This window comes from Lygodium microphyllum, chromosome 28, assembly GCF_053477565.2.
Source record: "Lygodium microphyllum isolate KBCC chromosome 28, Lygodium_microphyllum_v1.1.10, whole genome shotgun sequence".
NCBI lineage: Eukaryota > Viridiplantae > Streptophyta > Polypodiopsida > Schizaeales > Lygodiaceae > Lygodium > Lygodium microphyllum.
The window spans coordinates 66,238,901-66,310,989 of record NC_141162.1 but is presented as its reverse complement, the minus strand read 5'-3'; the positions used below and the strand labels follow the sequence as shown (position 1 = coordinate 66,310,989).

General features: G+C 40.3%; 1 pseudogene; it reads left to right on the top strand.

Moving 5' to 3' along the window:
* The first annotated feature begins 27,299 nt into the window (after positions 1–27,299).
* LOC148011554 (uncharacterized) lies at positions 27,300–57,218 on the top strand (annotated as a pseudogene).
* The last annotated feature ends 14,871 nt before the right edge of the window (positions 57,219–72,089 follow it).

Genomic DNA, 72,089 nt, shown 5'->3' with positions numbered 1-72,089 from the left:
AAGAAGTGTAGATGTTGCCACAACTAGAAGAAAGAGGGAATATAAAAATAGGGGTTGTCCCATTTCCTAGCCACATTTCCTAGCCGATTGTAGAAGCTTGCAGATCTTATCAAAGAATATGACTTGGTTAAAGTCCTAGGCACCTTTAAACCAAATCTAACATTCTGACAGTTGTTGATGTTGTCTCCTAGCTGTTTAAAGAGATTCAAAAGTATACTGACAAGAAGAAAAGGCCTAAGGAATGCTCCTACAATTGTCCCTAAGTCCAATAAGACCCCACAGCCTGTGAAAGAAGTCGATGTGGCTAACACCTTCTTGGATCCTAGTACCCCAAATATTGGCATCTGGATTGAAGGATGCTTTATAGTAGATGCATTGATTGATGGAGGTTCATCAGTGAACATAATGATGATTGTGACAATGAAGGATCTAAACTTGCAAGATATGTAGCCTACATAGTGGCTTATTAGAGTGGAAGACCAAGAACAATTAAGCCTTTGGGCATTCTCCCATATGTGAAGACAACCCTTACAAGAAGAGACTATTGGCTAACCTATTTGGTGGTAGATGTTGAGAGTATAGGATCTCTCTCAACCTCGACAAATACATCTTCAAAGTCTCTTCAAGATTTCTTTTAGGCCACATTGTCTCTACACAAGGGATAGCAATAGACCCCACTAAGATCGAGAAGATTGTGTCTCTAACATTGCCAACCAACCTCAAACAATTGAGGTAATTCCTCAGCCATGTGGACTATTATACTTTAGGAAAAAAATGAACTCACAAATGGGCCCTTAAAAATAATATAGTTTAAGATGTGGGCCTTTTGGATTGTCCAATAGGAAGGCTAGATGTTAACATCCATGAAGGGTGAATCTTATCTCTCCAAATATTGGGTTTTCTATTAAAGAAAGGGGTAGTGGGGGATTGAAAAAAAGGGAGAATGAATAGTACACAAAATTTGAGTTTCTTTCACCTCGTATTTCCTCCCTTTTTTTGGAGAATTTTCAATTTTAGTTTTTTTTCCCTCTCATGAAATTATTTCGACCCAAAAGTTGAGCAACAAGCCACTTTCCCTCTCTTCTCTATAGTCATGAATTTTTGTCTCCATTGAAGCTCCCTGCTGAGACTAATTAGGGTTTTGAGCGTTCTGCTTACCTCTGCACTTTCTTCTCCATAGAGCTCCAGATTTTGGGCAAAACAGAAGTTCCCATCTCTCTTTGCATTTTCCCTTGTTTGCTATTTTTTCAATAGGGTTTGATGTCGTTTCTTACTATTATTGTTGTTTTATTGCAGAGGTTGTTTTGGACAGGAGGTAGAGATGCTCATCTCTCTCTCTCTCTCTCTCTCTCTCTCTCTCTCTCTCTCTCTCTCTCTCTTCTTTATTTCCCCCTCTCTCTATGTGTTTTTTCTCTTTTATATTGTGTTTTCAATAGAATTTGATGTTGGTTCTAATTGTTGTTTTCTTGCAGAATTTATTCGAAGCAAGAGACAAAGGTGTTAATCTCTCTCTCTATTTGGTTTTTTTTTGCTTCTATCTTTTCAATACAACATGATGTTAGTTCTAACCCTTGTTGTTGTTTTATTGGAGAGATCATTTGGGGTGACATTACATAAGTGCTCATCTCTCTTTCCCTCTCTCTTTCTCTCTCTATGTTTCCTCTTTTCTACTATTTTTTCAGTATACCTTCATGTAAATATTAACTCTTGCTCTTGTCTTTTACAGAGAACAATTTGGGCAAGATTGGATAAGTGCTCATTTTTTTCTCTCTCCTACGTACTCACACACACTCTCTTTCTTCCTCTTTGCATTATCCATTTTCTACTATCTTTACAATCGGGTTTGATGCTAGTTCTAACCTAAGGATCAATTGTTGTTGCAGCACTTAACACAAGGTAGACTAGAGATTCTGTAGCTCAATTTACAGGTAAATCTACAATATTTTGTGGTGCCAAAATTTATTCTTTTAATTAGTGACTTTATGTTTGATGGGGTTGATGTTTTCTTATGTCCATCATTTGCAATGGGTTTTGATCAGCACAACGATTCAATCTTATCTTCAAGCTAATCAACTTATAAGTAAATTGACTCTATTTTGTATTGCTTATATTCATGTAGTTATCTAGATATTTTTTGTTAAAAGGGATTCATGCAAGTATTTTTTTGTACATGCACGTATTGTACAAGGTTTAGGTGAAGCACATAATTCTCAATTGACTATTGTGATGTGGTGAGTGATTCCTTTGTGCTGGATAATATGGATCTGCTGGAAGTCAATGGTTCAAAAATCCTATGCTTTATTGGTCATGCATGTCCATTCGGATCTCCATGCCAATTGGCAATGATCCATGAAACTCTGGTATCATCATCCATATAATCCACAATGTGTTGAGTCATAGAATATCTCAGGTGTCAATCCAATGTGCCTATTAATATTTGCATGCCATGTGGCTGCTATCCTTGTAACAACTACTCTATAATACCCACGTTTCATACAATGTATTGAGTCAAATCAGACTCCTATTCATTATAATAAAATTTATTTTGGAAAAATTCTCTGAGTATTCTTGTGCTATTCTTTTCATTATATTTCATGTAAATGGTATGATTAAAGTGATGCCTTGAAATTGAATCTATACTTTGTGTCGATATACATATCCACATGCATTTTGATATCGATGTTTGTGTTTGTTTACAAAAGTGTAAACATCTCTTAATGCCATGTTGATTTGTATGGCATATTGGTGATTACTAGATAGACTTAAAATGCTTATTATTTAGGGGTTAATGCATACTTCTTTACATCTAATGTGTTTATAATGCCTGAGAGAAGAACAAGCATTCTGTTGATAGAAGTACGCAACATAAAAGATGAAAAAGGGAATTGGATTATTGATACGTATCATTACTCATCTTGGGTACATATGTGTCCAAGTATGAAGGGAGCTTTCAAGGTGAAAGCATCTGCAATTGTAGATATATCAAAGCACTGGAAGGGTAAAATTTTAGCTCTCAGACAAAGGAATGTTGATTCTCACCTTTAACAGAGGCGTTTGTACAACATGTATTCATGCAAAAACAAATACATATTGTGCCCACTATGCCCTTTGAATGAAACATTGAAAATAGTAAGTATTTGCAACTCATTGAGAATGAGAAGTTTCATTATATCTATGTAACTACTTGTCTTATATTTACAAAAGTATACCCTTCGAATTGCTATGAGTGGTAAAATGTTGAGAGTTTCACAAGGTATATTTCTCTTTGAGGGGCGTACAACTAAGCAGCTCGCAAAGGACCTTGTTTTTTTCTATGACTCCAAGTACATAATTTCCAAGGGGGGTCGAGAATATGGAACCCTTGAGTCTATGCACATACAAAATCTCAATAGCATAGAATGGCCATTATGTAGTGGCGACATTTTGCACATGTGTAGCACAAAAATTTCAGTAAACATATTGAATTCTATGAAGCCAAGCACCGGCTCAAAGAATGTACATCTGAGTTGATTCATACCAATGCAATTTTTGCACACATATTCAAGGAATGTAAGGGTTTGAGACGTACCAAAAGCACATATGTCATAAAAATTGCATAAGAGGATTATGTAACAAGGATTCTAGGCAAAACTTGGACATAAAAAATTACTCACAGTGGTGACACTGTGGAGTGTCGAGTCACAACAAGAGACATGGCTTTCCTGTAAAATATTTCTCTCTTAGTTGGCTATTAACTTACTTTGGGATGAATCGGCTAGCTTTCCTTTCCAATTACAAGTACTTTGTCACATGACAGACTTTATGCCTTGTGTTCAAGTATCATAGATGGAGCATGCTCAAGGGTAAATGGTTGTGCCTCCTTAATCAAGACATGCGTGAAAGTGCAATTGTGGATGTTATTGTCATTTGTGAGGGCTACGAGTTCCAAGTGTTGCAAATGGAGGATGATTGGCCCTTGAGTATAATGCGCCAGGAAATTACAATGTTAATGCAAAATCCACCTGTTAGCTTTTATTTTAAACTAGATGGCAGGAAAATTTGAAGCTGAGCTGAAAATGCTATTACCGGTGGAAAGTGTGTGGCTCCACATATTTTAGAAATTGTGTAGTCTCCCTAAAAATCCCAACACCACAAGTTGCAATATCCAGCACCTATAACTTTTCAAATTCTTTTGGCCAATAGAATATTTTGGCTTGCAAACTTGTAATATTTAAAAATTATGGTATTTATGTAAAATCATACACTTGTTATACACTTTCCACATCAACACATTTACATATGCATGTAAACTTTACAAAGACGTAAGGAAATCCATAACTAAATATCGTATGCGAACAGCCCTTAATGGTTTAAAACTTAAAGTTTTTAAGGTAGAACTAGTTTAGTTCTTGTTTCATTGTTTCATTGCTTCATTTCACACTTTCTCTTTATCTCTTTATATCCACCACATCCCTCCTACCTGCTATGATGGATGCTCATGCACACTCTGATGAGTGGATTCACGAGACTATCTTTGCCAACCAGGGTGATTATATATTTCATCGTTGGATCTCCCCCTTCAGGTTTTGGACAACTTTGTGAGCACCATTGCTACCTGCACATACTCCATCGAGGGATTCGACATGACTTGGGTGCCTCTGGAACAACTCATGGTATTTTAGGCAGGGAAGCAAAAAGTGGTGAATAGGTGTCTAGCCCATGTGGATCCTTCGCACAGAGTATGCATTGTTCCCATGGACAGTGTGCCAAGTACAACACCTTTGGATCTCGTGGAGTGTGATTGCGCATTGGCAATTTACCTCCTTGCATTGGATACACCCCTAGAGGAGGAGAGCGATGAAGATACAACTCCACAGGTTGTTGCTATCACATACACAGGAGAAGAACTAATTGAAGAGCTCATAAATGTTGAAGAGGAACATTGGGTGGTGGCAGAGCAAGGGTTGGCTCTCATGGTGCCATCTTCTTCAGAACAACCATAAGTTGATAAACCCAACCTTGCCTCCTTCACCCCCATTGAAGTAGATGGTGTACAATAATTACTTCTATCATATGTACTGCAATACTTGGAAATGAAGGAAGAAGAGTTGTTTTCCATCTTAGTTAGGGATTCGATGGAAGACTTGATTGACTATGATTACATGGATGTGCATCCGGCAATGGTAGAGATTGAACGATATGATGGCACAAGTTTAGATAGAGTGAGTGCCATCATAGTAGCACAAGAGCATATTACCTTGGTTGAAGAATATTACCTTGTGCCAAATGCTGAATTTGAAGCACTACATCATGATCTGTTTGGACCAAGGCCCCAGCTTCCTACCAAGGAGTTTGTAGATTTCTCTGCTCAAAGAGGTGTCTCGCTAACACACAAGGAAATGAAGATACAAGATGATCTAGAGAAGGTGATATTTCTAACTACCATATATTTTTATGTGACAAAACTTGACGATAGGGTGCGTCAGGTCTCCCAGAGTCCAGTAATAAAATCTTAGCCAAAAATATTGCTTGCAGCTATCCTAGCATCTAGGGCCACTTTTCGGGCCACGATAAACTCCGGGGGACCTAATGCACCCTACTCTCAAGTTTTGTCACTTTCTGATAACTCCAGTCTAGCAACATTTGACTTTCTCATTCAAGACATACTATACATAGATGAGTTTGCATCAAGGCAAGGAGGAGCTTGGCATGCGGATCAATGGAAGGATTGGGCTCTGAAGGAGTACATTGGCAACCTTGTTGCAAACTTGGTGGTCTTCCATAAGAAGTGCTCACCACGAGGGCAAGAAATAATCATGAAAATTCAAGCTCAAGTTTGGACCTTTTCGAGCGATACCTGTGACATCTAGCTTGGAGAAGGCAGTGCTAATGAAGCGGTCAGAGCTTCTTTACTTGTTTGACCAAACACGTGGTGGAGCAATGTGTGTGCTTGCTACATTAGGTGACCTTGCTAAAGTGTCAGATCCACTTCTCCTAGAGAAAGAGCTGAAGGGGGAGCGCATCATTTTTGAAGCAAAGAAGGAACTTATATTTTCATCGGAAGTTGGCCCCTCCTCTCCACTAATGAAAAAGCCAAGGAACAATTGAGAGTTCTTGTTAGTTATAAGATTTTTGTATCTACCACCACTATCAGCCATCGCATGTATTTTTCTTAATGAATTAAGATATTTTAGTTTGTCTTTGTAAATAAATATTTATTGAATGAATGTATTGTTCACATAAGTGTGATGATAATGTGTCGTACGTGAATGACGCATTCGCATACGTTAACATAATCCAATTTAATTATCTCAACGCGCAATACTCCACTTGCGCTTGTGCATAAGCAATAATGTAACTCGTATTCGTATGTATTACTAATTTCGATGCATTCGTACATTAAACAAAAATTAAGAGTCGCGAGTTTCAAGAAACAAAACAAAATAACTTTACTCAATTATTTGAATTCAGTACACATCGCATGAGATATTATGTATGTATAAATAAATATTCCAATGAGGTAGAGTATGCAAAAATTTTTAGCCTTCCAAGATGCTATGGTTTTGTACTCATTACAAAACCTTGCATCATTAATCTCATAACCTATGGAGGAGTCCCCTTGCCGTGTCAAAGCCGAACAATAAAGTTCATGTCTTTATCTGTGATTGTGACACACTTTGCATGGATGGCCGCTAGCTGTGTATCATCGTAAGCCAATGAGAAAGCCCTCTGCAGCTGTTTATAGGGTCTCCATAGCTGTAGCAGTCCACCTTCTTGCTACTGGGCCATCCCGCACTTGCACCCAAAATCTTCCCATCCCTTTCAGCTCCAAGTCTTGCATGACTTCTCGAACAACCTTATGAAAAGATATTTTCAGGATGAGAAGCTCGTATTCGCGTTGGATTATCCTTATCTCCCGAAGGGCGATAGTGCTCGGTTTCCATCTCCTCTTCTTTTGTGGTGGTCGTTGTGCTATATGGGAAGCACTTGTTGTTGAACTAAAGGAGGCTCCACCTTGTGCTCCAAGTGGCCTGCCTTGGCGTAAAGTCTTCTCGAGGACGAAATGGCGACATGCTTGCTTGGTGTGTGCCATACAAGCTCGAGAAAGGAAAGATGGAGAAGAGACAAAAGCTGGGGGTGTGAGAATGGAGAAAGCAAAGAAAGCAAGTTGTGAAAATGAGTGACTCCAGATGCCAAACTTCGGACCAGGGGCTTGTAGGCCATTTTTTTTCCAAAAAAAAGGGCTCTTGGTCACCTAACGAGTGCGCGTGTGAAGTTTCGTTGCATTTTGATACAATTTAGTATTTTAAAAATTATTGCACACCAAAATTATGGATGGATTGATAATCTAGAAATCAACATCACGACTACTGGCCCTTAGAAACTTCGCACCACATAAACTATACATAGGCATCAGAAGAAAAGTCTGCAATAAGAAATGGAAAATTTTTGCATATTTTTCCTATTGAAATTGATAGTGCTAGCAAAAATTGTAAGTAAAAATTGAAAATACAGCGAAGTTGCACAGTCAAGGTTGAGAGCAAAAGATAAGAGCAAAAATGTAATTCATATTTTAAGGGCGCATACAATAGTTATGCACAGGGACATAGTCATATGTCCAATGCACAAGGAGAACACTATGCCAAAAAAGATAACATTACAAATTGTGTTCATTCCATTGGAATGAATGCATCCTTCATTGCTTGAAGATTTCTTACAAGTTGGAAGTCCTTGGGAGTTACAGTGATGCACTTCGCATGTATTGCACAATGTTGAGCATCAGTCATCAAGTCAACTAAAAAGGCCTCTACAGTACACTGTAGAGCATGAAGACATTCTTTTGTGAAGCGATCAGGTCTATCCTAACCTTGTTCCAAAAACCATCTCTTGCTTTTTGTGCGGTAGAGGTCTTGCACAATCTCGCGTACAAGTCTCAAGAAACTCGCCTTCAGAATGATGAGATCAAAAGATCATTGATACCTCCCAATTTCTCTCAAGGCCAGTGTACATGGCTTCCACTATCTTTTCTTGTGGGGATGCTGAGGACCCTTATGAGGGGAGCTTGAGAAATCTTAGTTAGGTTGAGAAGGGGGTGCATCAGAGCTAGTAGATGCTCCAAGGGGGTGAATACAATATGGGGCTCTGAGCGGAAGCTTATTTGCAACTACCTTAGACCTAGCCATCTTTCCTGCACAAGAGATGTGAGAACTCAATGAATAAGATAGAAAGTGAAACCCTTTTTTACATAACCCTAAACTGTAAGATGCATTCACATAGATACACACTCTCTCTTTCTCTCTTAAACTATGAATTGCATTCACATTGAATACATTGTTCATCTTACTATCTTAGCTCTCTTCAAACCCATTTTTTGCCTTGTCGAAGCCTTGTTTCTAGCCACTTGGCATGGTTTTCTTTGGCACTTCAGGCTTCATAACACACTCTTTTAGTGACATGACATGATTCCATCATGTCTGCAAAACTGATTCATCAACACTTTCATTTGCTCTCTTTTGCAAGAGTTTATCTTCATCCACTACTATAATCCTATATCACCAAGATAGCAATTGGATCATTGGATTGCTACCATTGACCCCTCCACCATGATTGGTTTTTCTTTGGTATGCACCATATGCTATCCAATGTGAAATTTTCATCCCTTGTGTAGACTAAATTCCGATGCTTCCTTTTTCTACAAAGTATGGCCCATGTGCCTCAAGGATATGCTACAAAGACACATATTACACATGAGTAAAACTATGCTCAATAGTTTATACAATTCATACAATTTTAAAATATTAACTTAGTACGTACCATGTAATGTGTGATAGATCTTTTGCCCCACGCTTCCACCATGTTTTCACAGAAGCTGTGTATAGCATCGATAAATTCTTGCTTATCTTCATTGTTAAACACCATCTTGCAAAGTAAGGGAGCCAATTTGTTAAAACTTATCCAAACCTTAGCTTTGGCCAACCTTGTTTTTCCTCCATTACTTTAATTAGGAAGTGCAAAATGTAACTTTTTCCACCCATCATAGTCTTGCAGCCTATGAACCATGATATTCCCTTCCTCATTGATGGGTGCTGAGAGAAACTTCCTAGCCTTTGCTCCTTCAAAGCAAGGCTTTTTTGACAAGTTACTAGATTTTCCTGATCTCTTCTCATCTTTTTCAATCAGCTTGTGTAGCCCAATTTTCGATAGCACTCACTCCACATTCCTACACGTTGCAATGGCTTCTTTTTTTGGTTGCATCCTATAAGCAAAGAAAATGTATTCATACACAAGTTTCTTCATGATTCTGACAAAATCATGCAATGAAAAATTGTGAATATGATCCGATGGAATGTTGAAGATGGGCTTCCAAGTGGGATCTTCTATTGCGTGTTGGTTGTCACCCTTTGCTAGTTCTTCGTTCTGTCATTTCCTTCCACCCTCTCTGTCAAGCAATATAGGCATGGATTCTTTGTATTTGCACCATTGGAGATTCCACGCATGCATTTTAAAGTTTTCAAGTCTCTTGCAAGATGCCATTCAACCAAGTATTGACCATACCCTTCAACTGAGAGCATCTCACCATGTTCCTGATGATCAATGATGCTTGGAATACTTGTGTGCATAAAGAATAGCTGTAACACCTCAAATGTTTCCTTAGGAACTTCAAATACAGTGAGCCACCACACATGGCATTCGAATTGAACACTAAAGTTTCCTGGGTTGTTCTTGTCGAATTGTAAAGCTCTATTCATTAGAGTTACACTAACACTTTCAAGCTTTACTTCTTTGAAGCCTCACTTTCATCCAATTTTATAACAAATTGCAGTTTACCATTACATTCCTCAACAAACTTATTGTAGTACATTATCATTGCCGATTGCACCTTGTACAAATCTAAATAGTAATTTTTGAGTTCTGTGAACTTCACCTCATATGCATTTTTTGTCCCAACCTTTAGTGTTTCCACTCATTGAACATACATGGGATCTCAGCTCCAAAACCTTTGTATTAAGTTGCTGTCGGGTGGCATGTATTAACTTTGAAGGTTGAGGAAGAGGCATGATTCTATTTCTCTTCAGCACATGACCAAACCCAACCTTCATACCTTTGAATATATTTGAGTAAGTCGTTGTGCTGATACTGGCCATGTCATAAATGGATTGTGCATCCACAGCTAAGAACTCATTTAGCACATCTTTTAATGTGTACTCAATCACCTTTTCCTTCATAGCCTTAAACTTAAGATTGCTCAAAGTGTTTTCTAATGTACTTGCCTTCAGCAAATTGCTAATACACGATCCAACCTCATCCTCACCTAGGTTCTCATTCTGAGCTACCTTACATGCTTTGATACGTCACTTCCATTGGTCGCTATTCACAATTAACTCATTGATTGGCTTCTTCTTTCATTTGTGGTCCTGTGTTAGCTTGGTGTTGATCTTTCTCAGGTCGTCCAATTGTGCCTTTGCCTCCTCATATGAGATACCAATGTCATGGATAGTGTCATGCATTGAAATAATTGGATTGTTTTGTTGAATTATAGTGTCATTCAACTATACCACTTGTCCTATGAGCTATTGTATATGAAGTTGATGTCCAACGATCACATCATGACAATTTTTTAAGGTTGCTTGGTAAGTTGTAAATACTTTGAATGCCCAATCATTGAGTTGTCTAGTGTAACCGAGCAACCCATTTTTACCCTTGCACACATACTTCAGCAAATTTGTGATTCTTGAGAAAGTTGGAGGTCTATTATTTAAGGGTTCAATTAGGTAGATTCCCCCATCAACCCACAAGTCCACATGTTTCAATCCCATTTGCATGTAACTATGCAAAACCTAAGGGTTGACATTGGTACACTAGGTTCTTTTGAATAATGGGGCATATTCAATCTCTACCTCAATATGTGGCTCCTTCTTTCTTGTATTCATTTTACTATGAATAGAAACGGGGAGCCTGCTTGGTTGTCATAGGAGGTAGAGTGGAGAGGCATCAAAAGGCACACAAAGATGCCAAGGGAAAGGAGGGTGTAAGTAATTCACTCTGTTAATGAAGGTTGCATAAACACAGATAAGAGGTCACAATAGAGCCATGAGAGAGTATAGATATGGGGAAAAATAGCTCAGAGGGAAGGGATGTCCAAGACTTTTTGTATTTTAGACATTTCTATTTTACCTCTAAAAACATTTCCAAAAAATACAAAATTTGACCAATTGGTTTGTCTTTTGACTAAAAGCTAGAACATAAAAAATCCCCAAAATATCTTAAATGGAACTTCTGAAATTTTATTTTCCTTGTTCTCGATTTAAAAATAAATTATCTCCTATCTACTAATCATTTTGCATTGAAAACGAAGCACCACACTCTCGTAACTAACTCCTTTTTAAATATAAAATTTGGTTGAAAAAGACTTCTTGAATGAGGAGAGAGAAGGAATCGAAATATATCTTTGTAGATAATATAAAAAAGGTAAAATGATATTGCAAAAGTGGAGAGTGAAGATGATTATTTTACTATTTTTCTCTCCTCTTTTCCTTGTTTTAAGGAGGAGAGGGGGGGCTAAAGGGCCCATTTGTGAGTTCATTTTTTCCCAATGGAAGGTCCATTGCACACTTTGCAACAAAGGAAGCTCCCTTGTATAAGCTCTTGAGGAAAGATCCAAAGTTTACATGGACTATTAATTAGCAGTGTTTGAGATTGAAACACCCATCTTGCAACCTCTTGATTGGATGAAGGAATTCCATCTACATACTAATGTATTTGTAGAAGGGTTAGGAGTAGTCTTATGCCAAAAAGGCTCCTCAAAGTTAGATCAACCTATCTATGATGCAAGTTGAAAAATAACTAATTAAGAAAGAAACTACATATTAGTGATAGAGCTCAAATGCCATGCAAGGGTGATTTCCCTGGAGAAGTTTTGACACTACCTATTGTCGATGCATTTCAAATGCCCTCTTGCTTATCGTGATGAGGTGGTCTCGTTCTTCTGGCCCCTCATAGCCACCTCCCACCCCTCCTTTTTTCCCTTCTCATTTGATCTAACAGAGGTGGCAGGGATGGTTTTAATACATGGTATTCTTTCTATTCTCATCTTTGAATTTTTTTTAAAAAAGAAAAAAACATAGATATTTATCAGTGGGAGAGGACTTCGGTCCTTGTTTTGCCAAAAAATTCTTCGAGAAAAGGTGGAAACACCCTTGGGAGTAGGGAAAAAGAAAAAAAACAATTATTGAAAAAAGGGAAGAAATTCCCTATCATAATAGGTCTCATTCCAAGAAAATGTGGCAAACACCCTTGGTCGGGAAGCTGGAAAAGGTGACAGCACCCCGCAAACCAGACAAGCTGAATCATTAGTCCAACTTTTCAAGATGCACTTCCGAAGCTACCTTCCTTGGTGCACTGTATCTTGCAACTCCATCAGTGGATCTGACGCTTACAACAGATGACATCTTTCACCTACAATTGAGGTTCTAGATTTGTTAGCTACCTCCCTGGATACACCTCAAGCGATAGGAGTTGACATCATCAACCAGACAAAGTCAAACTTCATTGACAATCCTTTGAGTGATATGAGCTTTCATCCTAACTAGATGGGGATGAGTATGGAGGCTGCCCTCTGTATTTATCATAAGAGTGTGAGACAAAGGGGTGGGTGAGTGATGATTCTTTGTCCTTTAAATCCAACAAAGAGGTGAGATGTGTGAATGGAATGTTGCATGCATAGGTTGGGCCTCTCATTGCATAGAGCAAGATCTATTCTTGTGCATGGCATTATAAGGCTCCATGGCCTTTCTTCTTGCAGGTATAACCTTCATACAAGGCATACAACCTTCACACAAGTGGCAGTGAGGATTACATCAATGGGTGTGAGGAGCTCAGTTGTCCTATAATCATCAACAACAGAGCATGAGACAAAGGGGGGGTTGAGTTTGATAGATTTCCCTTTCATCAATTGTTGAGAGGTGAGGATTGAGGGATATTACGACAATTGGCGTCAGGTACATTCTTGTTTCCCTATGCACACACACGGGATGGATCTCTACCATCATCAATACACATATTGCTCTGTTTGGCACATTGCACTACAAGATTCCCTGGCCTTCCTTCTTGCACCTATGCCAAATGGATTGGGACAAACTAACACACCATCAATTGTGCACATTAGCATACTTCTTCTGAACCATCCTTCTAGTTGATTTCTAAATCGGGTATGCGATATGGATTTCAATCTTTCTCTTTAAGTGATGTGAGTTATGGAGCAAGTGACTGATCTATCATCCCCCTATAAGTGACTGTTGTTGAGATTGAGTGATGTATACCTCACCATCCATGGCTTACCAAAACTTCATCAACAGTGCTACCTCCTTGTGTGCTATTGCATGGTCCCTACCATGCTAAAGCATGCTATGGTGAGCCTCGGTCCTTCTTGTGTGGATGAGTTCAACTCCCCAATGCATGTCAATGATGTATATCAACCAACTGAATGGGCCAAGTGTTTCTAACCATACCTCTTGTGTTCATTTATGTGTATGTCATTTCTTAAGTGTGGAGACATATGGGTATGGGTTATGGTCAAGTGTTTAGGTCCCTGTGTCGACTAGTCAACTTAATATATTCACGCCTTAAGTATGGGGACGCACCCCTACGTGTCTTGGTTGCATACATTTGTGAGAATTTTGTTAATTGATCCTTATACGATACCCCATTTTTATTATGCCTTGTTGAGTTTCCTTCCTCACCCACCCACCCTCTTTTACCCTGTTTTCGAGGTCTTAGCTTGCCTTATAGGTTGTTTTCTCATTTTGATGATCCTCCATGTGAACATATTCTACGTTCACTGAATTTGCATTATGATCCTACAGCCTTGTTTGTCCCGTTGAACTGGCCATTTTCCTTTTTATGGCCCTCAGTTCCAAGCAACGGTTCATGAGCTACTAATTTTTGAAGAATTTTACACGAATCAAATGTGTTGCCATGAAAGCTGGAGAAAGGGAGAAGATGAAGGAGACTTGTATTATTATAATCTGATGCTGAAAATGTCGTCCCCTACATCTTATATACCCACCAGTGTAGCACGTATTTTTCCTCCATTATTTTATTTTGTATTCTCCCTGTATTCCCCATCTTTTACATTCCATCCCCACCCAAGGGTTTTTGCCCTAAAAAACAAAATGGGCACTTATTACAAACGGGGCAGGGTAGTCCAGAGTACTACTTTGCTGCATGATTACAAGGTTATTCAATAAATCATGTGGGGGTTATGTATGTATGTTGGGTCATGGAGACAATATGATGTATGGACATGATTGGGGAAAAAGAAAAATCCAAATTTGACCCATATTCAGTGAGGAATTGAGTGTTGCAGACAGTGGACATCATGCTGTCTACTAGAGGACCCTGTTGTAGTAAATCTGCAATAACTTTTGATAGGTAACTCGGATCGGGGTGTTTGTCACATAGAAACATAGCTTACTTCGAGTACTTTCAGCCCATGTATAGGATTAAATGCTATCCATAATTTAGAATCAAATCTGGTTGAGAATAGAGAGTTGTCTGTAGGCTATCTGAACTGGGACAGGCTACCTGTTGACTACATTTCAGCCAAGTTAGTATCTGTAAGATGAGGGAACTCTTCCATGATTGAAGGTGGTCGCCAAGAGGCCTCTTCAAGGGGTAATCCTTGCCATTTGATCAAGTATTCCATGATTGATCTTGAGCGGAGCTTCTTTTCCCTTTGCCCTATGACTGCCTCTAGAATGTATTGGATGATACCCTCATCATCCATAGGAGAGAGCTCTTCTAAGTAATCCTCTGATGATCCAATGAAAGGTTTGAGTTGACTCACATGAAAAACATTGTGAATCTTGGTGTGGAAGGGGGTAATTCCAACTAATAAGCCAAGTTACCCACCCGCTTGCTAATCCGATAGGGTCCATAGAACCTTGAGCTAGCTTGTTGTTGGAGCCATCCTTAAGAGTGGCATACCTAGACTTAGGTACCTTCAACAAAACCAAATCCCCTTCTTGGAACTCAATGTCCCCTCTTTTCTCATCAGCATAAAGCTTCATTTGATCTTGAGCTCTCTTTAAGTTCACCTTACATTGCTGAAGTAGGGCTTGCATCCTGTCCAATTCTTCCTTGATTTGAGGATTGATCTTATCATTGAAGATGATCGTTGTCGGAGGGGTTTTTGTCGAAAGGTCGAATCTACCAGGGATCACAAGTAGAAGGAACTAGAGATAGGAGATGGAAGAGAAGATAGAGAATACCCAAGTGGTAAACACGAAAAAAATAAATCACAATGAATTGATTCAATATGTATTGAAAGAACATGGAATCTTTGCACTACTCAGAAGAAATCTCTAGGCATTAGTTCTCTTGGAGCTCCTTCATAGACCAAAAACGTGGATTAGAAAAATCAACTCTTTCTCTGCTGCTCGGAACCCAAATCTGATGGCTCCGTTGGCTTCGAAAGGGGGGTAAAACCCCAAGACACCCCAGGACACCTGGTCACGGATCTCCCAAATCACTCCTTCTTCTTTCAGTTCAATCTGCAGTTTTCAGCCTGATAACAGTGATCGCGACGCGCACGATTTCGTCAATCTGTCTTTTTAATGAAAAATCTCCTAATTGGCTGAAAAAGCAACTAGCTTTCTGCATTCCATCCTAATCTAGAAGCTTTTTCTAGCTTTTTCAGATTTTTACAATAAATAATATAAAAAATAGACTAAAATTATCCAAAAATCTAGTATTTTTGGATAATCCATGCAACTCACACTAGTATAATGGCTCAGATCATATTGACTCTCTAGATCAATAGAGAAGTCGGATGATGATGCATTCCATACTTTTTCACACTGTGTCCTCATAACATCACGACATCCACCCCCTCTGAACCTGCACATCCTCCGGTATGTGACAAAATCTTAGTTGTCACTGGATTCTGAGTCCTCCTCATCCTCTCAACCATATCCATTGCTTCTTCATCTTCCATATTTCCTGACTAGGCCCTATATCATGGCCACTATTTTCTTCCAATTCTGGCAACTCATAGGCAGTAGATTCCCGCCTTTTGAATAATTTGATTCTTTTCCCTACTACCGGAAGTTTTATGGTTGTCCCATCCAGCTCATTTAATGCATAAGTAGCATTATCAAACACTTGTCTTACCACATAGGGTCCAAACTATCTTTTGGAAACTTTACGCATGGCACTATGCTGGTTATCTAAACTGCTATCATAAACCAATAACCAATCCCCATCTTGTATGGTTCTTGGTCTCATTCTATGTCTTTTATCAATGTCTTTTGTCAAACCGTTTCTTGTTCTGTATCCTTGTTGCCCTTAACTTTGTAGCTGCTGCCTCTATGTCTTCTGACTTTCTTTCCAACTGTCTAATGCATAAGGCCAACAACTCCTCTCGATTCAACTCCTCCTCCCAAGGTAGCACACTCCATGTGACAGTCATCTCTTCTATCGACGTGATAGGTTTTTGACCATACATCAATTCTGCAGGCATATATCCTATAACAGCACTATGAGTTGTTCTGTCAGCCCACAAAGCATAAGGGAGCAATCGTGGCCACTCTTTTATCTTCTCTCCACATACTTTTGCCAATGCCTTCATAATAGGTGGATGACCTCTTTCACTTTTGCCATTTCCTTCAGGGTTATAGGCTGAAGTTAAAGTAAGCTTTATTCCCAACCGTGCAAAGAAATCATGAGCTTCATCTGCATCCAACTCACCCCTATCTACTATAATTTTTCCCACACAGCCATATCGACAAAAGATCTCTTCTAATAAGAGAAAAGTACATACGGCATTTGTCGTCTTAGTGCGTAGAGCTCTCCCTTCCACTTGATTAGTCAAGTCTTCACGAGCAAGCACAAGATACCCCATTTGCCAAAGACCTATAGGCATTGTGACCAAATCCACCACCCACTTAAAATGAAGAGACAATGGATATGTGGGTTGCAATCCATCCCGATGTCTCACAGTTCAATACATTTGACATGTCGTACATGTTTCCACATAGTGAGCAACATCCTTATACATTCCCTGCCACCAATATCTTTCTTTGATTTTTGTACAAGTACCCCAAATATCTCTATGACCAGCCCACAAGCTTTCATGAGAACCTTGCATTACTTTTACTTGTGAAGCTCTGTCACCCAAAACTCGCAATGGCATACCCTGTTTCTTTTTAGCATGTTTCCATAAGTATCCATCTTTTAAGAAAAATCCATAGTCTTTCCTCTTGATCTTCTTAAACTCCTCATCTGACCATTCATCTCTATTTGTTAATGTACTGAGATATTGACCAATTCTCAGCCACTCTCCTGCATATTTGTCTTCCAAAAACACTTCTACACAAGATGCAAAACATCTAAAGTGTCTTCTCTTTGTTGTCCAAGCTTCTGTTAATGTTGTAGCAACACTTTGCATTACTATATTCACTCTTGCAACATCATTTTCAGCCATAAGAAAGTCATCTTCTTCCTCCTCATCCATCATCCGATCTTCATTCTCATAACGTGCTCGAGATAACATGTCTACCACTAGGTTATCTTTTCCTGCAATATGCTGAAATTCAGGGTTCAAAGATTTAATGTATGCAATCCACCAGAGCATAGCAATATCCGGAGTAGCACAACTAGTAATCATACCCAATACTGGTAAACAATCAATCTCAATGACTACATGAGCGCCCATAAAATACTTCTTATCACATTTAAGAGCTGTCACAATTCCCCATAATTCTCTTTTTACCTGTGGATATCTTCTCTGTCGTTCAGTCAATACTTTTGCACCAAAGTGTATTGCATATCTTTTCCCTTCCTCATCATCTTGCCCAATTGCCCATCCAATCCCGATTGGGCTTGTATCAACAGTAACAATGATAGGCTTTCCATGTGAATAGTCAGTCTTTCTCAACGTAGGAGTAGATTTTAAGAGTTGCTTCAATTTCTTCATTGCTTTCTGATGTTTCCTTTCCCAATGAAATTTTTGACCTTTCCTTAGAAGCTAATAAAGAACATCGGCTACATGTGCAAAGTGAGGAATCCATATCAAATAGAACACACATGCACCCAAGAATCTACGCACCTCTGATACATTCGTGCATACATCTTGCATTCTATCAATCCCATCTATATTTGCTGGTGATGGCCTTCGCCCATAAGGCCTACACATATGCCCAACAATCAAAACCTCTTCAACTCCAAAGATAGACTTTTGTCCAGAAAGAGTTAAATGCACCTCTTCTCGATGTGTCAAAATCCTCTCACAATCCACAATATGATCTGCAACAAACTGTCAGCGTCCATGAGCATCCATCTCTTCATTCTTTGCATCCACTGCACACCCTTTGATTGGAACATCATCCAAGAAGGGCATAGTCAATTGTGGTATAAAATCCCTGAGTACCCTATTCATAGCATTTGTCATGTGTGCCACTGAGTTTGTTGCACCCTGTGGGAGAGTACACATCCGTACTAACCCTAAAGAAGTCTTCATGGTTGTGATATCCCTGCTTTCAATTGCAAGCTGAAACTAATCATACCCCGAGTAAAGATCACCCAAAGAATAGATCGCTGTGCTTGAAAAAGCCTCTACAAATTCATCAACCACAGGACCTGTACCCACATTTCTTATGGTCACTTTATTGACCGGTTGCATGTCTTGAATAAATCTCAAAGTCCCATTCTTTTTGGGCACAGTAAACGAATGATTTGAGTATGGGGTTGAAGAAGGCTCCAAGATCTTCATGTGAATCTTTTCATTTAGCAAATCCATCAGCTTTGGCAAGTAAGCTTTAGGCACTGGAATAGGCCTCAAGTTCCATGGTACATTTGTCACAATAAATATGACCATAGGAGAGACAGACAACATTTGGATCCACACAACCTATTTCACTTGGTTGAAATGCAAATGCCTTCCCATGTCTAGCCAACATCTGTATAAAACAGTTTCTCTCAGCATGCAAAAGAAACCCTTCTGCACCAACTTTCAATTCCTGTAATGTTTCAAATGTAAACTGATAACCTATATCTTTAGGATCCCGTAAGCTTGGCTGCCTTGACACTTTTTCATACATAACCTCACTCTCTGGTGGAAGTGGCAAAGCAATTGGTTTCACCTTTTTGTCAACTATCTTATACTTTGTCTCCACAAGTGCTTCAGCCCATTGTAATCCTTCCTGCTAAGCAAACAATGCTATAACATCATACATATCCAAAGAACATACTGACAACACTCTGTTTTTAGCCTCATTTTTTGCATGTATAGTTGTTGAAATTTCAGCTATAGTGTCAGTAATATTCAGCCCATAAAAGATGCCTGAAATGCCATCATTTTCAGCTCTTAGTTTCTTAATAGCCTATTTCATAGATATGCGTTCAGCCCTACACATAGCTTCCATAGGCTTAAACCAACATGAACTACTTGTTGTAAACTGAGAATTACCAATAGTAAATACATGCTTCATTTCATCAAGAGGCGAGTATACCCTCTGAATAGCACTACTGTAGCCTCGCATTACAGCAGTGCTTAATGAAAATCCAGGTCTTTGAATTCCCTTGCATTTGGAACCAAAGGAGACTCTCAAAGCGTATCACGATTTCTAGGATGATTAACACAAACAGTAAGAAATTGGACTGCTTTTCTCCCATCCGTGCTTCTGACTCTTGCATACCATCATCAAGCACCTTTGTTTCCATACGCACACATGTAATATAGGGCTGTCCCAAAATCACTGCATATGAGGAATTATCTTGCACAAAGAAGTTTTTCTCTTCTTGTACATCACCAATTGTCACTTTTACATTAGGTCATGCAGCATAGAGCTCCCCTGAAGAATTATTTGCAACCCTCATACTCCAACCATGATTAGTGTCCACAGGCCATGCACCATTTTCATACAATCCCCGCTCAATGACATTTATCTCAGACCCATGGTCAAGTAAAGCAACACAAGGAGTTTCACGCTCCCCTATTTTCACTAGCGTTTCAGTGGTAGCTCTAGCCCAATGATTTCTTGTGTAGTGACTACGAGGAATAAATCCTAGAGTCTCTTCTCCATATTTTTGCAATTGCCTTACTCCACCAGGCATATTGCTACAAGACAATGCATTTTCAGCCACTTTCTTCTCTTTTCCACATGTTGTCCATTGATTAGTAGCATCCTGCATAGACAATCCTGTATTTACTTCATGCTCATATTCAACCCGAATACCCAACAAACCAGTTTCCTCTTCATGCACTAGTGGTATCACCAAGAAACTGATGCTTCCTTTTAATTATGTCAATGATCTCAACATGAAATTCTTGCTTGGCAATGCCAAGCACCTCTCCCAAGGTAAATTCCACCCGACTGTTTAAGATACGTTCTTCAAGAACCTTCTTAAGATATGTGGCTGTCTCAATGTCAGATTGCAACTTATATCGTGGCTGCTTGCTCTTCTTTTTGCCCTCTTGTTTGTTATCCTATTTTTGCTCCTGACTGACCTCTTCCATAACATGCTCGGGAGGTAGCTGATTTGTAGCTTTAGGCTGATCCACACTTCTTCTTGTCATTATTTTAGATGCCTGTGCAATATCTTCATCTCTTTTTCGTTTTTCTTCCACAAGTACATCCGTGTTTTGTACCTTTGCTAAATATGCATACACTGAATATGCATCTACCGATGATTCCCAACCAGTTATGCCACGAATGTCTTGCCCTGCATGAGACATTTCACTATTAGTGACCTTTCTCTTTTCAGTTGCATGTAAAGCATGTGTCCATATTTCAGCCTTTGGACCAACCATCACTTGGCCATGCATTCTATCCAACTGTAGACCAAAAGTAGAAGCATGTACCGCCGCATAAGCATTTCGGACAGCCAAGTCTTCACTTGGCCATGCATTCTATCCAACTGTAGACCAAAAGTAGAAGCATGTACCACCGCATAAGCATTTCGGACAGCCAAGTCTTCCAACAACTTTTGCATATCTCCCTTTCCAAAATTCAAAGCAAGAGGCAATCCCGTTTCTTGTGCATGGATCTTTCCATCTTTCCAAAAGATAAGCTGTTGTGCCAAGGCCTCTTGATAGGCAGCACAATCCTTTCTCTCATGCTGCAAACTGTCACACCACATACATCTTTTTCCAGGCTTAGGGACTGCTGCCCGTCCCCTTTCCTCTTGTCCTTTTTCATCCAATTTTGCAACCTTCAATTGAAGATCCCGCATCCCTTTGACCAATTCATCTAAGACATCTTCCCTAATAGAGGGAACAATAGCAGGTATAGCCATAGGGTTAGCCATAGAATCAGGTGGCTTACTGGATACTTCAATTGTCTTACCCGTAACAGTGGGCAAGCTAGAGACATGCAATCTTTGTCTTCTTCTATGCTTCTTCAGAAGCGTAGTTGTAGCTTCCTTGACATGTCTCCACTCTATTTTCAAACCTGTCTCTGTAGTCTGATCCTCCAGCAATCATCAAGCTTCTCTTGAAGCTCGGGATCAGCTGCATGTAGAAACAATTCAATTTTTTGACTTGCAAGAGCTTGCTGTTTTGCAAGATCCAACTGCTCAAATCTACTTTCAAATTCTCTTAAAAATTCTGTAGCCACAAGACCCTTATTGGGTTGTATAATCCACTCCTGAAAAGTCTTGCGCGTAATCAAACTGGTGTCCTCAATGTAAAATTCTTCCCTGAGTGTCTTCTTGAAGGCTACCCAGTCTGCATCCTGCAAGTATAATTCAGTAATCCGTGCTTTCAGTTCATGAATAGTAATACATAAAAAATACCGGCTCCATGCAGATTGAGCCACTCCAAAGAATTCCATCTTCTAAGCATAGGTATGTACATATGGAGATATATTCCTGCCATTGAATAACTTCACCTCACACTCAACTGCTTGCAAAGCATTCATCACAACACTTTTTGTTTGAGCTGAAGCTTGCATCACCTATTGTTGTTGTTGTACCTGCATAAGCATATTCATATTTTGCACCAACTGTTGCAAAACATCACAGGAGATTGTATTCGAAGGTTCTCCCATATTTTCTTTCCTTCTTCTGTGATGACCTTTCACGTCGGGTTCACCAATGTCAGAGGGGTTTTTGTCGAAAGGTCGAATCTACCTGGGATTAGAAGTAGAAGGAAGTAGAGATAGGAGATGGAAGAGAAGATAGAGAATACCCAAGTGGTAAACACGACAAAAAAAAATCACAATGAATTGATTCAATATGTATTGAAAGAACCTGGAATCTTTGCACTACTCAGAAGAAATCTCCAGGCATTAGTTCTCCTGGAGCTCCTTCATAGACCAAAAACGTGGATCAGAAAAAATTAGCTCTTTCTCTGTTGCCTGGAACCCAAATCTAATGGCTCCGTTGGCTCCGAAAGGGGGGTAAAACCCCAGGACGCCAGGACGCCTGGTCACGGATCTCCCAGATCACTCCTTCTTCTTCTTTCAATTCAATCTACAGTTTTCAGCCTATTTACAGCGATCGCGACGCGCGCGATTTCGTCAATCTGTCTTTTTTATGAAAAATCTCCTAATTGGCTGAAAAAGCAACTAGCTTTTTGCATGCCATCCTAATCTAGAAGCTTTTTCTAACTTTTTCGGATTTTTACAATAAATAATATCAAAAATAGACTAAAATTATCCAAAAATCTTGTATTTTTGGATAATCCATGCAACTCACACTAGTACTAATGGCTTAGATCACATTGGCTCTCTAGATCAATAGAGAAGTCAGATGATGATGCATTCCATACTTTTTCACACTCTGTCCTCATAACATCATGACACCGTGGGGAGAGGGACCTTATACCCATATAAAGCCTCGAAGGGTGAGACTCCAACATGGGTGGAGCTATTATAGGCAAACTCAGCCGAATGTAACCATGCATCCCAAACATGTTGAACATCATGACAAAAGTGTCTCAGATAAGATTTCAGCCATTTGTTGACCCTCTCTGTTTGACCATCAGTTTGGGGGTGATAAGCTGTAGAGGGAGCCAATTTGGTGCCCATAGAATAGAATAGCCTTTACCAAAAATTACTCATAAATTTTGTATCTTGATCATGCACAATGACCTATGGTAAACCATGCAATTTGAACACATGTTCCATGAATTGGCTGGCTACTTGTGATGTAATAAATTGGCTTTAGTGGGGATAAAATGAGCTACCTTTGTGAGCCTATCCACCACCACATAGATGCTATTCCATCCTTTCTTGGTGAGAGGCAGACCTGTAATAAAATCCATGGTTATATCAGTCCACTTGCCCTCCGGAACAGGCAATGACTGTAGCAACCCGCCTGATTTTAATGTGCTATCCTTGTTTTGCTGACAAGGCACACAACTCAAGACAAATTCTTCAACATCTCTCCAAAGGCCCTTTCAATTAAAACTCTTGGCAATTTTGTCATAGGTTTTGAACACTCCAAAATGACCAGCTGTAGGTGTTGAATGCATTTCTTGCATGATCTTCTGCTTGAATGGGGAAGTGTGAGGGATAGCAATCTTGCTATTAAGCCATAAAAGCCCATTTTTAAGCTAAAATGGAGAGTTTTATGTACATTGACCTTGCTGTAATTTCTGAACTATATTGCTAAAATTAGCATCCAATAGGTAAGCCTCCTGAAGCTGTGTATCCAATCGCTATGCAATTCCATGATGGCAGAGACTTTACATGCCCACATTCTAGACAAGGAATCAGCCACGACATTGTCTTTCCCACGAGTATGGGTAATGTCAAAGTCATAATTTTGCAATGTGGCCACCCATCTATGTTTCTTAGGAGTAAGATTGGATTGAGATAAGAAATATTTGAAGACCCTATGGTCACTCTTGACTCTAAACCTACTACCATATAAGTAATGGTGCCATTTCTTTATGGCATGAAGAATAGCCAGCATTTCCTAATCATAGACATTCATTACCATCTCATTTTCAGCAAGTTTTTGGCTTTCAAAAGCTATTACTCCATGTTCTTGCAGCAATAATGCACCAATACCTTGCCCACTGGCATCACACAGAATGGTAAATTCATACGAGAAATCAGGGCAAACCAAGATCGAGGCTGAAGTAAGCAAACCTTTCAGAGCTGGTTAAAGTTCTATCTGCAATGGCATCCCAGAAAAATGCTTCTTTCTTCAACCTATCAGTGAGAGGAGCTACAATAGTGGTGTAGTGTTGAATAAATCTGCTGTAGAATGAAGAGACACCCAATAATCCTCTCAAAGAGGTGGTATTTGCGGGTGTAGGCCAATCTCTGACACATTGCACTTTCTTTGGATCAGCTCTAATGCATGCCTCACTGACAATGTGGCCCAAATACTCTACCTCTGTCTGCATGAAGGAACATTTTGACTCCTTGGCAAAGAGTGTATGATGTCTAAGTACATCAAATACCTACCTCATGTGCAATATATGAGCTTCCAATGAACGACTGTAGATGAGAATGTCATAAAAAATTACCAACACAAATCTAAATAAAAATGGCTGAAGTATTTTATTCATTAGGCTATGAAAAGTGGTGGGTGCATTTTCAAACCAAAGGGCATAACCAAGAAGTGATAAAGCCCACGATCAGTCCTGAATGCTGTCTTAATCTCATCCCCTTCACGCATGTGTATCTGATGATAGCCGGATCTCAAATCAATCTTTGTGAAATATTTAGCCCCTTTCAGCTAATCTAATAGGTCATCCACCCTAAGGATAGGGTATATGTTCTTCACGGTGATCTTATTCAAATCTCTATAGTCTATGCACATTCTAAATGAGCCATCTTTCTTTTTGACCAACAAGACAGGTGATGCATAGGGAGATGAGCTAGGCTCTATGAAACCCATATCCAATAAATCCTTGACCTGCTTGGCCACTTCTTCTCTTTCACATTTGGACAACCTGTAAGGAGTCATATTCACCGGCTTTGAGTGTGGTTCAAAATCAATGGGATGGTCAACAACTCACTTGGGAGGTAGTGCGATAGGTAGCTGAAACAAATCAATGTACTCATCAAGAAGAGCCTTTAAAGCTGAATTATTTTGCATATTGCTAGACTGATCTATATTTTCCTTATTTAGCTGTAGTACAAAAATTTGAGAGCGTTTCTTGAACTTTCTTAAGTTGTTTGGTTGTAATGAGCTGATATTCACTGTTGTTTTGGATTCCCTGCAAGTGAACAAGCTGTCCAGCACTGAAAAACTGCATATACGGCAAAGAGAAATCCATAGAAATGGTGCCCAAAGTCTTCAGCCAATCACAGCCCAACACAATGTCTACATTTGCTCCACAATTTTTAGCAAGTTGAATATGTACAGCTAGACATATTTGAGTACTAATTTCTTCACTCCCATTGGCAACTTGCACCCTTAGTGGTTGCTATAAATTAGTGGCAAAACATTTCAGCCTATCCATGACTGCTCTATTTATGAAACTGTGTGTGCTGCCACTGTCTACTAAGATAAACACATCTTTACCATGAATCTTGCCTTGAAGATGAAGGGTATTAGGGCTCTTTGATCTTGTCCAAGCATCCAAGGAGATAGTACAAATAGTGGCAACAGCATGTGAGTCATTCTTATCACCCATATCTACCCGTACGTGACCACTGTGATCAAAAGGAAAGGTGTCTACATGGTCAAAGAACTCTTCTTGCCTAGTTTCTTCATCAGCCTCATCATTTTCAATAGTGATTACAAAGGCACTTGCATCCTCATGGTCATCCTCCGAGTCTTCAAAGACCAACATACTTTGGACTCTTGCCTTTGCATTTCTATAAGCACATTTGGAAGTATGTTCAGCAGTGTACTTTTCCCCACACTTGAAACAAAGTCATTTTTCTTTCCTTTCTTTGTACAAATCCATGGGAATGGACCATTGACTACCAAAGACTGAGACATTCTTGTTCTTGCTGTCCCCTTGTTTATTCTTAGCCCTGCTATTGTTTACTGCCCTGCAATTACTGATTTTCCTTGAGGCATTGAAGGTGGGATATGTGGGAACTTTGGGGATGCTAAATGGCATATTTCAACCACCATAATTGGCCCCAAACTGGCCATGCTTCATAGCAGCTCGTTTGTCCAAAATTGGATTGTGTAGGCCCTCTAGGTTGCCCAAAAGATGGCTTAGATAAGCCTCTTTGCTGTCCATACTGTGTCTGAATGGAAGTATCCCTACGATACTTATGGGAGTATCTCTCAGCCAATTCAATAGCCTTGAACAAATGGAAGGTGACTTTGCTGAAACATCAGTTGATAATTGAGGATCCAAGCCATATATATACTTATGCAGCTTCGCATCATCACTTATGGACTCAACATACATTGTGAGATGAAGGAATTGATTTGTGTAGTCCCGAATTGTCAAGCCATGGTGCTCTAAGCTATACCACTGTTGGGCAAGCTTCTCTTTCTCTATGCGGGACACAAAAACTTGAACCATAAGTGCTTTAAATGTCTCCCAAGTATAAACTTGCTGATTTTCCCTCTTAATATACCACCACCACGTATGAGCAAATCCTTCCAGGTGGATCGTGGCAAAGTGGATGTTTTGGTCATCATTTCTTGGGTAGTCTTCAAGCTTTGAAAGCCATTCTTCCAATTTAGCTAGGGAAGAGGATTGGCCATTAAATTTGGAGAAGATAATATTATCTCTTAGCTCTCGTTCATGAGGAGTGGCCTGTCCAAACTATCCCAACTGAAATTGATCATTTTGAGTGCCAAAAGTGGTAGTATTATGAGAGTGATTCCTGCCAAAAGACTGCTGAAACCTTGTTGAAGGCATGGGGACTCATGGAAGCTGAGAATTTCCCCGTGATGCATTTCCTAATGGGTCCTCTTGCCTATGAGAAGGCTCACCAATCTCAAAGCTACTATTGAGAATGCCCATTCTTCCTAAAATGCCTTGAGAATTTGCATTGACTGATGGGAAGGTGGTTCTTTCAGCATGTACATGTGACCGATCTTCTTGCTCTTTTCCCTTCAGTTGAATCTCCAACCTCTTAGAGAAATTGGTATTAAGTGTGTCCATGGTGGCTCTCATTTGATGCATTTCCCTCATCATCTTAGCATGATTTTCTGTGTTTGTTGCTATGCCTACAAGTATAGCCTCTTGTCTTTCCAAAATATCTTCATGTCTTTGATTATGCCTTGTCTCATGCATGCATAGAGTCTCATTAAGAGCACTAAGGCTTCCAATGTCATGAGGATACTCCTTGTAATCTATTTCAGGGATTTTCTTAGTACTTGGCTCTTGTGCATCCTTGATTTGTTGCTGAACATCTTCATTGGCCTTGGTTTTTCCCTTATTCCCTGCCATGGTTAGGTGCAGTCCTGTTAGACCACCTGTCACTATTCTGCTTGTAACTTGAGCTAGGAAGGTCTGATTGACCTACTTTTTTTTTCAAGTCTAAGCCAAGGATCTTCAAATTGAGAATAAGCATGTGCTCCCAAGTTTTATACAAAAAATTCAGTAATAGGAAAAGTACTGATGTACTGTACAGTCCACCACCCTGTCTACACCTGTAGGAGGCCTGTTTTGACCTGTAAGTATCTTGTAAGGTCCAACTAGAGCTCCAAAACTGATCAAGGCCCTTAGAAGGACCTATGAGCATGTTGCAAGACCTACACCATAGTTCCTTGGAGTAGGTACACTTTTGTAAATGCAAGTAAATCGCTTATAGCACCCTGCAGGAGTCAAGAAAGGGATTGCAAGGAATCAACTTGTCAATGCATGATTGAAAGGTCATCCCACATGGCATAATATATTTCCAAACCATCCAAATTCACTGTTTGCAACATTATTCCAGAACTGAGCATGTCATAAACATCTCTTACCATAATTTCCCCATGCATAGGCATCTCCCATACATTCCAAGCATCGTATTCACTGCCATTGACTCCATATGTATTCTCATATCTGCAAATACATCCTCAATAGTATTTTCCATAAATTTGTACCCAATAATACATCCATACATCAATTACAAGTCAATATCTCAGTTCTTTAAGTGGTTACTTGCACCTGTGAGCAACTTCGGGCTCCGAATCACCGGGAGGTGGGCAAAGTTCCCCGCGGGTTGGGTTGTGCACCCCTTCAAGGTCTTAGATGGCAAGGGGGGGGGTCACCCCTCTTTTGTCTTGCCACCTCGCCTGGCATCGGGATTTTCCTCACCTAGAATATACATGGTAGACATTATTAATTAAACACCCAGAGGGGCTTACCAAGTAGTGACTCACTACTGACTTACCCTTATACAATGGATTTTATAATGAGTTAAGTGGCTTAGTCAAGAAACAACAACTCAATTGATTAAGGTAAGTAGAAGAGATAATCCTAAATGAGTTTCAGCATGGATTTACTCATTCTAATGCAATGAGAGTGAAACAAAATGATGGTGACGAATCGGATAATAGACAAGCATCAAATCTATCACCTAATGCCTACTTAAGCTCTTGCATTCTCTCAAGCAATTGGTTATGGCTTAGCAAGAGGATGAATTTGAGAGAATAAGAGTTCAAGAACCAAGTACCTTATGATGCTTGATGAAGATGTTAATCGAACAATGATTCAGTCCTTCTTGAGTGCTCCAAGATGCTCCAATGATGGATCACTCATCAAAATTACTGCATTGACAAGGATCCAGAGAAGTGGTTGATTTGAAGTTACGTAGGTGTAAGAGCAGCAGCCCAGTGATGATGGAATAGAGTCCTTGAAACAATTCTGTTGTGAGCTTAGCCTTCATAGTTCACTTAGATTTTTGAGCCTTGTAAAGTGGCTAGCTCAACCAGAGATTCGAGTGCTGCTTTGCAGCTTTATGTAGAGCCTTGATTTGCTCATCCTTGAAAGGATCATAGGCACAAAAACAGAAGTCTCTGCCTTCAGCACGGGTCAAACAACCACATACAAAGCTTCTTGGTGTATTGGTGCAAACATGAAGTGATGGATCTTTGATACAATCATCCAGGCCTTCCAAGCATTCATCTATATCTCTACATTGAGTGCCATTCCTATAGCCATCTCCTCTATAACCTTGGGCGTAGTTACAAGCATAAGAATTCACCAATGTCTATACACCAGTCAGAAGGACAATGTTGGGCACATCCACACATTCAAAGTGAGGAGCACATGCATAGCCAGGATGGTCAGGAAGATTGCTACAGTTGTAACTTGGATCATCAATTGGAAGTCCCCCAAGTGAGCTTCAACCCATAGTTTTGTGCATAGGTCTCATTGAGGTTGAAAGCATAGTCCTGGCCTTGCAAGATGCTCTCAGAATATATGATAGAATTTCCACACAAGGTCTGGTTGAAAGGAACATTTATAGACCATGCTACAGTATTCAAGAAGAAGTTCAGCAATGGTGTATTGTCTTGAGGTTGCAATGTATTACTACGATGGCTAGGAAGAAACTAGATTTGATGAGGTAGTAGAGGCCTTGCTGAGACCCTTGGGCTTTGTTGAAGGATTACGTTTCAAATGCGATGTCCCTTATGTAGAGTTTTTTGAATCACGTACATGCACACGAAATAGAGCTTAGCAATGCAGGACTGTGGCAAGTACCACATCCATGGTTATACTTACTTGTGCCGAGCAGTTGCATGGAGCTCATTGAAAAAAAGATTATAGTCGGGGAGGAATGTAACTAAAGAGCTCAATTGTGGACTGTTAGTAGAGAAGGCATAGATGGAGGCTTTTTTGTCACGCTTTGAACACCAACATTGAAAATCTGCACGTGAAGAATAAATAGCTTCTGAACCCATGACTTCATCCAGAACATGATCATAGGGACCTCACAGGATGATTGTGTTGTCTTGATCATTGATTCCACTACCGGAGGTCTTGAGGCTGGATGGTCAAACTCACGAGCATGCTCTGTTGGCTTTTACCCTCGGTGTCAAGCAAATGATTTGTTGCTGTAAGAAAATGGAAAGAAGAAGGGGACGATATCCTCCATGGAAGCTTGGCAGAAGCTTGAAAAGAAAGAGGGAGAAAGACTCTCCCTGAAAAGTAGCATAAAATATTTTCTCCACTAACTTCTGTTTTACCACCGTTTTAAGAGAAATACCTTCAAAAAATGGCCTGAAATGGCCAATGAGTTGCTAACTTCAGTCTTCCTACCACCAAACTTGCTCCAAGACTCCATTAATGCTCTAGACTTGCAATCCTTGTGGTCCAAAAATCCTTGGCAACTCCACTGTTGCTCCATGTCATGTCTGTACCTATGTACATGTGGCTCTTAGGTCTATGTAACTAAAAATAATAACTGAATGGAATGTTGGCCAACTGGATCAAGAACCTATGGCTCTGATACCAATTGTCAAGGGGAGGACTGGGGAGAGAGAAAGAGGAGAGAGAAGACTATAGAAGAGAGAGAATAATAAGTGTAGAAGAGAGAGAAAGAGAGCGACGAGGAGAGAGAAATACTAGAAATGGAGAGAGAAAGACATGAAGAGAGAGAAGACAACTGTGAAAGCTGGAGAGAGGGAGAAGATGAAGGAGACTTGGTATTATTATAATTTGATGGTGAAAATGTCGTCCCTTACATCTTATATACCCATGATGGGACCTCAAATGGGCCGGCACTAGCTATGGCACTAGCCAGATCTCATGCTCATAACAGACAAACACACCCTCACGGCCTCACGGGCGAGGAGCGTCTATCTGCTTCTGCTAAAGGACGAACTCTCCTAGAGCCTAATCTATGCGTTTATAGTTTTGTAGTCCAACGTTTCCCTTTCTATAAACTCCACAAAGGGAGAACCCATACAGATTGGCAATAAATGCCACGATAATCACATACATGGGAGGCAACCTCTCGGTGGAATCACCGCGGCCCCACTGCAGCCCTCCTACATCATAGGGATTTGCCCCTTCATGTGCTGCTCAACATATAGAACAAATGAACAAACTCTACTCTTTCATCTTTAAAATATTCCAGGAGATACCATGTGTCCTTACCAAATGATCCCCCAAGAAATGAATGTCTATCCTACGGCTTAGGTTGCCTTTCCACACTTAAGCGTGGGTCGTCGTCATCGAAAACAGGTGCTATGCATCCAGTCCTTTGTATTCTAATACCATAGTTGACATGCACATGCAAAAGTGGATGATCCTAAAGTGCTCAAACATAATTTTCAATCAAAAACGTGTTGTGCACAACCAGGCTTTCCAATGCTCATTCACTAACTCGTTGTGGTGATGTAAGGATAGCACCGAGACAACACTGGTATTACTATCCTCTTAATTAAAATACAACAAACTCTATGTCATGATATGCATCAAAAAATTAGCAATAATCAGCACACAAATCGCACCATTCAAACACCCCAACCCCCTACGTTTAGGTATTGCTTCCGTTGCATAGGTGTAGAGGTTCATTTTGTCATGTTTTGATGTATGAAAAGTGATAAATCACAAACTTTGACAAGGAGATAGGGCAGACTAAGGCTAAACCTCATGCTTTGCCACTACCATTCATCCGCAAACAATCATTGTATTTTTCCTTATTTTTGTGAAGCGTATTTCTATTTTTCTCTTATTTTTCCTATTTTCTTGATTTATTTGGCAATAAAATATGCTATTTTCTGATTTTTCTTGTTCCAATCACTTCAACATACTAACATTCAATTTATTTTCCATTTCCCCCCCATAGGAACACATTTCATCCACCCGAAACGACAAAACTACCATTTTACCGCTTAAAAATCGCATTTCGGGTTCTACGGGAATTAAATAGCTCATGTAAATCATTGCAAAATTAAAATTTTCTGGTAAACAACAATTAATCATGATGCAACCAGCACTCAAACAAATTTTCATCCAATAAGAACATCATTACCATACTAAAATACCAAAAAGCCTTCATTTTCTTCATAAAAATGGTCATACCGTGTTTTTACGAAACCCGAGATGCATTAAATGACTGCATGACCAGTAGAAAGATCCTCCATTGCTCTCAATCCAATGCTACACATCAATCTTCAGCATCTCCATCCATCTCCATCACTGTTTTCTTCAATCTCCTTCCTGATTCCTCCTTCAAGATAGCGCGTATGAACAGCCCATAGAGAGGAGAGAGAGGGAGGAGAGAGAAAGACTAGATTCTGATCTCTTCATTCAGCCAGCCATATCTCGTGCGAAAACCAGCGATAGGATCAGGGAAGAAGGAGAAGTTGGTGGCCATTGTCCGTTGCATAGCTTCTGTTGAAGCTCCATTCATGATTTGGGGGGGGGGGAGGGGGGAAGCGATTTTTTCGGCGCCATTCTGATGGCATCACCATATCCATGCCACATGAAGAAATTGAGGGAGGGGGGTGCCTCCTCCCAAAGGGCACCCCCTTTTGGTCTTAAATTTTGGTCCACCTTTTCAAATTTGGCCAATTTTTGGCATCTTTCGCGTTCGGGCTCCGTTTTGGCCTTTGAAAAATCCTGTGCATCCGTCTCGGCATCCCGCAATGACTAGAAGCTCCCGACATTCCGCATGGCAGTCAAAAAAATTATAAAAAATCCACAAGTGTCACTCGGGCGCCTTTTAAAAGCCGTCTTTCACTTGGTGCTTAAAATCGTCCTAGTTGTAGCCGCCGCCTTCGATGTCGAATATTTTTTCCCTAAGTTCTGAATTTTTGGCCAATTTTAGGCACATCCCGGGCTCAAAACTCCGCTCTCATTGGCGACCACGGGATAGGGTGACTCAGCTGGTCAAATCCCACAACAGATCTGCACAAACAACCAAAGGAAGCATCAAGCTGATACAAAATAGATACATGTTAAAACACAGCACAATGCTCACCCTACCCCCTGACAAAACCAAGGCATGAACTCCACAAGGAGTAGGCCTAGCATAATCTGATCGAAGGTTCGAAGCTAGTCACTAACCGACTGCTCCAACATGGCCAGAGTAAAAAGAACTATCAAAGAGGTCGCCCTAAGTGGCAGTCTAAACTACCTACCTAACTAAGGACAACACACCCCAAAAGCTCCTACTAGGCGAGGACTCCTATAGCCTGATCAAGAAGTATTGTATTTTAGCACATTTCTTCTTTTAGATTTTTATTTTTCCATACTCAGGCATGTAAAAAGGAGGGAGCTAAGCGTAGTGACCCAAGGAGAACAGGGCATCGGCCTCAGGTCCTGTCTCGATACCCAAGAACCTACCAAGCCCTCGCAAGGCGACACTTAATCCTTTTCTAATGCTCACTTTTATTTTCGCTTCAACCTTCCTTACTTTCTTCTTTTCCAGCAAGATGCCACCCCTAGGAAGACAAGGCATCGGCCCCGGGTCTGACTCATCCCCAGGAACCTACCAGGCCTTCGCAAGGCGATGAGCAAGTGCTTATAAATTTTCCTTTCTTTTCTTTTCTATTTTTATAGGGGTTAGAATCCCTTTTTACACACCTTTGTATATATTTATTTTCGTTGAGATATTCGGGGTTTCTTCCTCTCTATCATCATCCTTTTCCTTTGACAGGCTTCTCTAACTGCCTCACAACTAACAAGAACTCCTAGAATGGCTGCCTAGCAGGCTAGCAGAACAGGGTCACTAGAACTGCCTTCTAAAATAGGTCTTTCGATGCCTGGCAATGTCTTTACAGGAGGCAACGACTACTCAGCCCTCCCTTAGACAGACCTAACCTAAACCTGGGACTTCATGCCTTAGACGCCAGTCCCCCACAAGAAAAGAAAATCCCCTACAAGTACACAGAAACATATAGCATAAAAACACGGTACTTGTAAAGGAGAGATATCACCTGGATAGGGCCACGAGAAGTCTCCGCACGACATAGGCTCCTTCCAAGCTCTTCTTTGAACCTGTCTAGCACAGGACTAAAACAAGAAACCATTAACCGCACCCGTACTAAATAGACCACTAGCCCTCTTGGCCTAATGAAATAAAACATTTCACTACAAAAACTGATTGGCCCTCTTGGCCTAATGAAATAAAGCATTTAAACCCATGTAAAACTGGCCCTCTTGGCCTAACGAGATCAAACAGAATAGCACCTACACATCCCTCCCTGAAATAGTGCAGATATGCATCAATATACTCCTTCCCAAGGAGGAAAAATAGGGCTCGCAGCCCTAAGCTAAATGCATAAGATTATGACCCATCCCTCTTCCATATATAGCAAGAGGCGTACGCATAACATGTTATCTAATCACCCTATGGGTCCAGGATAACAATGGTAGATGGGTCTCGGCTACTCTTTGCATCACCCATATCAACCATCGCCTACCATATATTGCATGCTCTGATAACATTCCCCACAAGCGACCGGGTCCTGTCTCATTATTGATAGCAATATCCAAACTAGGACCACAATTGAAGAAAAAGTCTTCTTCATAAGCAAGGTTTGCCAGTGAATCCGCAAACTGATTCTAGTAACGTGGAATCAGCTAAACAGACACTGTCTCAAGCTCCTCAAGTAGGGTCATGGCAACTCGATGATACATACAAAGGATGGGATTCCGCACTGTATATGTCCCATCTAGCTGATTCAAGATCAACTGGGAATCCCCTTTTACTAACAACCGCCGAATACCACCTTGCTTGGAAATATACAGTCTCATAATCAAGGCTTTATACTCCGCCATGTTGTTAGTGAATCCTACCCCGAGATAAGTAGCTAACTTCATCGTAACTCTACATCGGGGATCTCAAATTACTACTCCAACACTCCCTTTTTTTATTACGGTCCCTGGATGCTCCGTCAAAATATAATGTGTACGTCCACAATGGGTTTACACAGCTTGCCATCACGAACTCCTCTATTCGTAATTATGATAGTCAAAATTTAACATGTTTAGAGGATGAACTAACGGTTCCATCCCACCTTCTTCATTAAACTCAACATGGATACTTGTCAACATTCGTAAGCAATGATGGCAGAAGACTTTGATCTCCCACACAAAGGTTCCATCTTCTTGCTCAATCACTTTGTATCCTTTGCTCCACCAGATAAGTTTCCCCTGATGGTATCTCTGCTCCAGATATGGATGCTCCAAATAAGGAATTAACTGCCCCATCAACCAGCTTTAAGCTCTTTTGCAGGTCTCAAATCAGGCTCAGCATGGACTTGCAATGCATTTCTCCATGTTAGCATACTTAGAAATAATAAGGTTTAATCTTATAAAGATTAACCTTATTTTTAAATTCTACTCCCTGCAGATCAGCTACTAGTAGAGCCGTAGACCTATTTTTCCCTATCCTAATAATCTTGTAGGGGCCATCCCATCTAGGTTCCAGCTTCCCTGGAAACAGCTCCCTACGCGCATCGTAGTATAGAACTAATTGCCCTTTTTTAAAGGTATACTTCTTTGCTTTAAGGTCGTACAAATGCTTCATCCGACGTTTAGCTACCTCCTGGTGTAATAAGCTCTGCAATTTCAGCTCATCCAGGTGGACTATGGTCGTGAAACGTTCAAAGAGTGCATCCTCGTCTCCCAAAGAGTGGTTAATTGCAAACCGTATGGTTGGCAACTCGATTTCGAGGGGTAACACACACTCTTCCCCATAAACTAATTTAAATGGAGTATGGCCGGTAGCTCTCTTGAACGTTGTATTGTACGCCCATACTGCCACATACAACTTCCTGTCCCAGTCTCGTTTATTCTCCGAGACTATTTTAGACAAGATACCCACAAGCTGCTTATTAGTACTTTCGACTTGTCCATTTGCTTGCAGATTATAGGGGGTCATTTTATTGTGCTTGATTTGCCAAGCTTCAGTCAAGCTCTTGATCATTTTATTCAAAAAGTGGGTTCCACGGTCTGACACTAGTTCCTTCGGTGGACCGAAACGGCAGATAATTTGCTCTAAAAGGAAACTTGAAGTCTCTTTTGCATTGTCGTGCCTTGTCGCCCGCACTTCTGACCATTTTGTAAAATAATCAATTGCTACTATAATGTACCTCTTCTGAGTAGTAGACGATGGGGTGATATGACCCACAAAGTCAATGCCCCACTTCTCAAATGGAAGGATAGCCATGATAGGTGTAAGTGGGCGTTTCCTATTCTCTCTGCTATCATATCTTTGACAGGTATCACATCTCTTAACGTACTCAAAGGAATCTTGGAAAATGGATGGCCACCAATATCCAGCTCTTAAAGCTTTCTGTGCCCTCAACCGTCCAGCGAAGTGCCCTCCACACGCAGAGTCATGGCACTCTTCCAAGATGAATGGAACCTCGTCAAGCATCACACATCAGCGATAGATATCATCAACACCCTCCCGATATAGTGTTCCTGTGATCAAGGAAAACTTCAAAGCCTGTTGTCTGATTTTCCTCTTTTCTTATTTTGATAAACCAGCTCCAATCTCTCCCGTTGATAGTTAATGCATGATAGCAGCATACCAAGATGGGATAGAAGCTGTATCAATTTTAAACATTTCTTCGATATCACTTCCTTAAGCCAAAGTCTCTTTCGGCTCCCCGAAATCCACAAGGCATTCCACAATCCACTGCGACCTCGGTGGCTTACTCTTAATCTCATAATTGAACTCCTGCAAAGTAATTAACCACTTTGCCAAACGATCAGGCGGTTGCAGCTTGTTCATAAGCAATCTAAGCCCTTCCGCCTTCGTATAGAAAACTACCTTCTCATAGAGGATGTAGTGCCTAAATTTTTTAGTCGCAAAGACCATCGCAAGGCACAACTTCTCCACGTAGGTGTAGTTAATTTCTGATATGCCCAATTTTTTACTAGCAAAAGCTATCGGATAATACCACTTTTCCTTCCAAATTTGGGCTAAACAGCAGTTGATACTATGCATGGTGGCTACTAAAAATATGTAAAATACCTCGCCTCTTTTAGGTGCTTTTACTAGCTCTTGTTGCACATCCTCGAACGCTACCTTACAAGGGTCGCTCCATACAAATAGACAGCTAAAGGATAACAAGTTCCTTAATGGCAACGTCCTTTTTGCCAAGGCATTTATAAACCTCTGATAGTACACTACTGATGATAGAAAGCTATGTACCTCTTTTGGAGTGCGTGGTGGACTCATAGCGACTATAACCTTGATCTTTTCAGGGTCAGTTGCAATCCCTACTTAACTGACCACATGGCCTAGCAATAGCCCATAAGGCACTCCAAAGACACACTTCCGTGGGTTAGGAGCGATACAAAATTTTCTGCAGCGCTCAAAGCACTTTCTTAAGATAATCAACATCCTTTCCCTTACAGTGGCTGCCCCCAGGTCATCGATAAATACTTTCAACTCATCTGGGGAGATGTCACCAAAGGTCTTGTCTGCTGTTCGTTGCCATGATCTAGGTGCATTGCACAAACCAAAGGCCATCACATGGTATGCAAAAGTACCAAAGACAGTAATAAAAGTCGTTTTCAACTTGTCCTCTTCTGCAATTGCCATCTGGTTATAACCCGCAAAGCAATCCATAAACGAATATATTTCCCTACCTGCTAATTGATCCAAAATCTGGTCAATAAATGGCAACGGGTAGTAATCCTTAACCGTCTGCTTATTCAGCTCTCTAAAATCTACACATAGTCGGATCTGGTTGTTTTTCTTCTTCCTGATGACAACTGGTGAACATCATTCTGTGTGCTGTACAGGGAAGATTAAACCAGCTTTCTGTAACTTCTGTAACTCCTCAAACAACCTGTCCCTTAATTCAAAAGGCATACGCCTTACCTTATGATGCACAGGACGACTGCCTTCTTTTACAGGAATAGTATGAATAGCCAGGCTGGGAGGAATGCCTCTCAGCTCATCATAACTCCAAGCAAAGATGTCGCGGAATTCTTGAATCAAGGACACATAGTCCTCCCTTTCTGCTGAACTGAGCATGGAACCTAATTTAATTGGCCGCGAATCATTCGGCGTGCCAAGGTCCAACTCAATCACATCCGTGTCTCTTATCCTATCTTGAGGCTCTATCTGCTCATTTAGAGTTATCTGATATATATCCTCTGTAGTGGACCCCTCTTTAGATTCATCACTGGATGATGTCTCACTACCAGATGGATCATCAGTTGTTTCTAATTTAGTAGAGGATAAAGGAGCTCTCTCACTCTGAGGAGACTCAGGGTAAGCATCGACTATTACTCGATTAGCACCTCTACCTAGAACCACTCGATCGGCGGGTATATCGACTTGACAGTTTGTTCGTAAGATCCAAGGCCTGCCTAGCAAGACTCGATAGCTAGGGCGGGCTGCAAATCTTATCACCCTAAAGTCCAAGAAGCATTCTACACTCGCAACTGTAACATGGACTTTAGTAACGCAACCTTCTAGTTGCCTTAGACTATCATCAGCCATTCTAAGAAGGGTGGAGCTATCTTTTTGGATGCCTAGACCCAACCTCTCCATCAACTCTGAACTCATGATATTGACAGAGGACCTGGTGTCTATGATAGCATGCTCCACTAATATTCCATCCACGTATGCTGGAACCCTAGGGCAATTCTTTTCAGCATGATCAAACCAATCTTCCCCTACTCGTGCTATGCCCAAAGGTTCTACAATATACCCAATACGCAGGATCTTCTTGAATTCCTTGCGTACTCCTGGAGATAATTTAATCAACTGTAAGAGGTTTACATCTGGTTTGACTTCGCAAAGAGAACTTGCTAAATCAAAATCATGATAGGTAGCCAAAGCTCTCTTTTCTCTCCAAACCATCCTTTCTTTTGGTCTCGAGATCGGCTTTGGTGCTTCTCTTTTAGTTCTTGCCTTCTTTCTTGGCACTTCCTCATCCTTCTTAGGATCGACTTTTTTGTCAATAGGTCTTAGAGGTCCACCTTCCATGCCAGGATTCAGGACTTGTGTCCCCTTATCCCCTTGCTTAGGGTTTTCCTCGACCGGTTTTGCATTATCTTTATCACCCTCTTTAGCCTTTTGGCCTCTTGTCATGGCTCTTAGGTTAGAGGTTTCAGTGCCATTGACACGTACAGCCTCAATAAGGCTGACTCCATTGCCTTGTGGCAACTCCTCTATAGTGGTCTTTCCCCTTTGCAGTATTTGTCTTGGTCCATCATTTTGCTAGAGGTTACTACCTTGCGCTCTATGATTAACTGGACCTGGCTATTTACTCCCTTGTTGGAGGGAACTAATCTTACTCCAATAGGTAGCGGCTAAGTGGCCCGACTTCTCACAAATATCACATTTAACATTTGGGCAGTTTCTAGGGAAATGTTGTCCGCCACACCACTTACAGCTGAATCTTGAGGGACCACCCTCTTTAGGGCATCGACTCCCTATCAGATTCTACTGCTTCTTTAGGAAATTGACGTCAACAGCTATTTGCCAATATTGTTCAGAAATCATGTCTATGTAGTGCTTCATCATATCCTTAACTTCACCAAGGACATTAGAGGCACTCGACTCATAGCCTTGATCGTCTATCCGTCGTTCCATTGGCCTAACAATTTGATTGGGCATTGGTTGTTGACTCACATGAACAACATTAGGGTTCGAAGCTTGGCCTCCAACATTTGGTGGAGCCAACTGATTGGCCATAGGCATAGTCACACTGGGAGGAGCTGGCAGCAAAGGTACATTTTGAACCATGTTTCCTCTCCCATTAGGTTTATTCATAGGCATCCCTTGACTTCCATTCATCAATAGTAAATTGCATCCAGGTACTAGACCCGCATTAACATTTATTCGAGAGGAGTTGGCCGTTTGTAATCGTGACTCTACTCCTTCTGCCCGTGTGATGGCGGTGTCTATATCAGCTAAAGCCACACTGCTCAATCGTACCTGAATATTGAAATCAAATCCATGCAAGAAGTATTGCAATTGGGCAGCCGGCGGAATGGGAATGTAAGTTTGTAACTTACGAAACACTTCCTTAAGCTTCTTGGCATAGGCTTTCACATTCTCATGGGGGTCTTGGCGTGTTACATTCAAAACACGCAAACAGTACTGGCCACCTCTTTTAGGGGCATATTCTCCTCGAAAAGCTGCATAAAATTGGCCGATTGTAGTGATGGTTCCAGTCTCTATGCTATGATACCATACTGCAGGCCTTCCTTTTAATGTCATGTTAAAGAACATCATAAGATGTCCCTCATCTTGGATGCGGTAATTAAACATTAATCTTTGGAATTCACAAATGTGAAACTTTGCATCTTCTTCGGCTAACCCATTAAAAATGGGCAAAGGAACTCCTAAAGCTGGCAGATCCGGCGTCCCTGCAGGAATTGCAATGGGTTGTGCCATGATGACAATCGGATTGACAATAGGAGTTTGGACTGATGGGATCACACCCCCACTTGAAGTGGGTTGACTTGGTGGAAGACAGGAAGAACTTGTGCTTCCTCCTGCACCTAAAGGACTATGTGCAGCAGTTGGGTTACTAAAACCACTGCATGTTATGCGTATCGGGCTGCTCCTTTGAGGAGAATAGCGACTTACAATCTCCAACCATCGTCTAGCCCTCTCAGCACATTCTTCTTTTTGTATTTCGGCTTGATGGTCCTTGTCAGAGGACATAAACAATCTTTTTTGGTCCCGAAAAACCCTAGATTCGAGAACCACCACTTGTTGGCAGCTCCCGGCAAACGCACGACTAATGGGACCTCAAATGGGCCGGCACTCGCTATGGCACTAGCCGGACATCATGCTCATAACAGACAAACATTTCCTCACAGCCTCGCGGGTCAGGAGCGTCTATCTGCTACTAAAGGACGAACTCTCCTAGAGCCTAATCTATGCGTTTATAGTTTTGTAGTCCAACGTTTCCCTTTCTATAAACTCCACAGAGGGAGAACCCATACACATTGGCAATAAATGCCGCGATAATCAAATGCATGGTAGGCAACCTTTCGGTGGAATCACCACGGCCCCACTGCAACCCTCCTACATCGCAGGGATTGGCCCCTTGATGCGCTGCTCAACATATAGAACAAATGAACAAACTCCACTCTTTCATCTTTAAAATATTCTAGGAGATACCATGTGTCCTTACCAAATGATCCCCCAAGAAACGAACGTCTATCCTACGGCTTAGGTTGCCTTTCCACACTCAAGTGTGGGTCGTCGTCATCGAAAGCAGGTGCTATACATCCAGTCCTTTGTATTCTGATACCATGGTTGACATGCACGTGCAAAAGTGGATGATCCTAAAGTGCTCAAACATAATTTTCAATCAGAAATGTGTTGTGCACAACCAGGCTTTTCAATGCTCATTCACTAACTCGTTGCGGCGATGTAAGGATAGCACCGAGACAACACTTGTGCTACTATCCTCTTAATTAAAATACAACAGACTCTATGTCATGATATGCATCAAAAAATCAGTAATAATCAGCATGCAAATCGCACCATTCAAACACCCCAACCCCCTACATTTAGGTATTGCTTCCGTTGCATATGTGTAGAGGTTCATTTTGTCATGTTTTGATGTATAAAAAGCGATAAATCACAAACTTTGACAAGGAGATAGGGCAAACTGAGGCTAAACCTCATGCTTTCCCACTACCATACATCCACAAACAATCATTTTATTTTTTCTTATTTTTGTGAAGCGTATTTCATTTTTTCCCTTATTTTCCCTATTTTCTTGATTTATTTGGCAATAAAATATGCTATTTTTTTATTTTTCTTATTCCAATCACTTCAGCATACTAACATTCAATTTATTCTCCATTTTTCCCCCATAGGAACACATTTCACCCACCCGACACGACAAAACTACAATTTTACCGCTTAAAAACCGCATTTCGGGTTCTACGGGAATTAAATAGTGCATGTAAATCATTGCAAAATCAAAATTTTCTGATAAACGGAAATTAATCATGATGCAACCAGCACTCAAATAAGTTTTCATCCAATAAGAATATCATTACCATCATAAAATACCAAAAAGCCTTCATTTTCTTCATAAAAATGGTCATACCGTGTTTTTACAAAACCCGAGACGCATTAAATGACTGCATGACCAGCGGACGGAGCCTCCATTGCTCTCAATCCAATGTTGCACATCAATCTTCAGCATCTCCATCCATCTCCATCACCGTTTTCTTCAATCTCCTTCCTGATTCCTCCTTCAAGATAGTGCGTATGAACAGCCCATAGAGAGGAGAGAGAGGGAGGAGAGAGAAATACTAGATTCTGATCTCTTCATCCAGCCAGCCATATCTCGCGCGAAGATCAGTGATAGGATCAGGGAAGAAGGAGAAGTTGGTGGCCATTGTCCGTTGCATAGCTTCTATTGAAGCTCCATTCATGATTGGGGGGGGGGGGGGAGCAATTTTTTCGGCGCCATTTTGATGGCGTCGCCATATCCACGCCACGTGAAGAAATTGAGGGAGGGTGGGTGCCTCCTCCCAAAGGGCACCCCTTTTGGTCTTAAATTTTGGTCCACCTTTTCAAATTTGGCCAATTTTTGGCCTCTTTCGCGTCCGAGCTTCGTTTCGGCCTCTAAAGAATCATGCATGTCCGTCTCAGCATCCTGCACTGACTGGCAGCTCTCGACATCCCGCATGGTAGTCGGAAAAATTATCAAAAATCTACAATTGTCGCTCAGGCACCTTTTAAAAGCCGTCTTTCACTTGGTGCTTAAAATCATCCTAGCTGTAGCCGCCGCCTTCGATGTCAAATATTTTTCCCCTAAATTCCGGATTTTTTGGCAAATTTTAGGCACATCTCGGGCTCAAAACTCCGCTCTCAACCCACCACTATAGCATGTATTTTTCTCCATTATTTTATTATGTATTCTCCCCGTATTCCCTGTCTCTTACATTAAACATCACGTCAATGATCCAAGAAAATCCGCGCATGCAAATTGGCCTCAATGAACGAAAAGAACACAAAGGGATCAACGTAGGACGGTGTACCCACGTGATAGGGGGCCTCATAGGGGGTTTAGAGTTGGGTTTCAGGTTGTTGAAACAAATGGGGAGGGGGGGGGGGGGAAACAGGGGCCTGGAAAGGGAGGATGGGCTTGTGGGGGGGTGGGGGTGGGTTGTTGGGGGGGGGGGGGGGGTTTGAGAGGGAGATGTTGGCGGGGGGAAGGGTAGGGAAGGGGATGGAAGAGAAGAATAGTGGGGCAGTGGTTGGATGTGGAGGAGTGTGGAAGAGGAGGCATTTTTGGTGAACGTAGCATGCATTCACATGAAAGAATGATAAAATAAGAAAAAGGGCTAAATGGAAAAGAAAAGACTCCAAGGACATGGTAGAATAGGATGGTTGCATGGAGAAGGGACCCCAATAGGGCATAGAAAAACTTTACATCCTTTAAAGATTATATATGATGTTTTCATGAGTGTATACAAATGAGATGCACAAGGACACGTTCCTACACTTAAAACCTTAAGAGACTAATCAACAAGGGCCTACCACACTTGACCATGAATTAAACCATTGTGTCCCCACACTTAAGTGATGACATACATATATAAACACAAGAGATAGGATTAGAAACACTTGGCTGGTGCAGATGGTTGAGGTTTAATCAACATGTTGGGGGTGTGAGTCATCCTCAGGAGGTATCACAACTTGCTATAGCATGTGTCCAGCATGGTGGGGGACCTTGTGGCAACAAGACCCACGGAGGTAGCATTGCTAATGAAGACCTGATGACACCAAAATAAGCATTAAAACAAGGCACAAAAATGTCCATACATACACCATATTTAGTGATTTCCTCTACAACCATAGGGCTTTTTTAGCCTATCATCTAAGCTGCCTAATCACTAAAGGGTTTCCCAAAATACTTTGATGCCAGGAGGCATATTCCACAGTGGATTCCATGAGGTTTTTTGGTGGATTTTGTAAAACTAGAGGCATATTCCACGATGGATTCCATGAGGCTTTTCGGTGGATTTCGTAAAACTATATGTATTTGCCAAGGCTCGTACACAAGGTGGATTCCTTGTATGAGAAGTTGACATGGACACCTGTCCTTTTCGGGTGTCAGATTAATTTAATGTGCACATGGGTGATTCCAAGCGGGCGATTCCACAAAATACATATTAAATTAATGGACGTTTATGAGTTTAGAGTGCATTCATATTAAATTAAGGTTAGAATAGAGTTCCAACCTATTTAATTATTTTGTAGTTAAAGACTACTAGGTATTCACTTTTGTGGGTTTTATTTTATTAATTTCTAACAATTGTAAATGCTTTAGTTAATGTGTAGAGTAGGCTACAGCGGTGGCATTGGGAAGCACTGTGCGATGGTGTGTATTCAAATTAACTAGAAGAATTATTATTTTTTGATGGGTGTGCACCTTATCACTAAAGGCATGTCATCAATATTTATCTAGGTGTGATTATTTATTAAAGCGCTTGACAAACATCTATTATTTTGTATGCGCATAGGCGCTCAGTTTAAATATTCCATTATTTGACATTATATTTGGGCACATCCTGATTTTTGGATGCCCAAACGCTTTACTCTTTATTTGGGAAAAAGAAAACACAAAAGCCAAAAGTATGCTAATTGTAAATTGGGCTATTTTTTAGCTTGGAGATTAATAAATCTATAAATACATGACTTGTGAAGCGCTCACACAAGGCATGGGGGGAGATTGCACCCAGTTGGTCTTTTTGTCTCATGTCATGTAAACTCTCTTCTTGCTTTTATGAATCTTTTGTAGAGTTCTTTGTTCTTGGGGACCTTCCGATGTTCACTACGTGCGCATGCAACGTCCGATTTGTGCACCATACTCTCTCTGTTTATTACAATTTGAGAAACCCTGACTATTATTTCTGTGGGCAGCCATAGCCATTGACCTTCAAGGTCATAAAACCTTTTGTTTTCTTACTCCTCTTAGTCCACTGAAGACTCTATCACTGTATTCTTACTGAGCACTTAATTTCCAGCAAAGCATCACACTAATTAGCAAAGCAAGAAGAAGATCAAGCATCAACATTTGACATTGAGCTTCAAGATAGTATTGTTTTTAATACTCATGTAGTGTTCTTAAACACTAATCGTCTTGTGCCTCTTGACACATTGACGTACAACTCTTTTGTTGGCTAGTTTGTTATTGATTAATAATGGTAGAACTCAAACAAATAGCAAAGTTCAATGAAGAAGGTTTCCATGCGTGGAAGGAAAAGACCATGTACCACCTCATGAGGAAAGATATTTGGGATCTCTTTGAAGATGATGAAGGTGATGCAGATGGTGGGAAAGAAGATTCAGAAAGCGGGATCCTTGCAGTAGCTCCACCAAAAACCAAAGAATGGAAGAAGATGAATAACAAGCAAAGTTCAATGAAGAAGGTTTCCATGTGTGGAAGGAAAAGACCATGTACCACCTCATGAGGAAAGAAATTTATAATCTCTTTGAAGATGATGAAAGTGATGCAGATGGCGGGAAAGAAGATTCAGAAAGCGGGATCCTTATAGTAGCTCCACCAAAAACCAAAGAATGGAAGAAGATGAATAACAAGCAAAGTTCAATGAAGAAGGTTTCCATGCGTGGAAGGAAAAGACCATGTACCACCTCATGAGGAAAGACATTTGGGATCTCTTTGAAGATGATGAAGGTGATGCAGATGGCGGGAAAGAAGATTCAGAAAGTGGGATCCTTGCAATAGTTCCACCAAAAACCAAAGAATGGAAGAAGATGAATAACAAGGCACTAGGCATCATTGCCTGGGGACTAAGTGATGATGTGCTACATCATATCTCTAGCATCAGAGATGGTAGAACTTCTTGGGAGTAACTTGACATGATCTTTGGTACCCAAGCAAATAATTCAAAGGTAAAATTACTCATGCAGTTCTATAAATTGGATTTAAAAGATAGTGCTTCCATGACCATACACATTAACAAGTTCAAGAGCCTAAAACCCCAGCTTGCAACTCTTAAGAAGAATATTAATGAAGATGAAGCAACGGCCGTATTGCTTGCAAGTGTAAATAAGGATCCATATGAGAATCTAGTGTCCACCCTAAGTAATGTTCCAAGTCTCTCACTTAAATATATTAAGCACTCACTACTTGAAGGAGAAAGAAAAGTTAAAAGCAAAGATGCAAAGGAACACACCACCAAAGGAAGTCTCTTGTACACCAAGGGAACTTATTGAGAAAAAGGATGTGTCCAACAATAACAAGGATCAGATTTATATATCACTACTTGTCGCAAGACTAGCATATAGCCAATGAGTGTTTCCACAAGAAAAGAGCACAACAGATGTAGAATGATAACCACCATAACCAATTCATGAATGAAGAAGAAGATGCTTCCACTACCATCAACAACACGGATAGTTTATTCTAAAGAATTTTCATTGTATCTTTCATATGTTTTCCCATAGTGGATCTCTAATTTTCTCGTAGTGGATTTGCTTTGTACAAACCCTTGATGTAAAGTTTCAAGATTTAACTTGACTAGGCAGTCTCTCGGGCCATGTCACCATGTAGGGGGGGGGAAAGCCAGCAAGCATAGGGATTCATCATTTGATGGGGGTGTTGAGAAACAACAAATAATGTATGCTCCAAGAAGAGATGTCATGAATCCTATATGCACAGTGAGGAGAGTGGAACAACCCAACTACTATAAAGCATTGTACTTTCACAATGAGTAATGCAAGTTCATGATGCTTTCCTCTTTTAGCTAGTGTCATTGTCATTGTCAATCCATTACACAAGATTGTGTTTATGAGTCCAAGCTTCCATCTTGGAACCTAATTCACTTGTGTAATTGTTGCCTACTCATTGTCTATATCAACATGAATCTAGCCTTCATCTTCTATCCACCATAGCTCCTGCCATGCTTTCAATAGGTTTTGGGGTTTGTTTCTGTTTGTGGGAGGGTTTCTTTCATTTTGATGCATAGTTGGGGAACAAGCTAATCTCAACAAAAACTTGAGGGATGTTTTTGGTGATAAGAAATATTGATGCAATACTAAATTGAGAAGCCGGTGTGGTGCACTCATAATATAGAGAAGAAGAGGAGAGAGAGATGAAAGAAGAAAGGAGAAAGAAACACAAGGTGAAGAAGAAGAAGAAGAAGAAGAAAAAGAAGATGCTCATGTGCGACCTCCATAACAAAACATCTTGCATGTAGTTCTCCTACCCTACTGTCGCTGGCTCTCTCATCTACCATTTTGTCGTGGATCTCCTCGGCATTCCCTTGGATTACCTACACATTGTCACTGTAACTAGAGAGATCTTCCGCAATGCATCTCTCTATGCTGATTGTGATGGGATCCACCCCTCCCGGTTCCTCATCCTCTCTCTTCGAGGATGGAAGGGAGAATTTGGCTCCCTTCTCAATGGCATGGCCACAAAAGCTAGTCAGAAGAAGACCAAAAACTTTGATGCTTGTTGAGACATGAGCGGATGCAATTTCAGCCATGTGAATGCTAAGAAGAAGCTCAAGGAATGGAAAGCGCAGGCCAAGAAGTGAGAACTAGAAAACTGGTCAAGCCTTCATAAAGAAGCACATGATGTAGAAACAAGTGGAGGCTGACTATTCACAGAATATATTGAAGTTCAGGGAAGAGAATTCTTGAGCACACGAAGATGTAGCATCTATTGTTGCTAGTGGACTTGCAAAAGCCAAAGTATTAGAAAAGCGAAAGTTTGTGGAGGATGCATCAACAAGCACTAACCGGGCATATGCATGGTTAACTGAAGTAGTCGAAGAAAGTGCTGATGAGATGATTGAAGATGAAGGAGATGATAAGATCGTAGTAGAAGATGGAAGAGATGAGCATGGATCTCACGAAATAGGCAAAGATAGCATTTAGGATGTAATATTTCCACACAATTAAAAGTTAGTTGGTTAGTTTAAAAGTTAGTTAGTCAATTAATAAAGTTAGTAAGATTACTAACTAAAGACTAACTAAAGTAAAACTAACTAACCTTAATAACTAACTATTTTTATTTAATTAAAAATATATATTTAAAAAATTGAGAGTCATAATCCGATATTTTTCTCAGATTGACAAGGACCGTAGCCATCCTTCAGAGAAGTTACAACGTGAATGAGAGTTATGAGCCATATTAATCACTAGTGTTAATATGTATAGTATGGATGGTCCACAAATATTTGATTTTTGGGCCAAACTAGCATATTTTAGATATTTCTAAAACTAAATGTCTTGTAAAAAGGAAAAAAAAATGATTTTTAAGCTAGTTTTAGAGATTTAATACAAAAAAAAAGGTTTGGTGAAATCACACGTGCCACGATCACAATTTACAAGTAGTAAACAACACTTTGAACAAGGAGAAAAAGGAGTGATTTGAAAGATTTCTAAGCAAGTGACTTGGGGTTTTACCCCCCCTTTCGGAGCCAACGGAACCATAAGATTTATGATTTGAGCATCAGATCATTGATTTTTCCAAGATCCCCTCCACAAAGAGCTCTTCTTCTTAGCCACAACCCTTCTTAGCCATTATCCCCCTTTCGGAGCCAATGGAACCATAAGATTTATGATTTGAGCATCAGATCATTGATTTTTCCAAGATCCCCTCCACAAAGAGCTCTTCTTCTTAGCCACAACCCTTCTTCTCTTGTTTAGCTATAAATATGAGGCATGGGGATTAGTTAAGGAGGCACAAGGAAGCAGAAGGAAACCTCGAGAGGCTAAGAGAGAGAGGTAGAAGGATACCCATCCTAGAGAGAGAGAGAGAGAGAGAGAGAGAGAGAGAGAGGAGTTACCCCAAGAGACTGTGAGAGAAAGAGTTAGCTCAATTCCCCCTATCTTGGTGTTTGACTAAGCCATCTTCTCTTATGCTCTTCCATATCAAATGCATTCCTCCTTCTTTATCTCTAGAATCTACTTGTGGATGATGGCCCCCAAGCGAAGAATGTCATGTGCGGATGGCAATCCCATTACCAGGAATGAAGCTTTGAGCAAGGGTATCACTGTCAATACAACTATGGTACCAGATATAAGTAATACATTTCCAAATTGTTAGATGCTTGCTTTGATTCTTGCATGAGATACATTAGGTCCCATACTATGCCACATGAGAATAGGTCATTGGAAGGGATGAATTCCATTTTTATAATTGTAGGATGCATATTCAAGTGCAAGAGTTAAGACTATGAAAAAAAAAATTGCACTCATCCATGTATGGTAAATGGATCCACACCTAAGTGGGAGATGAAAATGTTATCACGTCTATTCTTGCATTGTTTGGAAAAATGCAATTGGTTTTTGTTGGTTTTTCGAACAACACCCTAAATGCTTTTGCATTCAACTGATTGTTGGATTGTGTTTTAGGTGAGTATTCCAAGTGCTTGTGAATTGATGGAAAATGCATGGCAGGGGTCTGTGATGACAAGTTGCAATGGGAATAAAGGAATGTTTTCTGAAAGATGATATTAGGATAGAATGCATTTTTCGTGCTTGATTCTTAATGGATTTAATTAAGAAAAGATTATTTGCACGAGTGGATCTCCTCCATGATCGCATCGTGGATAAACTCGAAAAGGGAACTGCTCAATTCACGGCCAAAGGTCGAGTGGTAAAAAGGCCAACCACGAAAATGATGTTTCACTCCTAGACAACTTGTGGGTCAGGTGGAGCTCTATACACCCCTTTCCAAGTCCAAAACAGAGTTGAGGATGCCCGTGGCCCCAACATCTGTGGCATTGGAAGATCCTATTCTAGATAAAGGATAGAAATTATGGTGCCATGTGACTTGGACCTGGTACTTCTACAGGGGCAGAAGGGACATATAATTTCTCCTGTATGGGCAGGAGACAAAGATTAACTTGAAGATAAGTTAAGGAACTTGTTTGTCAAAAGGACTGCTTGCTCTGTTTTCATGTCTGTGCTATAAATTACACAAACGAACCCTGTTTCCTTAATTAAGGAAGCCGACTTTAAGTGTCACACATAATGGTGGTAGGACCTAATTAAATAACTACAGAATGCCTATTGAGGGAAGAAGGTGGGCGGAACCCTCGACGGGTTAGTCCTACAACAGGGTGGTCCCAGAGAGAACTGGGAGGCTTCTCACTAGGTTTTATTGACCCTTAGGAATTGTTAGGTTAGAACCCCGATTCATACCATTTTAGGAGACCGGAATGGGACTATGCCCTACGAGTAGAGAGGTTGAGCGACACATCCCTCTCATTTTCCATTTTCTTTAAACCAAGTGGCATGGATCTCCTTCGACTTGGATACCTTTGTGTAAAGTAGGATTGTTACAATATAGGCATGGGATATCACCTTAAGGAAGGGTATATGAGGGATGATGGATGTAAATGGACTTAAGGGGCAGAGGAAACCCTAACCTTAGCTAGGCAGAGGCTATATAAACAGCCTATGCGTCACTATCAAGTGTGAGATAGAGTGTACCCAAGTTGTACCTTGAGCAACTTAGTAAATAAGATTTTGTTCTTGTACTTTGAGCTCCTATCTCTCTCTTTGCACACTTTTCTTGCTACAACTCTCGTTTTTCACATGGTATCAGAGCCTCCTTTGATCCTTCAAATTCCTCAAACCTCAGCCTCACTAAGTGCATAAGAAAATCTTTATTTCTCTCATCTTGGACCTTTAAACTCCATAGCCAGCTTGACCTCCTGACCTTGGAGGACCTAGGGAAGCCAAAGGAGATCATTTCAACTCCTAGCTTCAATTGAGAACTTCTTCCCTGACACAAGGAAACCAGTGCTGACACATCAAAGGGAAAATTGGGCAGTGTGGAAGACAACATTGAGCAAATCGTCAAATTGGTGCAGATCTATAGACGTCGACTTCCAGAGATTAGCGTGGCCTGTAGGCGCAGCAATCCCTCCAACAACCATAGGGCATACAAAGCCCCCTCAGTAAGCTACCTCCCTCTAAGAGGGTTTGCTGAAATTCTTCTTGTATTGGCTGCAATCAACCAAATCCTAACTGTCAGTTTCCTAGCAGGCATAGCCAGGAAGCATCAAGCTTTTTCATCCTTCAAAATTTTCAATGTTTGAACACTAACAGTGATTCTAATCATTGATTAATCCTCTCCAAAGTTAGTTGCAGGCCTGAAATCTCCATTTCAATGCTCTTACACTCGGTGGATCCCTTTAATTCAGCAAACATTTCACATCTTACATCTCAAGTGGCATAAAACTTGAGATGAGTGCTTGTAAGCACTAATGGTGCATTGTACAATCATGTTTCTTGCTGGATGTTGACTTAATCTAGTTTTTTTATCAGAAAATTAAATCTATCAAAGTGCTCTATAACAATTATCCTTTTCTGCTTAGTTGCAAGGCTATGTGTACAACTATAAACACATAGACCATATCCCAACATTAGTCTACTGGTACATCAGAGGCATGAGTGTTATTGTACTCTCCTCTGATTCATCCAAGAGCATAGAATTAATCGATAAGCTGTGCTCCACCAAAAACTCCACTAATAGGCCACATTATTAGGAAGAGCTTGAAGTCCAGTCAAAGCTCACCTTGTTGAAACCTAGAAAAATAGTAAAGCCTAAATCCAGGATTGTTCAAAGAACAAAACCTCCTACATCCTATCTTGAGATATTGCATATGTATGATTTCCAACCATTCTCAACTCTAAAATTTTAAAACTTGGCTATCAGTTTTGTTATTCGGTTGTACTTGGCCACCTGTAGAGGATTAGATAGTGCCATTGCTTAAGGCAATTGGTAAGACCTTTCTATAATAGCCATGGCCTATGCAAATGTAAGGTCTCACATTCGCAAATTTAATGGAAAAGATTTCCATCCTTGGCAAGTCTTGGTGAGATACAAAATGATGGAAAGAGGACACTAGCCCTTCATAAAAAGGACCAAAGTAATTGACCCTTCCAATCCCCTTGATGTAGAAGATGATGAACGGGCTCAGGCCATCATCATGCTTCATTTAGATGAATCTTTAATTCATCACATTGACCAACTCTCAACTGCCAAAGAAAAGTGGGATGAGCTTGAAAGGCTCTAAGGTGTTACAGGGAAGAACTCCAAAATATTTCTTAAGATTGAGTTCTTTAGCTTTGAATACAAACAGGGAGAAGATCTAAGCAAGTTTATTTCGCATATGAAGGGGATTATGGCACAACTGGCCTCCGTTCAAGCACCCATCCATGATGAAGATTCCATTGCCATCTTGCTAAAGTCTATGAAGAAGATGTTTCCAACCCTTGTGACTACCCTAACTAATATCTCGAACTCAACTTTGGCAAGTACGATCCAGTCTTGCCTGGATGAAGAGAAGAGAAACCATACTGAAGGAAAGTCAGTTGTTACTTCCTATGAGCAAGTATTAGTTCATACCACTTCTACTAAGTGCTCCTTTTGTCACAAAAAAGGGCATATTGCCCGCATATTGTAAGCAATTGCTAGAAGAAATACCTTGACAAAATGAAGTGCAACAAATGCAAAAAGACAGGACATATCACGACTAAGTGTCCCAATGTTCCACCAGTATCTAAGGAATTGGAGACCAACTTTGCCTCCCAAGATCACGACTTTTTTGAGTCTTGTAACATCCTCTACCTATGAATATCCTTGTAGCCTGATTTATAAAGGTATCCTAGTTGATTGAGGTGGGTAACTTCAACATGTCTTATGGTGCAATGCCACCCTGATCTTGAGGGGGGGTATTACAATATAGGCATGGGAATTTACCTTAAGCAAGGGTATATGAGGTCTGATGGATGTAAATGGCCTTAAGGGGCAAGGGAAACCCTAACCCTAGCTAGGTAGAGGCTATATAAACAACCTATGGGTCACTATCAAGTGTGAGATAGAGTGTACCCAGTTGACCTTGAGCAACTTAGTAAACAAGATTTTGTTCTTGTACTTTGAGCTTCTATCTCCCTATTGTGCACACTTTTCTTGCTGTAAATTTGGTTTTTCACAAGGATATCCAAGACCCGACGCTAGAATGTTGTCAAGAGACCTTGACCATTAGGGACTCAATTTTCAGGTCAATCCCAATGGGTTCAGCTTGTGAAAGTTCCACTATGAGGTGGACTTGAGAAACCCTAGGCGACAAACCCCGTAACATTCCATGGGAGTGCTGAGTAGCATCGCTTAGATTCGTCTGTTGATGGACCACTAAAAACATGTCTCGATACCCGATAGGTAGGCACATCACACTTGGTATTAGAGAAAAAATTTGTAATGATATGCGATTGATTAATGTATGGTTTGTAGATATATCCTAAATAGAATAACCTTAGAGATATGGCTTGATTGTCAGGCACCTTTGCACCAATGAATGTTGACATGCAAGAGAAGAAATTCATTCTCAAGAAAATTAAGGCACTCCAGTTTGGTGGAGAAGGGATAGACATTGCAATAGAGGCAGAGATATGGATTAAGTCGATGAATGACTATTTCTCTGCCGCAGAAACTAGCTCTGCCAATAAAGCAATGATAGGCAAACTTGTTAGTTGGCCAAGCTCGGATATGGTGGAAGCAATGGTGGAAAGATATAGACATTTCTGAAGCTACTATCACTTGGGTTCAGCTAAAAGATATTGTACGTGGATGATACCTTCCACCAACTTACCAGACTTTGAGGATGAATGAATTCTTCAAGCTAAAGTAGTTGGAATTAACCTTGGAAGCCTACTACTCAAAGTTTGTAACCGTACTAAAATAAGCACCACCTATGGATATTGCGCATCAAATATTCAAGTTTTGCTGAACACTCCTCTAAACCACCGTCTTGAAGCAATGCGTCCAACGGACTTGCAAGATGCATTACTTCGAGCAAAGCCAATCATCCAATAACTTGAACTAGGCAATTGTGACAAAGATGATTCCGAGATCGGGGCAAGAGATGCCACATGTGCAGAGAGATAGGGCACATCCATAAGAGATGTCCCAACTGTCGATGCTTCCACTACAATGAGCTAAGGCCAAGCAGATTGCCCTAACTTAAGCCTAGAAGATATTAAGCCTTCAAGAAAATGAAGCTACACAAATGCAATCTTTGGATATATAGAGGAATCAGATGAAGACGAAGACCTAAAATCTACTACACATCTTTAGGATGATTAGAAATCCTAGGAATTTTAGCAACATGTAATACAACTTGTATTGGAATAAACCTTACTCTTGTAACTACAATTAACTCAAGTAAAACAAGTTGTGTAAATTTTGAACCTAGAACTTACAAGTGATTAGAGATACTTTAGCAAGGAATGACAATTATAACTTACAATGAATTTCTCCTAAGTTGTTTCTTCTCAACTGATATAGATTGGGTCTTACCCCACAGGTTCCAGAATGAAACCCCTAGTTCTCTCAAGATGAGGACATCTTGATTTCTCTAAGGGGAGGAGGATGTAATATTTCCACATAATTAAAAGTTAGTTGGTTGGTTTAAAAGTTAGTTAGTCAATTAATACGTTAATAAGATTACTAAATAAATACTAACTAAAGTAAAAACTAACTAACATTAATAACTAACATTTTTTATTTAATTTAAATTATATTTTAAAAAAATCGAGAGTCGTAATCTGACATTTTTCTCGGATTGACAAGGACTGAGCCATCATTCATGGAAGTTAGAATGTGAACAAGAGTTATGAACCATATTAATCACTAGTGTTAATATGTATAGTATGGATGGTCCACAAATATTTGATTTTTGGGAAAAACTAGCATATTTTAGATATTACTTATTATAAATATTCTAAAAAGATATGGAAATTTCTAGAACTAGATGTCATGTAGAAAAAAAGCAAGTGATTTTTAAGCTAGTTTTTTGAGATTTAATACAAAAAAAGAAGGTTTGGCGAAATCGCATGCGCCACGATCGCAGTTTACAGGCAATAAACAACACTTCAAACAGGGAGAAAAAGGAGTGATTTGAAAGGTTTCTACCCAAGTGTCTTGAAGTTTTACCCCCTTTCGAAACTAATGGAACCATCTGATTTATGATTTAAGCATTAGATTACTGATTTTTCCAAGATCCCCTCCACAAAGGGCTCTTCTTCTCAGCCACAACCCTTCTTCTCTTGTTTAGCTATAAATATGAGGCATGGGGAGCAATTAAGGAGGCATAAGGAAGCACAAGGAGACCTTGAGAGGTTGCAAGAGAGAGGTAGAAGGATCCCCTCCTAGAGATTGCAAGAAGGAGCTTGAGAGAGAGAGAGAGAGAGAGAGAGAGAGAGAGAGAGAGAGAGAGAGGAGTTACCTTGAGAGGCTGCGAGGGAGAGAGTTAGCTCAGCTCCCCCTATCTCGGTCTTCGACTAAGCCATATTCTCTTACGCTCTCCCATCTCAAATTCATTTCTCCTTCTTTATCTCTTGAATCTACTTGCAGATGATGTTCCCCAAGAAAATAATGCCGTGTACGGATGGCAATCGCACTATCAGTGAAGCTTCGGGCGAGGGTATCACTGTCAATACAACTGCGGTACCAGATATAAGTAATACATTTCCAAATTATTAGATGCTTTTTTTGATTCTTGCATGAGAAAAATTAGGTCCCATACTATGCCGCATGAGAATAGGTCATTGGAAGGGATGAATTCCATTTTTATAATTGTAGGATGCATATTTAAGTGCAAGAGTTAAGACTATGAAAAAGAAAATTGCACTCATCCATGTATGGTAAACGCATCTACACCTAAGTGGCGGATGAAAATGTTATTGCATCTATTCTTGCATTATTTGGAAAAATGCAATTGGTTTTTGTTGGTTGATTGAACAACACCCTAAATGCTTTTGCATTCAACTGATTGTTGGATTGTGGTTTGGGTAAGTATTTCAAGTGCTTGTGACTTGATGGTAAATGCATGGCAAGGGTCAATGATGACATGTTGCCATGGGAATAAAGGAATGTTTTCTGAAAGATGATATTAGGATAGAATGCCTTGTTCGTGCTTGATTCTTAAAGGATTTAATTAAGGAAAGGTTCTTTGCACGAATGAATCACCTCCATGATCGCGCCGGGGATAAACTCGAAAAGGGCACTGCTCAATTCACGGTCGAGTGGTGAAAAGGGGAACCACGGAAATGATGTTTCACTCTTAGGTAGATTGTGGGTCAAGTGGAGCTCTAGACACCCCTTTCCAAGTCTAGAATGGAGTTGAGGATCCCCGTGGCCCCAACATCTGTGGCATTGGAAGATCCTATTCTAGATAAAGGATAAAAATTATGGTGCTATGTGATTTGGATCGGGTACTTCTGTAGGGTAGAAGGGACATATAATTTCTCCTTATGGGCAGGAGACAAAGATTAACTTGAAGATAAGTTAAGGAACTTGTTTGTCAAAGGGACTGCTTGCTCTGTTTTCATGTCGGTGCTATAAATTACGCGAATGAACCCTATTCCCTAAAAGGATTAATTAAGGAAGCTGACTTTAAGTGTCAGACATAATTGTGGTAGGACCTAATTAAATAACTAAAGAATACCTATTGAGGAAAGCGGGTGGACGGAACCCCCGACGGGTCCCTCCTATGGTAGGGTGGTCCCAGAGAACTGTGAGGCTTCTCACTAGGTTTCCACCTTTAGGAATTGTTAGGTTTAGGGTTCCCTGATTCATGTCATTTTAGGGGATCAAAATGGGACTATGGCCTATGGGTAGAGAGGTTGAGCGCTGCATCCCTCTCATTTCCCATTCTCTTTGAATGAAGTGTGGCATGAATCTGCTTTGACTTGGGTATCTCTGCGTAAAATAGGATATCCAAGACCCAATGCTAGAATGCTGTCAGGAGACCTTGACCATTAGGGACCCAAATTTCAGGTCGATCCCAGTGGGTTTGGCCATGAACGTTCCGTTGCGAGGCAGACTTGAGAAACCCTAGGCCAAAATCCCTGTAGCATTCCATGGGAGTGCCATGCAGCATTGCTTAGATTTTGGACTGCTAAAAACGTGCCCACCAGAGGTAGGCACGTTACATAGGAGGAAGAAGATAATGACAAAGTTTTAGTCTTTGTGAATGCTAAGGAAGCTATATTGCTTCACCTAGCCAAGATACAATAGAAAATAAAGGCAGTTTGCAGTCAAATGATAGCAATTTAAGAGATGTCTTAGAAGAGTCTTCCTCCAAATCACTGGAGTTAGTTGGCAATATGGCTTAAGTTGAGCATTCCCCAGATGCCTTCAATGAAGTTTCACTACTAACAACTCAAGAGATATGGAGGCTCTAGGTCTTGAAAGGCTGAAGCATGAATTGCAATCTCATGGACTCCAATGTGGTGGTAGGTAGCTTAGCAGAGTATGTAACGAAGTTGTTTCTACTTAGAACATGGTCTCTAGAGAAACTGGATAAGAAGCATCTTGCTAAGACCAAAGGGGGAGACAATACTAACAATGTACATGAAATATCTGATACTGCTACATTGCCAAAATGTAGCTCGAGACATGCAGAATCACAATAAATGTATATGAGAGAGAGAGAGAGAGAGAGAGAGAGAGAGAGAGAGAGAGAGAGAGAGAGAGAGAGAGAGAGAGAGAGAGAGAGAGAGAGAGAGCATAGTCTACTTGTCATCATCTCCTTCATTAGGCAGTAGAGCAGTTGATGCCGTAACTCATCATCATCCCCTCCTCGCCACAACCTCTTGGCCTCCATGAGAAATAGGCAAAGTGAAAAAGAAAAAGAAGTAGTAGAAGAAGAAAATGATGGTAGTAAGATACTTCTTCCCCTCTTTCTTCCTCATTGTCCATAGTCTTCTCTTATTCTCCATTAGCAAAACAACCTCCTATCTCTCCATGGTAGCCTATTTACTCCCTCCATGACAGCCTTCTTCTTCCAAAATCCACATCTTCTCTTTCTTCCCTCACACTCCTAATCACAGAAGCGCTCCTCCATGGCCATGCTATTTATGCTCTCCTCTTCATCATTAGACATGCCACTTGCATCTACATTTTTGAAAAAAACTTCAAAAATAAAGATAAGAATGTAGCCTAATATAATCGCCAAAATAAATCTTAAATGAGTATTTCCATTTTTCATTTGTTGGCTTCAAAAAAACCCCAAAAATAATATAATAGCCAAGCTTGTAAAAACTCATTTACGTGACAAGATTCCTATTTCAATTGTGATGCTCTCAACCATCTCATGCCTACCCTCTCCCTCCATTACCCTTCTATCTTTCACTCTTCAATATTGTTGTCACTCCATCCATTCTATCTCCTTAATCCACACCCTCTTTTAAAAATTAACAAGGAGAGTCAAACACTAAAAGGAAATTATCCAATTTAAGACAAACCATTACAAGATTATCCGTTAAGTTACATCATTGCTCTTCTTATCCACCTTTAACAAGGTACAAGGTGGGACATTTTTTGAGCCCCCTAGTGGATAAAATCACTTTTTCAATTTTCCTCCAAGCATGATAACATACGTAGTCAAAAGATTTTTTAAAAAAAAGATCCCTTAGAAAAATACAATGATGATATTAAAATCCTATCTTAAAACAAAACTCATTCCAAAGGGGATATTTGTATGCTCCCTTCTTTCCCTCTATATAAGTGGCATTTTCATCTTGCTGAACTGCCCTTTGAGCTACATAAAGACGGAGTCATTTTTCTCCCCCTATTGGAGGGGTTGTTCTTGTGCAACTTTTTCAATATGGGAGTATATTTGAGGTGGGAGTTCCCTTACTCTGGTGGTCATGGCTTTGGAGTCCCTATACCCTACCATGGCTAGGCCTCATCCTCATCATTGAAGATGATGTGTTAGACAATGGTTCTTCTTTGACAAGGTTCACTACGAGGGCACTTCGCGTTTCAAATTAGGAGAAAATGATGACACCAAAAGAAGAATAAAATAAGGCACAAAAATGTCCATATATACACCATATTTTTTATTTTTTGTAAAGGTAATAATAATCAAACTGTTTCAAAATCACTAAAAAGAGATACCACATGGGGAGGAGCCACATCCACATCCACATGTGCCTCTTTATTCCCTTTCTTCCAAGATTCCCACATTCTCCTTTTGTATGGTGCAAAAATTTCTCTCTCCCCTCTCTCCATGTGCAAAAGTTCTCATTTCTTTCTCTTTTCTCTTTTCTCTTGTATAATTGAAGTTATGGAGGATGAAGATGAAGATGAAGATGAAGATGAAGATTATCTTCATTGTTAAGAGTGAGATTTGTGATTCTTTCTTGTTTTGAGATTAATGGCTTAGCCATGTGCATAGATTTTGCATGCTTCTACCTTGGTTTTGGCACTCAATTCTATTTGTGGGAGGGTTGCTTTCAAGACTCGTTAAGTTGTCGATGAGAAAGAATACAACACTCAACTCAACAATCACTCATTTCAGAATGATAGACCAGTCTCTTGCCCCATGGCTCACATCACCCAAAGAGGAAGGAAAAGGACCCATAGCTCACACCCAGTTGAGAAATCAACAAGAGGAATGGTGCAAAGGGAGTATGCCAACATGCACAGTTGATGATGCATGAGTAGTATGTCCAAAGGAGCATTGCAATGCAATGCATAGAACAAAGTGACGTGTTCGATGGTGATAGTAGAGGCCCATCCTATGTGTGCATAGGAAAACAGAAACGTACCTAGCACCGGTGTTGTAACATCACTCAATCCTCACATTTCAGAGTTGATTGAAGTAAAAATTAGTCACACTCGGCCCCCTTTCTATCTTACGCTCTATTGATAGATATAGAAGGGCAACCCATACTCACATTCCCATCCAATTAATATGAAAGCTCACATTACTCAAGGGTTGTCAATGAAGATAGTTGTCATCTTGTTGATGATGCCAAATAGGATTGACCGATGAAGAGGTGTACCAAGGGAGGTAGCCAATAGATCTGGGACTTGAATGTCATGTAGAAGAGGTTATCTGATGTAGGAGTCACATGCATTGATGGAAGCACAAGACGTAGCGCACCAAGGGAGGTAGCTTTGAAATTGTATATTGGGGATTTCAATTGATGAGTCAGGTGCTCTAGACTATGGGGTATTGCCACCTTTTCCACAGTTAGCTTCCCAGCCAAGTGTATTTACCACATTTTCTTGGAGAAAAGCCTATTATGATATGGAATTTCTTCATTTTCTTCCATAACAATTTTTATTATGCTTTCAGTTTTCTATTCTTTTTTTATTTTTTATTTATTTCCCTACTCCTGATGATATTTCCATCTTTTCTTAAAGAGCAAGTTGGTATGACAGAGGTCAAAGTCATTTTCTCTCATGATATTTTTTTTATTTTTTTTCTCTTTTTGGCAAGTAAATGATAAAAACATCATATATAAGAATCATCCTCACCGCATCTATCAAATGAATAGGAGGGTAATAGAACAAAGGAGAGAGATGGAGGCGAGAGGCTAAAAGAATGATGCCACCTTGTCAGAACCTTGTCAGAATGAGAATGATGGATATTAGCAACAACATGAGTAGTAAGGAGTGACACCCAAAAGGGAGAGGGACTGTTGGCTATGATTGTTAGGATCCCCAAGGAGGGAAATAATTCTTCACAGTAACCATTAATCAAGAAGGGATCATTAGAGGCATCAACGGCTTGCACTTGGAAAGATCTATTAGGGTTGACATCAAGTATCTTGTAGGGGCCCTTTTTCATAGAAATTTGCCAAAGCGCGAATCATAGGTGAGGACTATGTCACCTTCCTTGAATTCCTTGTGCTTGATGAAGCCGTCATGGTAAGCCTTTCATCTTCCATACACTACTGTAAGGCCATCCATCACATCTCATCCAAAAATCCCAAGTGCAGGAGGAGGCAGTGCTAGAGAGGTTACTCATCATCTCCCAAGTGCTCTTTGATAGTGAAAAGATAGGGGGAGAGATGTGCAATGGAGAGTGGACAACATGGGATATGGAGGCTCAACCATCTTCCATATTCATCATCATCTTCTTTTTTTAAATTCTCATTGTCTTCTACAAGTGGTATCCTCAAAGTGATAGATACCCTCAACTTAAGGACACTTTACATATGCTTCTACTTTAGATACATACAACCATAGGATATGACTTAGGATATGTCATATTTATCTAAACTCCCCCTCAAGCTCAGAATGAGTTTGCACACATAAGACTCCAAGTGCACTCCTGAAGTACTCAAACTTAGGATACATACAACCATAGGATATGACTTAGGATATGTCATATTTATCTAAACTCCCCCTCAACCATAGGATATGACTTAGGATATGTCATATTTATCTAAACTCCCCCTCAACCATAGGATATGACTTAGGATATGTCATATTTATCTAAACTCCCCCTCAAGCTCAGAATGAGTTTGCACACATAAGACTCCAAGTGCACTCCTGAAGTACTCAAACTTAGGATACATACAACCATAGGATATGACTTAGGATATGTCATATTTATCTAAACTCCCCCTCAAGCTCAGAATGAGTTTGCACACATAAGACTCCAAGTGCACTCCTGAAGTACTCAAACTTATCTTTACCTAATGCTTTGGTAAAGATATCAGCAAATTGGTTATTTGTTTTCACATGGAGCAGGTCAATCTCTCCATCAATGACTTTTTCTCTAATGAAGTGATAGTGCACTTCTAAGTGTTTTGTCCTTGCATGGTAGACTGGGTTCTTTGCCAACATAATGCTGCTAACATTGTCACAATACATGACTCCATCAATCTCTATCCCCATGTCATATAAGATCAATCTCAGCCATGTTTGCTCACATGTTGCCAATGCAATGCCTCTATACTCAGCTTCAGTGCTTAATAGAGCAACTGTAGGTTTCTTCTTATTGCTCCAACTTACCATGGCTGAACCAAATGAGAATGAATAGCCACTAGTAGATCTTCTATCCATAGAGCTACCTGCCTAGTTTGCATTTGAGTATCCAAACAATGTAGGCTTGATTCCTTTTTCATAAAACAAGCCATAGCCAACCGTAGCCAACTGTCTTCTTCACATACCTAAGAACTCTTCTCACTACATCCAAATGTGATTTGCATGGTTTTTGCAAAAACTAACTTATCAATCCAACATCATAACTCAAGTGTGGTCTTGTAATGGTCAAGTAGATAAGACTACCAACTATCTTTCTAAACATAGTGACATCCTCAACATAAGATCCATCATCCATCAACTTAACATTTTGATCCAATGGTGTATCAACTGGTTTGCATCTTGCCATGCCATATTTTTTTCCAACATCTCCAGTGCATATTTCCTTTGTATTAGCCATATACCATGAGGTGTGTCAATAACCTCAATACCCAAGAAGTATCTCAACAAACCAAGGTCCTTTATATCAAACTCTTTATGTAACCCATGCTTGAATTTGGCACTCTCCTTCTCAAGTGTACCTATAATAATGAGATCATCAACATAGATGAAAAAAACAACCATACCATCTTCTGTATGCCTCACATAAAGTGAATAATCAGCTTTGCTTTGTTGAAATCCCATACTGCTTAAGAATTTGTTGATTCTATCACACCATGCTCTTGGTGCTTGCTTCAATCCATATAAAGCCTTTTTCAACTTGCATACATAATGTGGGTCTTTTGGATCTACATAGCCCTCTAGATGATCCATATACCTTCTCAATTGAGGTCCACTACCATGTGTCTCAACTGATCTAGCATATGGTGGAACATACTTTCCTACACTTCTACTGCCAGATGTTTTAACATGTGGAATGCCATACTCACCATCTATAGATTCCCTTCTGAACTTTCACCCATAGGTCTTTTTCCTTTCACAACTTCTGCACTCCTTTGTGCACTTCTCAACCTACCACTCCATGAATTGTAACTGCCATTGCTTTCCACATTCTCTTGAGGTCCTGAAGCATCTTCCACATGCTGATTTTCAGCCTTGTTGTTTGCTAAAATTTGCCATCATCATCACTTCTTTCATAGGAATCAACATCAACTGCAATTTTGGGCTAATTCATATTCACTGAATCTGACATCCTTGCTTATGTATACTTCCTTACTCACTGGATCATAGCATTTGTATCCCTTCTTCTCATCAAGATATCCAAGGAAAATGCATTTTAAAGCCTTTGGCTCCATCTTCTTTCTCAAATAATCTAGAACATGAACATAACAAACACATCCAAAGACTCTAAAGTATGCAACAGTGGGTGCCCTGCCATATATTTTCTCATATGGTGACATATTGTGAGTCAAGGATGTAGGTGTTCTATTCATAATGTGAATTGTAGTATGCACTACTTCTGCCCAATATGACAATAGCATGTTCATTTGGTTCATCATTGCCCTTGCAACCTGTGCAATGATCCAATTCTTCCTTTCAGCCACACCATTTTGCTAAGGTGTGTACCTACATGTCAATTGCCTTTTGATACCATGATCTCTCAAGAAGTCACAAAACTCATATGACATGTACTCTCCACCATTATCTGACCTCAAACATTTTATGTAGCATCCAAACTGCTTTTCAACCATAGATTTAAATTCCAAAAACTTTTCAAATGCTTCACTTTTATGCTACATAAAGTGCACCCAAGTCATTCTGCTAAAATCATCAATGAAAGTGATATAGAATCTACATCTTCTGCTCATGGAAACATTCTGACATGGGCCCCAAATATCTGAGTGTACCATTTCCAAATGATAGATGCTTATTCTCCCCCTCTTTGGAAATGGCAATCTGGGCTGCTTGAAAAATTGACAAGCCTCACATACATGATCAAAATTCACATATCCAAAATGTGGTAGACCATGGACTATCTGCCTTGATTGCATTTGCTTCAATCTTTGCAAATTGACATGACCAATCCTTCTATGCCATAATTCCACATCCTTATCTTGCCCATGTCCTTTCTCAACATACATAGAGTTTTGAAGCACTGGAGTACCTGCATCCAAAGCAAATAATCTCCCTTTCTTTCTACCATGAGCAATCACCCTACCAATTCTTCCATTATGGAACTCTTCAATGAAACATCCAAACTTATTGAATCTCACTTGTAATCCTTGATCTATCATTTGACCAATCGATGCTAAGTTCTTAGTTTGGGCACATAAAGTACATCACCAAGCTTATTCTCAATCCCATCTTTAGTAACAAGTGGCACACTACCAATATGAGTAATTTTATGTAAAGTATCATCACCACTGGCAACATATTCCTCATTTTGCATTTTCTCCTTGCTATCAAACCACTCAGCATGATGAGTCATGTGGTTTGTAACTCCTAAATCCAAAAACCAGTCATTCTCACGAGGAGAGTGAGTCATGCTCCCAAGCACATGCTCCATAGCAAATAGGTGATCCCTAGGCAATCCACCTCTAGGTCCATAACCTGTACTACCGTAAGTGCCTGCATAGTGGCCATATTGGGTCCTTCCACGACCCCTAGACATGGCATTCTGTTTGTGATAACAATCCTTCTCAAAATGACCAAACTACCCACAATAATGACAAGTGCCATCTCTCTATGAAGGATTAGACCATCCTCTACCTCTAGGGAAAGATCTCCCCTTGCCTCTATGCATGAAGTCACCATGACCAAAGTTACCTCTTCCATGAGAAAAACCATAATTACCACGACCAAGTGAAGAGCCTCTAGCTCTAGATGAACTGCCATGACCTCCTGGTGATAGAAAACATTGTCTCCACCTGCATTTTTTCCACTGCTAGATGCATTCAATCCCAACTCAATTTCTTCTATAATTAGCAATCTAATAAGCCCCTCAAAGTCAAGCATAGAGCCTCCTCTAACTGAAATAGAGGTATCCAAAGATTTGAAAGCTGGTTCAAGTCCATTTAGTGTCACTGACACTAAATCATCATCATCAACAGGTGCATTAATGGATGCAAGGTCTTCTGCAATTTGCTTGAATTCTGCCACACAATCATTGATGCCTCTCCATGCACCATGTAATCTCTGCTGGAGTTGTATCTTACGAGCCTCTGTACATGTTCCATACATTTTTTCTATGATTTTTCATGCCTCCTTACAAGTACTTGCCTTTTTTATATGAGGAATCAAGGTTTTTGAAATACATATGGAGATCCAATGTAAAACCTTCCTTTTCTTTCCTGTCCAATCCTTGTACGCTTTCTTTTTCTCTTCAGTTGGATGTTCAAGAACTTTTGGACATTCATCATCACCTGTTATGAGGTCCCATAGACCTCTACCCATCAAAAAATTCTCCATCCTGTAAGACTAAACACTATAATTGTCTTTGGTCAATTTTTCTCCCACAATTTGAGTGATCTGTGCCATATCAGACATTATGGCTGTTGCAAATTCAAAAGAACCAGCAATACAAACTATCCACAAATGGTATTCAGCAACATGCCCCAATCTGAAACATCAATGGTCCAATTCGAGACAAAAAAAACATAAAAAATAACCCAAAAAAGCATGTAAAAATAGCTTCCACCAATATGACTGCCATACATGTGTCCAAAAACCATCATATGCATCCATCCATGATGCCAAGATGTCATACATTCAGTTCCCAACAACAAGAAACATCCAAATCAGATCCCAAATGATGTTTGTATGACCCAAAATGCAACAAAAATCAAGTCTAAAATTGACCATTTTTCCTAAAAATTTTATGTAGTTTTTGTACCAAGCTAGAAGTACATATCAAGCTGAAGCTACAAAAATTTTCCCAAAAAATTTTTTGAGCAAAAATCGCCCTCCAAATAGCCTCTTGTAAGTTGCATAGAAACTGCCCTTGACTTCTACACATTCCTAGAACAAATGTTGAGTAGATTCTTCAACGAATATGGTGCAAACTGGGCATAATGCTCAATATGTCCATATGGCCAGCAGGCCTTGGTTATTTTTTTATAACAGGTGTTCTGCTAACTTAGCATTAAGAAGAGATGGAGAAAAAAAATGCATTGTAATAAATGGCAAGAGACCTTGATTGCAAGGAGTGGTTATTGAACCTAATAATATAATGAAAAGATAATCATCAGTCTGCTACGTCGGTTTGTTATTGTCTTATGCCTTCTTGCCACATTTAACAATTGTTGATGCAACCCATCTTGTCCGCAACAGTCGTTGATGTAGCTCATCCTTTCTTGCCACATTTGACAGTCGTTGATGCAACTCATCCTATCCGCACTCCCCTTAAAAAATTGACCTATCTTGACATGAACAAAGATGCTTCTCTACTTGTAGAAGACCGGATAGAGAAAGATGAAGTCAACAGTGAGATAGGGAAGGTAACCAATACAACTGAATTTGAGGCCCGAGGAGAGAGAGAGTATTAACAGTAATAGAAATGGTGGATCATGGTTTTGTACAAGAGTGGAGGAGTTTAGACTGGTCTCCATCACGTTCTAGCACAATGGGAAGATCCCTCACAAGTTTACATACAAAGGCCAAGGTGCCCATAAGGGCGAGTCCCCTCCCCTCGAGTGATATGGTGTCCCCAAGGGTACTTAGAGCCTTGCCCTCATTGTCAAAGACCTAGATGCACCTGACCCCAATGAGCCCATTGTCCCTTGGACTCATTGGGTGGTTGTTAACATCCCACCAACTTTGAAAGGCATCTCTACTAATTTCTCAACCAAGAATGTGGATGAGAATAGCGAATACACAGAGATCCAAGAGGGTGTGAATGAATTTAAGGTTCCAGGTATATAGAGGCCCTCATCCTCTTGTAGGTGTGCACCGCTATGAATTCAAGCTCTATGCTCTAATACCAACTGAAAAGAGAGGGGGAGAGATGCACAATGGAGAGTGGACGGCATGGGATATGGAGGCTCAACCATCTTCCATACTCATCTTTTTCTTATTTTTTTAAATTTTCACTGTCTTCTACAAGTGGTATCCTCAAAGTGATAGATACCCTCAACTTAAGGAAACTTTACATATGCTTCTACTTTAGATACATGAAACCATAGGATATGGCTTAGGATATGTCAATATTTATCAACAGATAGCCACTCACAAAGAGGGCAGTTCTAGCTCAACAGGGAAGATAACTTCTGTGCCGTATACTAGCTAGAAAGGTGTCTATCCTATAGCAACCTTATGGGAGGTTCTATATGCCTAGAGGGCCTCAGTAAGGCGATCATCCCAGTCACGACCATGTGCAAAAATTGTCCTCATTAGAATTGGATAGAGAATGCTATTGGTAACTTCGACTTGGTCGTTGGCTCTGATGTAGTAGGATGTGAACCTATGGTGGCAGATCTTTCAAAGTTCTATAAACTCTTCTATAATTTTGTTCAAAAAGTCAGTGCCTTTGTCACTTACCAGCTCTAAAGGATTGCCAAAACAAGTGATAATATTCTCTATAGGAAAATAGGGCTATACTATTACCGTCATCTTATTTGAGAGCTTTGGCTTCACACACCACTTTGTCACATAATCACTGCATAATACCATATTAGAGAATTTGGGAATTTCTCAAGTCCCAATTTCAAATAAGTGACAAATATTTGACCACGTGGCTAAATCTTGATCCATATTTGAAAGTGGGATTTGGGAAGGTAACTTATATAGTATTTAGGATAGGCTCCACCTTTAAGTAAGACAACAAGATTTGATCGTGTGGTCAAATAATAAAGGTATTGGGGGTTCTCAAAGTGCATGGAAATTCCCAAATTTCCAAATATAGTGTTGCATACCAAGATGTAATCGTTCTTCTTCCTTTTGGTTGGAGGGTTGATTGGGCCCACAAAGTTGATGCTCCACTTTTCAAATGGATTTAGGGAAAGGATAGGCTCTAATGGCACGGCACTAGTTTTGGTAGGCTTCCCCATTTGTTTGACATGCATCATAGTGCTTACAGTAGTCATATGCAACTTTGTGGAGGATTGCCTACTAGTATCTTGTAAGGAAAGACTTTTTGGCTATTGCTTTTCTTGCAAAGTGTCCTCCACATGACTTGTCATAGCGTGCTTTCAGCATAATCTTGATTTCTCCTCCCGAAGCACATCTGCGCAGCACTTCATCTTTACCTCACACCCATACAAAGCACTGCTTATAGCAAGGTGTAGAGGACAGTTTCTAACAGAAGATTATTCTTCTCTCTACTAGAGATGCCAAGGGGGTATTTTTGTGTGGCCAAGAGGTTGGCAATGTTTGTATAACATGGGGTTACTGTTTCGACTGGAAATAGGGAAGAATTAGGAAGGTTTGGATCATCCTGCTCCTCTTGTTCAATTTGAGGGATCCGCGATAGATGATCGGCTAAAACATGGAAGCAACCGAGCTTGGTAACCACTTCAAAGTCAAACTCCTCAAATAGGAGTAACCATCACATCATTCTTCCTTTCACATCAGCTTTATTCATCAAGAAGGACAATGCCTCATGATCCACATAAAACTTTCACATCTGTTGAAAGTAGGTAGTGTTGAAACTTCTCTAGGGCAAACACCATCGCAAGGTAACCTAACGCAATCACTATGTAGTTCCTCTCCTAATTAGTGACCTTATGGCTTGCATAGTAGATGGGTTGATCGAGCTTCGAGGATCCTTTTTGGCATAAGATGTGCAACCTTTGATAGATGCATAAGTATGCATATGGATCTCCTTCATCCAATCAAGAGGTTGCAAGATGGGTGCTTTGATGAGGCACTGTTTCAAGGTATTAAAGGCTTCTTTGCAATCATCCATCCAAATGAACTCTGTATCTTTCCTTAGGAGCTTGTGCAAGGGGGATGCCTTTGTCAAAAAATGTATGATGAACTGCATGTAATAGCCTATATGACCAAAAAATCCCACCAAGTTTTTGAGGTTGTTTGGTGCTGTTAGAGTTGCAATCTTCTCAATCTTAGGAGGGTCTATTTTTGTCCCTTGTGTAGAGACAATGTGACCTAGAAAAACTCCTAAAGAGACTATGAAGATGCATTTGTCAAGGTTGAGGGAGATCCCATACTCCTGGCATTAGTCAAAGCATTGCTCCAAGTGTCTCCAATACTCACAGATCAGACTATAGTCACAAAAGTCATCCATGTATATAGGTGATTTTGGAATGTAGCCATCATCACTCTCTCTGAAAGGTAATAGGGGAGTTATAGAGCCCAAACGACATCACTCTGTAGGCATAGGTACCCCATTTTGTTGTGAAGATGTCTTGGATTGATTTTCTTATGCTATCTAAGCTTGGTTGCAACCATTGAATCCATCCAAGAGGGAGTAGAGGTCATGTCCACCCACTATATCCAATAGTTGGTCTATGAAATGAATAGAAAAATGATCCTTCTTTGCTTTGTAATTGAGCTTTTGGAAGTCCACATATTCACAATTTTCCTTTCTTCTTAGGGTACTACCACGAAAGGAAAAGAGAAGCTTATAGGAATTTCCTAGTCCAAATAAGAGAAAGGCTACCACTAGGTGGCTACGTGGATGGCATAAGAATTTTCAGTACTGAAAGATCAATAACAATCACTATCTATACTAAATTCAAGACTTCTAAGTGCAGAAGGGACCATAGGAACATTGGTTTCACAGGAAAGTTTGCAATCAAATTTGAATTTGAAACCAACATCTTCTAGATAGGAAGAAACCAATGGAGTATCATATGTGATGCAACATCTACAGCCAACTCTTGGTCTCCATAACCTGCAATGATGGAAGGGAATCAATTTGCTATCCAAGCCAAGGATTCATCCTCCTCTTCACATGCAATTCCAACTAAAACAAATACCTAGAACCTTGTGGGGCCTAGTCTCCATTACCATTCCCTTAGGAGACCTAGTGAATTGGGTCCCAATGTTCAAGGACCACTTGTTGAAGATGATCCCCAAAGTGGTAGCACTAATTGCATCCAGACTGGAAGAGAAAGTTCAAAAGGTGCAATAGGATCCAACTTGCTTCCTTTGCACCATTGATGCCAACCAACCCCCCCTTCATCCCTAGTGACTTCTATATAGGCTATCATAGATGAACATCCAAATTTTGTACAAGAGGAGGCTGCCGACACTTCTATAGAACATCCCCAACAAATAGCCTCAAATGGTATGCTTGCCATCTAGGGGATTAATCAGGTTACCCCCCATACCATCTCAAAAACAAGCCCCTCTAGCTCTAACCCAGAGCAAATTAGACTTCAAGTCTAGCATTGCTCTGCTCAAGTAGCCTACACTAACCCAAAAGCACCCTTGAGAAGAAAAAACATAGGTAGTTCAATTCCAATGGCTATCATGACCCCGCAGACTACCTCTACCATGGAACTCCTTATTTTGATAAAGTTTTTCCCAAAAGAAGCCCTACAATACTTGAACTATGTGGCAAAAGGTCTTTATTGACACCATTTGCTACTATAGCAAGTTCTGACACTTTGAACAAAAGTGCAACATGCATAGAAGGACAATGAGCCCCTATGGGTCTAGCTTTAGTAGCAGGAGGAGGAGCTTTAAGAGAAATGGTAGTGCCTCCAAGCCTATTGTGAGGACCTCTTAGATCTGACATACTCCTTCTAGGACCAGTTCAAGAGAGTGGCAAGAGATTCCATATTCCTTCATCGAAGATTGGTTGTGCTCACACCCATCTAGAGAATGGAATGATTATCAATTAGGATGCCTTGTAGGACTTCTAGACTAGCTTTGAGACAATTGTGGGATGATTGGGAAGATGTAGCCTAAAAATTTTAGGATACCTTGAAATTTCATTGCTCCTAGTTGCCACCCCAACCACAAACAAAAAATAATTTGGATATTGATGCCCAATTCCACCATTCAATTCACCCTAAAAATTCGTGCCATAGCTATTACTAACCCCAACACCACCACACCCTTGTCTTTAGGTCCTACAACCTCTCCCTCCATCACTGGCTCAACAATTGTTGACCCTCAGACAAACAAGGTGGAAAATCTAGAAATTCTAAACCAAAAGACAAGGCCAATGCAAAAGCAGAATGGAGGACGAAGGCACATCAAGAAAAATTGGGAAACACAAGAAGCGTGAAAAAGTCCTAAATCAAGGAGAGACGCATAAGAAAAAGCACAAGTCAATACTTTTGTAAAATAGCGTAGTGCGCACTATGATTTATTTTAAGAGCGCCGCCGTTCAAATTGTAAAGATAGATGGGTGGTAGGAAGGAAGCCATGAAGATAGGAGAACAATAGAAAAAAGGGCCTAGGATATGGCCCCAGCCATGTAAAAAGGGGATGATTGCCCAAGGGAGAGAGGGTTTTGTATATAAAGTTCAAAATGTGAATGAGAGCTAATTTTTTGGTGTGTGGCAAAGTGGACTCTTCTTTTTCTTCTCTTCCTCTCTTCTCTTACTTGCTTGTGAGTGCTTGAGGTAGGAAGTGTGAGTGAGAGAGTGAGTGTGTGAGAGTAAGAGATCTTGGAGGCACAACTCTCCACCATCTCCTCTCTTCTTCTCTTCTCTTCTCTCGTCTTGTGCATGGATAAGGAGGATGGAGCTTGGAGGAAGAGGCTTGAGGATGCTTGAGCTTGCATCACAAATCATGGAGCTATCTGAGTGCTGAGAGAGGAAGCAACTCAATCGGATATCAAGGTAATCTCACTACACTCGTAGAGAGGGATAGTGCGTCAGTTATGTGAGAGGTAGCCATTAGTGCTTGCTTGAAACTCTTCAACAATAAGCGGTTCGTGGGCCTTGGCAGTTGAGCTTGTGCTCACCTCTACATTTTGGTTCTATTGTTGGGACAATGATTCAAGCTTGAGCGCTTGCGCGCTTCAAATTGAGCATTGAAGTAAGGGTTTCATCCCTGAACTGGAGCTTGAGATAGATAGGAGGTTTTGGGTCCTTAATCCATGCTACAAGTAAGTATTTTTGATTTTGGATGGTTAGTTGAGTAGAAGAATTCTGTTTAGTGCTTTACTTTTGATTCTTGTTGCATTTAGAGTAGGTTAAGGTTAGGAAATCAGTTGGAAAAGTGTAGGGTTTGCTGCTGTAAAATAGGCCAACCAAGACACAGATCTATGAAAAAACAGGAAGAAGGAGTGCTGAAGGGGGTTGAGGTCCACAAGTAAAGGGGAAAGGATGGAAAGAACCTTGTGAAATAGAGGTTTAATTGCCAGGAGACCAAGAGGAAGCTCATTTGAAACCCTGGTTGAGAGAGAGAGAGAGAGAGATAGAGAGAGAGAGAGAGAGAGAGAGAGAGAGAGAGAGAGTGTGTGTGTGTGAGTGAGTGAGCTTCATTATTGCGTGGATTTGCTTCAATCGCATCATCGACGAGTTTGTCCCCCAGTATAAGTATATCGCACCTTCTTCTTCATGCATAGGTAGGATCTTGAGGTGGTCAGCTAGTGTGGAGGCCACAATTGCTTCGGCCCATTCGAATTACGCCGATTCTAGGCCAAGTCCGAGAATCAACCCTCAGTCCACTCAACTCAAACTCTTGGAAACTCGGCCCTTGGCCCA